This window comes from Lygodium microphyllum, chromosome 21, assembly GCF_053477565.2.
Source record: "Lygodium microphyllum isolate KBCC chromosome 21, Lygodium_microphyllum_v1.1.10, whole genome shotgun sequence".
Lineage (NCBI taxonomy): Eukaryota > Viridiplantae > Streptophyta > Polypodiopsida > Schizaeales > Lygodiaceae > Lygodium > Lygodium microphyllum.
Window position 1 is genome coordinate 97,376,279 of NC_141155.1, and position 72,089 is coordinate 97,448,367.

Genomic DNA, 72,089 nt, shown 5'->3' on the forward strand with positions numbered 1-72,089 from the left:
ACCGGATCTGGACAGCGATGAGCTAATTGCGCAATGCTAGGAGGTAGGTGTAGCACTGTCATGCTATGATGTGACAAAGAGGAGCGTCTTGAGTTGGGAAAGATTCCCCCAGAAGGAATCGTGAAGAGATATGGTCTCTATGAGGAGATATGAGTGCTCAAAGCAGGGTATGTGCTGTGTAGCTATGGCTGCCAAACAGGGCAGTGAGAAGAAAGAGTAGGAGATGAGTTCCTAGGCTTGGCCTGAGCTAGACTGAACTCAAACTAAGCTAGATGAGATTGAACTGGAGATGGAGGAGCAGTGCCATGCCCGTCTCGGCTCTGATACCATGTATAAAATGCGGGATCTAGAGCATGGCAAATTGCAGAAGCTATGGAGGATGGAAGATGAAGAGAGAACTCATGATGACATTGACAAAGAAGACAACTGTTATTACACAAGTGAATTAGGTTCCAAGATTGAGACTTGAACTCATAAAGACATTCTTGTGTAGTACTGACAATGACAAGACATTTAACTGAAAGTACAAAGCATCATGACATTGTATTCATTCTATATTGAAAAGTGGTAGTCAAGTACAATGCTTTATAGTTGTTGGATGGGTAGAAATCTTCCCTCTCTGTGCATATGAGATTACTATAGCCTGCATGTCCTAAGCCCAAACTGCCTCATACAAGAGGCTACATAAGGTGTGATTGCAAATATCTCAACAGTTGTACCATCCACTACTTCTTCTATCTCTCATCCTATGCCTATGCCTATTCGTGTTGCGGTTGTCAAACCATATGTAAAACCGACTGTCGAAGAAATGGTGGAGGAAATTTCAAATAACTTAAAAGACCTACAGATCAAGATGACTAGAATAAAGCAGCATCCACTTAGTCTCACTTCAATTTCAGCCCCAACTTCTTCTACTCCTACAAATTCTTCTCGGAATGATCATGTCCATCGTTGCATGTGGCGTGATAGTCTAGATCGTGAGGGAAAGGACTGACAAGATTTTGAAGAGGCGAGAAAACTGAAGTTGGTAGTTTGGAAGGATAAGATGATATGTTTTGAGATACAGAGCAACCGATTAAACCGAATTTTGGTAAGGGTGGTATGAAGAAATTGTTGGAGAAGTCTCTTTTGTGCTCTTCTTATGTGATATGATAGGTGGCAAGAGAAGCAGTTGCACATGGTCTTCAGTTGGAGCAGTTGCCGAAGGACAAATCTCCTTTACACTGCACGTAGAGAAGAAGAGAAAAGCTTCATCATTCAAACTTTCAGCTATAGGTGATGCAATAAAAAAAGAGATTGGACGGGATGATCGAGTTGATGTCTTTTCCATCTATGCTTATATGGCGAAATCTCAATTATTCGAAGCACTTGTTGAAGAGAAGTAAAAAAAGAGATAATGATCAGCCTCTGAAGGTTCGAAGAGGGTGACTCGGAGGAATGATCCAGCTTCTCAACATTCTTCTTCAATACACCGGAGCAAAGTATGGCTGATGTTCAAAAGCCAAAAGTACAGGAAGATCACAAAGCCCTAAAGACAAAGGAATCGAAGCTAAAAAAGTAACCTAGATTCAAGCTGCTTTCCAACATTGAGATGACTACAGAATTGAAAAATGTACTTGAGGATCGAATTCTTAACTACAAAATTGAATTCACTCTTGGTGGGAATTGCCAAAAGAGAATTTCATGATGTTATCATCAACATGATTTTCAAAATGACAGGTTATTGAAGAGCCGACATAGGATATGATCCATAGAGAGGCTTTAGCAGTTGTTGAGGCTATTATCTATGGGTTGCAGATTGAGGAGATTGATTCTAATGAGGAGATTACTAAGAAGTCTAATGATGGAGCTTCATGTATGCAGTCCAAGAAGACTCTTCAGCCTTCAGCTTGTACAGTATGCAGAGAGTGATGATGCACCTAGGTTGGTGCCTCGTAGACATTTTTCTCATAGTCACTGGGCTCATGCGACTACGGAGATTGTAGTCAAGCTTGTTGAGACAGAGACCCCTTGTGTTTCTCTTTTGGATCATGGCTTTGAGATTAATATCATTATGTGTGGATTAAATGATAATGGTAGGTGGTCAGTTGATGTGGATCATGGTTGGCGCATGCATGCGGCCAACAACACTACAAGATATTTATATGCTCCTTGTTCAAACTTGAAGATTTCTATTGGAGATGTAGATAAGTCTTATCATATTTTTGTGCAAAAATCTTATTCCTATCCTATTATTTTTGGGCAATCATTTCTTGCTGAGTTTTGAATGGAGACTAAGGTTTTGGATGATGGGTCTACCTATGCACAGATCCAAAGCAAAGATGAAAACAGGGCTATCCCCATTTGTGTCAACCATCAGCGGAATAAGAATTCCTTTAGGAATTCCCCTCTTATAGTAGGAGAGACAGATTTTTGCTAGGTACCACTGTCTTGTGGGAAGACAGTGGTATGAGACAAGGAAAGCTCTTGCCTCATGGTAGCGGTAGTTTTTCCTCATGTGGTTATGGTGTATCTACTTAAAGTACTCTATATTTTTAGCATATTTCATATATGCCTAGAGCTGCTAGGTAGTATGTGAAGAGAAAAGAGAAAGAATTGAAGCTTGCAGGTGTTTTACATGAAGAAGACAGGGTAGATGGTCTCTATGATGGGCTTTCATGCTCAGATACTATGGAGGATCTTTCAGCATTGCTGAAAATTGACAATCAAAAGTTGTCATATGTCTTACAAGTCCATTCTATCGCAATGTATTTGTGAAATTACTAATTTCATACTTCAAGAAAATTTGGGTGCTGAGAACTCTTTAAAAAAAGTGTTCTTTGCTTAAATATTTCAACAAAAAGAGTTGGATACTATTGTTTATACATAGTAAAATCTGTGTTTACTAGGGCTAAAATTTGTAGGTTGTAGCAAAGAAGCCACAGTACATATTAAATATAAGATATTTTACAAGAAGGTTAGACCGATTGCAGGATTGCTACATTTGGACAGTGATGAGATGATTGGGAAAGCTGCCATGCAACCTCCTTTATGAGATCCTGTAGGTATTGGACACAAGTTTTCAGTCGAGACATTGAAAGAGATGAAGTTTTTTTGCTTCCAAAAGAGGTGAGATGCTTCTAAGAGATATTGTGTAGACATGGGAGAGCTTTTTATTTTTTCCCACACGAGATTGGATTTGTTGATCCTAGGGTTGTGAAACCTATGGTTATTTTTACTATTCTGCATGTCCCTTGGAATCTATAGACTATTTCTATGCCTAGAGCTCACTTGTCCAAATTGGTAGAGATTTTGGAATGAGCAGATTAGGATGGGGATTCTTGAACCATCTTCAGCTCCATATTCTAATAGATGGTTCACAGTTCCAAAGAAGAATGGGACACTCAGATTCATACAGGATTTACAGCCGGTGAACAGGGTCACTATATGAAATGTTGGTGCAAGACCTATTGTGGATGAGTTTGCAAAGGATTTTGCTAGATTTTCTATCTATTCACTTGGAGATTTTTATTCCAGTTATGACCTTGCCCTTGAGATCAAAGATTTGACTATGAGATGATGACACCTTTAGGCCTTGTTCTAATGTGTACGCTTTTAACTACAAGGAGCTACTAATTTGATTGCTCATATGATAAATGGAATGAACAAGGTCTTACAAGATTTTATTCCTAAGCTTACCATGCCTTTCATTCATGATCTACCTATTAAGGGTTATTTAGAGAAAGAAAAGGTTGATAATTTAGATGATCATGGATGTAAGTTATTTGTGGCCACACATATCAGAGATATTGAGAGGATTCTTTGCAGGCTAGAGGAAGTGAATTTGACCTTGTTACGGTTGAAGTCTATTTTTGGTGCTAGAGAGGTTTTGATTGTTGGACATATGTGTGGTCATTATGGTAGGAAGCCTTCCCCTACGAAGGTTGATGCCATAGAGAAGATTCCAAAGACTTAATTTTCTACTTCAGAAGTTTGCAGGTTTCTTAGAGCTTGTGTGTTTTATCTTATTTGGATTCCTCATTTTGCTCATATTGCAGATAATCTCTACTAGCTCTTGAGAAAAGGGCAGCATTTTTTTTTGGAGATGACACGTACTAAAGCTATGCAAAAGCTAAAGAGATTCTTGAGAGCTGCTCTGACTTTTCAAAAAGTATACTATGAGTGTGGGAGACCTATTTTTCTTAGTATTGATACTAGTCCTATCAGCATTGGATGGGTTGTTTGCCAAGATGATGCAAATGGGAATAGGTGTGCTATTCGGTTTGGGGTGAAAGTCCTAAATGACCAATAGTCCAAGTATCCACAAATTAAGAGGGAGCAGTTGTCAAGCTCTCAAAAATGATAAAGAGTATTTCATTGATGGTGCTGTGTTGGTCAAGATTGATTGCTTGCCTCTTCTAGGCATGATGATGAGTTGTTCTACTCCAGATATTGCCATGCTTAGGTGGATTGGGTACATAAAATCCATGAATCTTGAGTCTAGGAACATAGCAAGTAAAGACAACCCAGTAGCTGATATACTTTCACAAATGAGGTATGATGACATGGATTTTTCTTGCATTGATGATGTTCATGGGACTGATCTTTTAGCCATGCATGCTGATCATATTTGTCATGTATTTACTTTGGATAGCTTTGATGAGTCTTTGTATACAGGAGAGTATTTATAGATTGGTTGTTATTTAAGTACCATGTCTAGAAAGGATGGATGGATTGATGCAGACTTCAAGAAGATTAGGATAAAAGCTTATGGTTTCTTCTTGGAAAGTTGGCTACTTTGGAAGCATCCACAAAAGCGGGAGGACAACCATTGAGAGCTTCACAAGTGCAAATCATGAAATAGTTGCATGAAAGTCTTTGGGCTGGACATCGAGTTGTTTGGGTGACCTATAAGAAGATTAAAGAGTGCTACTTGTGGAGAAGCATGTACAAAGATACCTCACAATTTGTTGAGACATGCACTATTTGTTAGTTGTTTTCTTCAATGAGGCATAGAGATGAGCTTCATCCTACTTACTTGTTTTGTATTCACTACAAGTGGATTCTTGATTTGATTACTATGCATGTTGGATTATGGCAAATGCATTATATTGTTTTGGCATGAGAAGATCTCAGAAATCAAGTGGAAGGAAGATCATTGAGAAAGAAGTCTACTTCAGTGGTTTGTAAGTTTTTGTTGGAGGATGTTATCTGCACGTTTGGATACATTGGGAAACTTATTGCAACTAGAGCTGAGTTGGATGCTGATGAGGCTAGGGAGTTTTCTCTCGTCTTGGCATTAAACTCGCTTTGACTTCAGCATATAATCCGGAAGGCAATGGGAAGAGCAAAAGAGGCCATCCATTGATTATGAAAGCCTTGGCCAAAGCATGCAGTGGACGGGTAAGATAGGGGCCTAGGTTGTTGCCTTATGCATTATGGGCTGATCACACTACCCATACTGTGACTACAAGATATATGCCAGCTATGTTGATGTATGGGCAAAAGCTAGTCATGCCTACAGAGACTTGTACACTTGAAGTGCTTTACCGTGGCAGTAAGATGAGATGACTAGAGAGGATATTTTGGCTCTTCATATTTGTCAATTAGAGAGGAGATCTGGAGATATTGAGAGAGCTATTTAGAAGCTCAAAGAGTCCAGAATTCACTTCAAAGACCGATTTGCTAGCAGGCATAGATTGAGACCTAAAGAGATTGAGGAGAGAGATTGGGTGTTGGTCTATGACAACAGTTTAGACAATTAGTATAGTGCTATCCACAATGTTTTGAGATGATAGTTTGGGCCTTATTTGCTGCAGCATGTCAATGACAATGCTACATACTCCTTAGTAGAGCTTGATGGTATGGCCTTGTGGATCTTGATTGCAGGGAAGAGAATCAAATTGTTCAAGAGACGAGATGATATAGCCTATGGAGTTGAGGAGTTGGATGATGAAATTTAGGATGGATTTGAGGCAGGAGATGATGTAGATGAGATTATGGATATTACATATGATTTTGCAAAAGATGAGGAGATTGCATTGACCATTGAGCTTGGTAGTAATGAGGATGGGTAGCTGTGGCCTAGTGGTAGCATGTGTAGGTTTGGAGGGGCGAATGTCATGATGCTGCACGTCCACCACTAGAAACATGAGGGCGGAGTTTTTCGCCAGGAATTTGAAATCATTAGTTAGCATTATTAGGAATTTGTTTTCTATTTTGTGTCTTTTTGTTTGCATTTTGCATGATGAACGAGCACATGTAGTTATGTTGCTAGACATAGTTTCTTCAGTGCATTAATAAAATTTTGTGTGGAAGCATCATTTGATTGATTGCATTGCATGAATTTTAATTTGCAAAACACATGAATGACTGGGCACAAAATTCTCTTCCAAAGCATATTCTTGATAGGGCACATTGGATGAAAAAAAAAAACAGGATCATATGAAGGTATCCATTTTGAAGACTCAAGCATCCAAGGAAAAGGTCATAAGTTTTACATCCTCAGTGAGTATTTCTTGAAGAAGAAGGATATTGTTTGTAAAAAAATTTATGAGTTGAAGAGCCTACTAATTAGAATACCACATATTCTGGAGATAACAATGTTGTTCCTTCAATAGCTTGTTGATGTGTGTCTTTGAAAACATCAAGCTATGGTTATTATTGTGAAACACAACTTGGCTTTGAATTTTCCCCATGTGACTTTCTATTCAGATGTTGTCAGTGAAGATGACATGTCTCTTTTATATGGCTCAACATTTAGTAGCCTACAAAAGCTTTAAGGGCACATGAGAACTTTTTGGAGCCATCATTGGAAGAGTTAGGGCATGAATTGAAAAATGTTTTTGAAGATGAAGGTGACTTATTAATGAATCAAGTTGCAAACTGTCATGTTAGGTTTTTTTTTCCCTAGAATATTTGTTATCTTTATGCATACATTGAGAGGGGACTTGGAAGCTTTTGAAAATATCTCGATGCATATCAGCAACCTATGCATACAATTCCAGGAGGAGAATCATTAGAATTGGAAAACTCCACGTTTAAGAGATATTAATGGTCATCACGACAACTTGGTTGATGATGAAGTTTAGTATGAGTACAAAAATATTGTTACAGAAGCCTTTGTGTGAGACGCAGAGAGAAGAATATGTATGATGAAAAAGAGCAGAATGTATATGGTGAATTTCAAATCCTAGGATGGAAATCCTTGAACAAAGACAGATTTGCTTCACCATTACTTCAGCTATAGTGCTGGTGAGGTGCGCATGTAGTGTATCATGCCCTAGTCTTAACTAAAAATCCTCATTATTTTGTAATTTCTGATTATACAATAGAGAAGACTAGCCATGGAAACTAGCATATACTATTTCATCCACATATAACATTACTTCCATCAATTTAACACTATATTAGAGAATTTGAGAAAATTTCAAGTCTCAATTTCAAATAAGTGATAAATTTTTTACCACGTGGCTAAATCTTGATTCATTTTTGAAAGTGGAATTTGGAAAGATAGCTTATATAGCATTTAGGGTAGACTCCACCTTTAAGTAAGACAACAAGATGATGTGGTCAAATAATAAAGGTATTGGGGGTTTCCAAAGTACATGACAACTCCCAAAGTTCCTAATATAGTGTTATTTTATCAATTATCATCATATTATCAGTTTTACATATTTTTTGTGTATAAGATAATTAATTTATGTATTATGACATCCACATATTCTGAAATTTTGGGCTTGTAGCCCTTAAACACAACACATATCACGTCCATATCGAATTTCACTCCATGTACATCCCAATTTCATGAGAAAAACCATAATAGAATTAATTTTTCTTTGTGATTTATTGCAAGAAAATTTCTTAATTTTTCATCATTTTGAAGATGCATAGCCACCTATTGATACTCCACATAGTTGCTATTGATCATCTTCACACTCCCTCACTCTATTTCTTGCATCTTGGCATGATTCCACACCCCTTCCCCTTCATCCTCTCAGGCCACATGAACAACAATTATGGCGAGAGAAAAAGAGTAGAAAGAAAGACTTATTTTGTGACTTTGAACATAGTACATCATTTCTTACACTTATTGCGGTGATTTGAGGCAAAAAATTACTCCATATCATGTCTAGAGTTGCTCCTTTCAGTTCGATCGATTGCAAAAGCCATTATTTTAGGCCATGATGGGGTAAACTGAGAATTGTGCTTCCCACCCCCTTAAGCTTAGTTACTCACAAAACGAGTTCATCAGTTTGTGTTCACATTGTTGATAAGTAATTCTCTTAAATCAAGATTTGAAAACACAGGCATCATTTCTCACTAACTTGGCATCTTAGATATTGTTTTTAGCTTCTAGATTAAGTAGCTATTTTGCAATACGAAAGTTGTACCTCTTTAAATGGGGTACTAACAAACTCTAATTGACAACCAAACACTTCTAACATGTTTTAAACCACATGGTTTCTCTTACAAAACTTCAATGCCTCTTGATTCTTACTACAATTACTTCTTTTTTTTCTTCATTTTTGGTGCCTAGTCATAGTAATGCTCAAGGTGCGCCTATTTAAATGGGCCATCTAAAGAACTCTGATTGATGAATGGATGCTTTCAACATCTTCTGCGCTCTGATTTTTCTTCAAAAACTTTGGTGTCTCTTGATTTTTACTACAAATGCTCTATTTCTTGCTTCAACTTTGGTGTCGAAATATACCTCTCTTTAGCAACTATGAGATAGGGTGACTCAGCCCATTGAACCCAAGAACTGATTTGCAAGGAAAGAAAACTTAGAGAGCATCAAGCTACTTCAAATAAAATACACAACATAACACAAAAAATAGCTCTTTCCCTTGTTGGGAATAAAGGGCCATTGTGCCTGCACCCGCACCCACACTAGGTGTAAATGTAGCCTTCAAGGTTGTACCATATTCATATACCTATTTGAAAAGCCTAAGAGGTACACTATCATTGTACCCACATACTATGTCTGCTTCTCTCTTACTCTACCTACATCTCCCTTGACATTAACAACTCCGTTGAAGCTCCATGGATCTGTACACTTCAAATCGGTATCATAGCTGGACTAGGAGTTCTATTTTTTCGTTGGCTTTGTGGTGGGTGCTTTGTATGACTTCTTTGAGCTTGTGATGAACTTAGGATAATGAGTTTTTAGCTGAATCTACAAGTACATTCCACCTTTATTTTAACATGAAAACTCATAGGGATTGCTCCAAACTTAGTCTAAGCTTATCCTAGCCTTCTTGTAGCCTTGATTGAGGCCTACAAAGCATTACTTGTTGTCGCCTAAATCTTAAGAACAACAGGGCAAACTCACATCATGTGCCTAGATCTTTTCTCTAACAATTTAGTCCTCTCCCACTTCTTCTCGAGCTCATTGGTAGCTTATCTTTCCTGATTACACCCTTGCTAAGTGGCAGTGAACCCTAGCATCAACTATACACTTGACATTGAGATTGACCACCATATCTTCAGTTCGTGACTATGAAGAACAATCTACTGGTTGTGTAAAACTAGGCAGCCCCTTGTCTTGATGCTTCATGCTTGTTGGTTATGCTCATTTGATGTCGTAATGGCTATGATTGATGCTAGATACTTTGGGGATGTCATGCCCATATTGTGAGATGTCACAAGGTTAATTCAAGCACTTCATTTTCTTAGTTTTGACAAAAATTTATGGTCTATAATACACAAGGCATTGAATGCATTTGACAGAGGTTTATGCTATGCCTAATGCATTTGGACTACTCGAGAGGTGCTATTGATGTTGTATTCATGTATTTCATGAGTGTTAAACATCTAGAGATGAATTTGACGATGTTTTGAGCTTGGTTTAGAGCTTACCAACATTGTTTTTGGCTTTTAAAAATTTTTGGATTATAGGTACCATACATGTAAGAGACTTTGGTTGAGTTTTATGCTCCCGTTGAGGCTCTCTAGTACTGATTTGGTACTCACATAATAGCATTTTCTTGATTAGTGATTCCACATGCTTTGTGCCTCATATCTAGACTAAAAAGATTAGTTTATTCAAACATTTTGATACCACATAATACTGTAAAAAACAATAGGTATCATTTGTAGACAATCTATACCTAGAGCTATCATATTATATTTGGTGATGCATTTATGTATGCTACTAATCTAAAATGCCTTGACTATGCTAGAATATGATCAATAATTTGTGTTGAATAGAAAAATTTGAAAATATATTGCTGGTTGGATTTTGCATCTGTTCTTTATTAGTTGTGTGACAATTGGGGCTTATCTTTGGTGACATTTCTTGTCCTTTAGGTTGCAATCATGTATAGTAGTAGTGATAGTAGCAACCTTTTGAATATCAAGAAGCTCAAGGATACACATAACTTTTCCATATGGTAGAAGCATTGTTACAACATCTTGGTGCAAAAGAAATAGGTGAATCCTATTAATACTAAGGGGATACAACCAGTATACATAGAGCCAGAGAAGATTGGGATGATATGGATAAGCTTGCATGCTCTCCAATTGAGATTTTAGTTGTAGAATCTTTGTTATTGAACATAAAGAAGTTGGATTTTGCCTATGCTATGTGGATGAGACTTGAGGAGTTGTATGCTCAAAAGAATGCTGCTAGCAAGGTTTCTTGGCTAAAGAAGTTGATGGATCTTCACATGGAGGGTACAACCATGTCTATACACCTCAATGTGTTCAACTTGATTTTCAGCTAATTGGTTGCTTTGAAGTGTAATATCGATGATGAGTTCAAAGACACTTTCTTGTTATGCACTTTTATTGAAAGTTGGGATACATTCAGGACAACCATGAGAAAATCTAATGCATTGCTACTATACTCTGATATGGAGAGCTCTTTGCTTATGGAAAAACTAAATTGATATACCAATGCAACCAACAAGTCTTCTAGTGCATTGCATACTGAGGCAAGTCTTAGCAAAAAGGAAAATCGGAAATAAAGCACATTAAATCTCACGAGAAAGATGTAGAGTGCCATCATTGTGGCAAAGGAAGGTCACTTTAAGCATGATTTCTATAAGTGGAAGAAAGAGAAAGGCAAGGATAAGAACACTAATGACAGCAAGGATGAGAAAAAGGATAGCTAGCCTACAAAGAAGAGCAATATCAAGATAGAGGAAGTCAATGTAGTCATGAGAGTGACAGTAGTGGTGAACTACTCTTTGTCTCTTCTTGATTTAGTACACACTCATTGGTAGCAGATTCCAATGATGACATGCATACTTGGATCTTGGATTCAAGTGCCTCATTTCATGTTACACGCCACCATGAGTGGTTCACTGATTATAGTGGTGGTAGACATGATGTTGTCTACTTGGGGGATAACTATGCATGTGATATTGTAGGCACTAGTAGTGTGTAGCTAGAATTTTAGCATGGTTTAATATTTACTCTTCATCATGTGAGGTATGTACCCTAGCTAAAGAAGAGCTTGATAAGCATAGGGCAACTAGATGATGATGGCTATCACACTACTTTTGGGAATGGAAAATGGAAAATATGTAAGGGATCTAAGGTCATTGTTAAAGGCTCTAAGAGTGATACTTTGTATCCATTGCATGTATCTAGTGTGCGTGACCATGTTGTTGCCGTTACTATATGAGCAATCACATATTTCTTTGTGGCATGGTCAGTTGGGACACATGAGTCAAACTGGAATGAAAGTGCTTTCTCGTTTGGATTATTTGCAGTTTCTGAGATATGCTAATTTTGACCATTTTGATCATTAATATATGGTAAACATGCTTAGATGTCACATAAAAAGTCCCTTTTATTGAAATCTTCTCCTTTAGAGTTGGTACATTCAGATGTATGTCAAATGCTAAGGTTATCTCTAGGGAAAAAAAACATTTTTTCATGTCCATTGATGATGCTACATGCAAAGTATGGGTGCATCCTATTCCTCTAAGGACAAGGCTTTGGATAAGTTATTCCTGGCATTAGTAGGTGAAAATATGAATGGTAAGATATCAAGTGTCGTCATTTTGAGTGGTGGGTAATATGTATCAAAAGCCTTTCATGACTTTTGTGACAATAAAGGGATAAATATGGAGATCATTTCTCCTCAATCCAAACCCAAAATGGAGTCATAGAGTGTATGAATTGGACCATTTAGGATAAGGTCCACACTATGCTGTCTCATGCTGCATTACCCCATAGTTTTGTGGAAAGGCTATTATGACAATCATTGTCTTGATCAATCAGTCACACTAAATAGTTCTTTGGGGGAAGAGATCTTCTCAGGAAGAGTAGTCAAGCAAGCCATCTTCATATGCTCATTTGAGAGTGTATGGCTACACTGAGGAAATGCATATCCACAAGGAAAAACATAGCAAACTTCAACAAGAGTCTTGTAAATGCATTTTCCTAGGATATGTTGATGAGGGTGAAATGGGATATAAATTATGGGACCCCAAGAAAAGGAAAGTAGTATACAACAATGATGTTATCTTCTGTGAGGACCACCAAAAAGATAAAGGAGGTTAAAAGGGTTATATTCAATGAAGATGTACTTGTAGGATAAAAAAGAATGGCCATTAGACAACAACAAATACTTGCTATAAATTACCTTAAAAATGTAAGGAATCATGCTAATAATGGTCAACAAGATGTTTTCCATGAAGAACCACAGTCTTAACAAGATAGCATGTAGTTAGGATAGCTAGATGTGGTAGGACAACATGTTGAAATTTCAAGATAGTAAGTTGTAAGTGTAAATTTGCATGCCTCATAGCCCGCAAGTGCTAAACCTTTGATTTGTAGGTCAACTCGACCTTCAAAAATACTCATTAGGTTTCTCCCTCGTGCTCAGTATGCTACTAAATATATCATGTTGACTGATTGTCGTGGGCCATCATGCTTCAAGGAAGCAACGGATAGACAAGATAGCAAGAATTCGTTTAAGGCTATGCTATTAGAGATGGAATATCTTGAGAAGAATGGTACTTGGGACTTGGTGCATTTGCCTAAAGGGCAGAAAATTCTACCATCCAATTGGGTTTATAAGGTGAAACTTACTTCTAGTTCCTTGTAAAAGTATAAAGCATGGCTTGTTGCGAAGGGGTACAAGCAAGAACAGGGGATTAAATTCGATGAAATCTTCTCTTCTATAATAAAATGACTACTTTAAGCACCATCTTGGGATTGGTTGCATCTCAGGATATGGAACTCATACAGATGGATTAAAGATTTCTTTCTTACACAAGGATCTACATGAGGACATCTATATGTAGTAGCCCAAGGTTTTTGTGGCAAAGTGAAAAGAGAATATGGTATGTAAATTACTCAACAAGAGTTTGTATTGACTAAAATAAGCACCTTAATAATGGTATCATAAATTTGATAATTTCATGCAGTCTCAAGGTTTTAATAGGAGCCAAGTGGATCACTACTTATACACCAAGAAAGTTGCAGATGGCAGCCTAATTATCTTGGTTTTATATGTGGATAACATGCTAATTTTGTAGGTAGGGATGTTCATGCTTTGGACACTCTAAAGAAAAGTCTACACAACTTTTGACATGAAGGATCTCGGTGAGGCTAACCATATTCTTGGGATGCAAATCCTCAAGGACAGACCAAGGGGCTTCTCTATCTATCATAGTAGGAGTATGTATCCAAGATTTTTCAATGTTTCAATATGGAGGAGGGGGAATGAATGGGGTTCCATTGCCTCCATACGTGAAACTTAGTGCAAAGGACAGTCCTACATTCAATGATGAAAGGGGTAAAATGGCCAAGGTTCCATATGATTCATCTATTGGTAGCTTGATGTATGCTAGGTTGCTTCATGTCCTAAAATAGCATTTGTAGTGGGAGTGGTTAGCATGTATATGGCACACCTTGGCAAGAAGCATTAGGAAGTAGTGAAGAGTATCATGCAATACCTCAAGGCCACAAAGGATTTTTTCATTTTCTTTGGAAAGTAGAAGGTATCTATTGTTGGCTTTATAGATGCAAACTATGCTCGTCATTCAGACTGTATGAAGTCTTCCTCAGGGTATGTGTTTAACTTCACCAGAGGATCAGTCTCTTGGGGATATTTAAGCTGTAGAAGTGTGTTGCATTGCCTACTATAGAGGTAGAGTACATGGCTTCCGCTAAGATATGCAAAGAGACTTTATAACTTTCACATCTCATTATAGAGCTTTGAATTATAGAGATTCATGTCCTCCACTATGATAGTCAGAATGCTATCATGTCAACATGGAATCGTGTCTTTCATGCAACAACAAAGCACATATAGGTGAAGTATTACTTTATCAAGAAAGTACTTGACAACAAGAGCATTGAGCTTGTCAAGGTATACGATGATAACCATGTAGAATTCTCACCAAGGATTCTCTAATTAAGCAATTTGCTCATTGTCTATAGCAAATGATGGAAGTTGGATAGGTATAGGTCTTTAGATTTTTGTACATACTTAAACTTAGCTTATTTTTTCCTCTACCTTTATGCATGTTTCCTTTAGGGGGGAGCTTGTTGGGAATAAAGGGTCATTGTGTCCACCCAATATGGGTGTGAATGTACCTTCGGGGTTGTACCATATTCATATACCTATCTCAAAAACCAAAGAGGAACACTATCATTGTACCCACATACTTTGTCTACTTCTCTCTCACTCTACATGTATCTCCATTGACATTGACAACTCCATTGAAGCCCCATAGATCCGTATAGTTCAACTTTATCCCATAACAAAGATCAAGCCATTAATTCCACAAGGGATAGGCCAATAAGAGCTAGTTGCTAACCAACTTCTCCAACACAAACCAGCTAAAAGATCTATCAAAGAAGTCATCCTAAGCGGTGGTTTCATTCACTTATCTTGACTTAGGATAACTGTACCAAAAACTCACACTAAACAAGTACTCCTATAGCCTAGTTCACTTAATTTCATTTTATTTTTTTATTTTTTTCACATTCTTTATTCCTCATTATTTGGTACTTGGATGTGTAAAAAGGAGAAAGCTAAGCATATTGTGACCCAATGAGAATAAGCATTGGCCTCAGGTTTAGTTTGGGTACCCAAGAACCTACCAATCTCTCGAGGTGACAATAAATCCTTTTTCTTGCCCACTTTTATTTTCACTCTAACCATCCTTCTTTTCTTTTGACTAGATGCTATCCCCAAGAAGAGCAATGCATTTGACTCGTCCTGTTGGGAACCTACTAGACCTTTGCAAGAAGGTGATAAACATTTCTCTTTAGATTTTTCCTCTTTATTTTCTTATTTTAGGGGTTAGAAATCCTTTTTACACATATTTGTGTTGTATATATTTTAGAAACATTTATTATTTTCTTCTTTTATTCATCAAACTTTCCTAACTATCTCATAACTAATAGGAATTCTTAGAAACAATTGCCTAGTAGGCTAGCAAGACATGGTTATTAATCTTTACATGCTTGACAATGTCTTCATAAGAGGTGGACAATTGGTCAAACCTCCTCATATGTACCTAGACGAATCCTAGGACTTCATGCCTTGATTGCAAGTCCCCAACAAAGAAAGAAGCATCCCCAAATACACATACACAATCTAAAGAGAAAGAATTCAAAAAGAAAAGTCACTACCTAGACTAGCCACAAGAAGCTTCTGTGTAATAATTGGCTCCCTCCAGGTGCTTCTTCGAACGTGTCTCGTGTAGCATTAAAACAAAGAAAAATTAAATACACCCGCACTAACCAAACACATGGCCCTCTTTTGCTAATGAAGTAAATCATTTCACTACAAAAGAAGTGGCCCTCTTGGCCTAAGAAAATAGAATATTTATATATAAGACACTTGGCCTCTTCACGTAAAGAGAATAGATCATTTTGCTCTATCAAATACATGTTCTTCTTGACATATATATTGCATCTTATCAACCTAACCAAGATAAACCAAATATTATAAGATGTGAGGGTTAGCCTCATGCTACATATGCAAGTTAGCTTACTGCAATATGATAATTGAAGTTTAATCTTGGGCTTTTGTCCACAAGTCCATACCTTTCCAGTGATATAACATCGATATGGGCAATCCATTCTCAAGTGCTATTAGCTAAATGAATAAGCTCATTAGGATTATGTGTCCCACCTTGATTGTCATTCAAATAGATCGGTCGTCCAAGCTTCCTAGAGACTTCTCCTACAGAGATAATCACAAATTTGTGCTCATTCAAACCTTCCTTATTTGGATATTTCATATGTGAGTGTTACAACCCAATTTACGTGGATTTTTAATCCTAGGCCCATCACATAGATGCATCCTAGGGTGGTGCATACTGTTAGATGTATCATTATGGCCTTTGGTCTCATCCAGTTGGGAAGTATGTCCATCTAGAATTATTGGCCTTTCATCTAACACACCAGTCACACTTATAGAGATTCTGGGCCTCTAAACTCATCTGACATTCCTCTTTTCCATATTGGTCTAATAGACTCAATGTGGATTTTTATCTAAAACCAAATATCCTCGAACACTTCCATTATCACTTCCATCTAGCACAGGTGGACCTTTGGTATTCTGCATCTTCTTCACATGGGATCCCTTTACTTGCCTCTATCGAGATTGTGACTTCTCATTCAAGCATTGTGCTCTTGCTAAGAGAAACAACATCCACCCAAAAGCATGATTCACTTATAAATGGAAAAGGCCTTTCAAGAACCTTTCCAAGAGCAAAATGAGAACCACTCATATGAAGCTCATCCAGACTTGTAGTCTCAATGATTCTATTGATTTTTCATTCAGAAGCACCTCTCATGGAAGTGTTGTAAGCCCTACTAGAACTTGCTTGGCTTGGAACCTTTTCACCAAGAGGCATAGTATCACTGCACATAGAATCCACATTGCCTACCAGGAGATTTTGACTATCAAGGTCCCCCACATAATTTGTCTTGGTATTAGCAAGTGAATTATCTCCTTGTAGAAAAGATTGGATACTTGAACGTAGTTGCAATGAGCAAGAAAATATCCAAAAGGTCTCCCAACATCTTTGAATATATTGCTCATAATCAATTTCTTGCATCTTAGCCTCACTTAATGACTTAGGATCTCGCATCCTCACTTGGATCTGTGTATTAATAACTAAGCCACTCATAGGGAGCTCACACAACATATCATTCGGCAACACAATGGCTCTTCTTGGTCAAATAATAAGAATATTATCAAAGGCACTAGCATATTCTTTGATCAAGATATATTAATCACTAAGCCACTCATAAGGAGCTTACAGAGCACATCATTTGGCAACACAATGGCTCTTCTTAGCCAAAGCCAAAGAATATTATCAAAGGCTCTAACATATTATTTGATGAACATATATGATTTTTTCCAAGTTTGTGCAAGCCCAAGACCAAAGTCATGAGAACCTTCTTTTCACACTCATCTAGGAGTCTGACATTAGTTTCTCAAAGGTTCTAATTAACCCTCTTGGGAGGCTCCAATACCAATAAGAATTCCCGTCTCTTATGCGATCTTGAGGCTCTATTGGCTCACTCAATGTTATCTGATAGATGTCTTCTGTAGTAGATCCTTCTTTGGATTCATCACTCAATGACGTCTCATTGGCAGATATATCTTCTAATGTCTCTAACTCCATAGAGGATAGAGGAGTTCTCTTGCTTTGAGGAGACATAGAATAAGCATGAACTGCAACGCATTGTGATACTTTGCTTGCAGGATCCATGGTCTGCCTAGTAATACTTGATAGCTAGTATGCCTTGCAAATATAATCACCCTAAAGTCCATAAGGCATTCTACATTTGCAATACTGATGTGGACCTTAGTGATGCAACCTTCAGGCTACCTTAGACTATTGTCGGCCATTCTAAGAATCGTGGGAGGCTTCCTTTTGAATTGCGAGACCCAGCCTCTCCATCAATTCTAAACTCATGATGTTTATAGAGGATCCTATGTCTATGATAGAATGATCCACTAGTATTTCATCAATGTAGGTTGCAACCCTTGGGCAATGCTTTTCAACATGCTCAAACCAATCATCTCCTACTCATGCTATACCCAAAGGTTCTACGATATACCGAGTACACAGGATCTTTTTGAATTATTTGCATACTCTAGGAGACAACTTAATCAGCTACAAGAGATTCACATCTGGTCTAACTTCACAAAGAGAGCTTTCCAAATATAATTCATGATAATTCACTAGAGCTCTCTTCTCAAGCTAGGCCATTCTCTCCTTTGGTCGTTAAACTGGCTTTGGTGCTTTCTTCTTGGCTTTTGCCTTCTTCCTTGGCAACTGCTTATCCTTCTTCCTTGGTTCAGGACTTGCGTCCCTTTATCATCTTGCTTAGGGTTTTTGTCAATAGGCTTTACATTGTGCTTATCACCTTCTCTACCCTTTTGACCCCTTGTGATAGCTCGTAGACTAGCCCTTAGTCCCATTGACTTGAACAATCTCAATAAGGCTAGCTCCCCTACCACTTGGCATCTCCTCTACAGTAGCCTTGTCTCTTTGAAGGATTTTCTTCGGCCCATCACCTCGCTGAAGATTGTTCCCTTGTGCGTGATGGTTAACAAGACCTAGCTATCTACTGCCTTGTGGGAGAGAGATAAACTTACTCCAATAGGTGGCATCTGAATGGCTGGATTTTCCACAAATATCACATTTCACGTTGGGACAATTTCGAGGGTAATGCTGGCCAACACACCATTTACAACTGAATCTCGATGGGCCACCCTCTTCAGGGCGTCAACTCCCTATCACATTCTATTATTTTTTAAGAAAATTAACATGAGTTGCTATTTTTCTATATTGCTCAGAAATCATGTCGGTGTAGTGCTTCATCATGTCCTTAACTTCGCTAAGGACATTTAAGGCACTCGACTCATAGCCTTGATCATCTATTCATCATTCCATCAACCTAACAATTTGATTGGACATTGGTTGTTACTAACTCATAGGAACAACATTAGAGTTCGATACTTGGCCTCCAACAATTGCCAGAGTTATCTGACTAGCCATCGACATAATCACACTAGGAGAAGCTGGCAATAAATTCACACTTTGAACCATGACTCCTATGATATTCGAGTTAGTCGTAACTATCCCTTGATTTCCATTGCCATTGGCCAATGCCAAATTATTTCCCGAAAATAAACCCATATTGAATTGGTTCGAGAGGCATAGGCCTCTTGTAGTCGGGATTCTATTTCTTGTGCTCATCCAAGGGCATTGTCTACATCTGGCAAAGTGGCACTACTCAACTGCTGGAGCCCCGAGAGGAACACCAAGGAAAAGGGAATTCTCTTGCAAGAAAATCTATCTTGTAACATCAACAAGCTTGTTTTTCATATTTCATATGATCACAATGAAGAAAAGAACACCAGGCACAACAAATCTTCATGCAGCATCATGTAAATCTCCCACGGTTTTAATAGAATCAACCATATTCTTCAACATCTTCACAAAATCCATCAATAGAACAAAGAAAGCAAAGAAATACACCATCTTTGAATGGAAATACATCACATAGTATTCATCTTCAATATCTTCATATAGTCTTCTCTCTCAATCTCTCATATACAATCACTCTGTTTGAGTAGAATTGGCTATCTCCGACTCTCTCTCACACACTCCATCAATAATACATCATATCCTCACTACAATCTCTCAAAAATTACACTCAATAATCACTCTTAGATCGTGGATACCCCTCCCAAGAGGTATGTCTGATATGAAAGGTCACCAGAGCCACTACAGTGTCTCTTCACAGCTCACTACTGTCACTTCACTCTAGTCTTCACTTGAGTCTTCAGCAGCTACTTCTTCCACTTCTTTCAGCTCTTTTGCACTTGTATTCACCTCTTTCCAAGGCTAGAAAACTTTCCCAAAATCACACATACATTCCACAGAACACTTACAGAACAGTCTACAGAACAGTACCAGAACAGTTACACTACAGAACAGAACAGAAACAGAACAGAAGCAGAAGCTCTACAGAAGACCTACAGAAGGTTACAGAAGGTCATCAAAACCTCATAACTCACTCTCAAACCATTTCAAACTCTCACAAACCATTCAATAAACTTTCACAATATCTCATTCTTCATCAATCAATACTCCATCCCTCCTTACAGAAGACAATCAGAACAAAACAAACCAAAACAGAACAAAACAGAAGGTATACAGAACCATTTAGAACCTATCAGAACATCACAGAACCATCAACAAACATCATGATCTTCCAAAACACAATCAATATCATCCAAAACACTCTCAAACCACTTCCTAATCAACCAATCATCCCATAAAATCAACCATTCAGCTCTCAAAAACAACAAAAATCAGCCAAAAAACAAATCATTTCAACACTCAACATATCCCCACACTTAATAAGGAAGCGTCCTCGCGACCCAGGAAAAAGGTAATACAAGTTCATTGAAAAGCTTCACTTTGATCTTCATTATCATCTTACAAAAAGAATCCATCCACCACGACCCCATCTTATAACCTGTTTCTGATATAAAAATACAAAGAAAGGAAAACTCGTTTATACATTAACACCTCTTATCAAACTAAAAATCACCACAAATTTGTAAAGGATATAAGAGTTTGCTTCTTCTACATCAGCATCAGCTTCAATTCTCCAACCACAACCCCATCTCTACAAATCTCCAAAACATAGCTCGTACACAAAATCCAATAGGAAACCACCACGTTCGTTTGACATACATGAACTCACAACACAAACACTAATACACAACACAACCATCTGAATGACTTCTTCAAAAAGAGAAGAGTTTGGTATTAAAAAGCTTGCACCATACATTGGAAAGGCATCAATGAAGATGATCCCTCTTAAAAGATTGATGTTGTCGGAATCGATCCATAGATAAGGATTCATCTACAAAGTTTTTAGGAGGATTTTGGAAAAATTGGAGACAGTACATCCTTTCCAATAGGACCAAGTATCTGCTAGGCAAACAGAGGGCATGAAAATACAGTATCTCCAACTGTTGGGAATCAATGCTAACATTGACATTCATGCACAACTTTGGGATAGGCTTTGAATCAGTATGAGAGTGCCTATGCATATACGCCAGGTACCAAGCAAAGTGAGCAGTTAATCTCACTGAGGGATCTGCAGACTGTGAATATTGTTGGGCAAAATGAACATAGTTTTGATAAGCTTGACTTGAAGCTGTCCATTCCCCTGGAATTACTGGCCAATTAATCTGCGGTCCTGTAAGGCAATCATCCGAACTCCATCCCCTTCTTCTGGAAATCTGATTATCAAAACCGGCACAGTCACTAACCAACTGAGGTGGTTGAGATATGGAAGTGTTAGGAGAGGGTAATGGAATAAGGGAAAGTGGATGTAGGGAAGGATAGGAAAAATCATAAAAGGAAGAAAAGGTTAAAGAAGGAGTGGCAGAAATTTGTAAGGAATCACTAAGGAAAGGTGTTAACTGATAAATAGGAAATGTGGAGGGTACATTAATGAAGGGTGAAGGACAGGGTGGAGAAGGGGAAAATACCCTATCCTCAATAAAGGAACAATAAGTGAAAATAGGAATTTGAGGGAAATTGGAAGGTTGGAAAAGAAGGGGTAAAATTACTGGGGAATTTGTTTGACAAAGGGAAATATATAGAGCATAGCGGTGAGCCAATTGTTGGTAATAAAGGAGGGTAGGAACAGAAGGTCCTAAGAGAGATCATCTATGATAGGCATCAAAGAGAGTAGCATCAAATGGATTATGTTTGGAAAGATAGGTTAAGAGATCCATCCTCAGTTGGTTAGTACTCTGTACAAAGGTAGGAGCTGTATTTTGTCGTTGATTGAGGACTACCGAATCAATCATGGGATGCCACGAATTATCCTGACAATCAGCCACTTTGGAGGAATAACTCTGGAACATATCAGCTATGCGCAACTCCAAATGATTGACATAGAGAACAGCCTGTAAGACCACATCCCCCACATACCATGCCATATCTACCTCATCTGGAATTAACAAATCTCCACGGAGATACATGTATGACATCAGCATGGTGTCTGGCGTGACAGAATCTTCAAAGAGCATTCTGACTACCTCTGTCAACAACTCAGCAGACCAAGCCCCACTCCAGCCATCTTCTGGAAAAGGTAAATCCATCGTGGAAAGCTTCATATAGAAGACCAACTTCTGCAAGTGGTAGTGGACAAAGAAAGAATGGTCAGGTAAGACATATTCCTGAAATTGTTCAAAGGAAGACCATAACAAGTCCATTCTGGACTGCAATCTTTCCACTTTGTCTTGGAATAGAGGGCACAAAGTAGCCTGTCTCTGTAAGGCAGCCAAGTCCTGCTGTGAAAGAGAAGGAATTAATGGAATAGGAGGGCTTGGAGGAACAGACCGGGACTTTGCAAGCTGATCCTGCAACTGCTGGATTTGGGAGGCTTGGTTGGCCACTGTGTCATTAGCCATCTGTAAAGCTGAAAGCTTGTCATCTAAAAGAACTTGGAATTCTGTCGCTTCATTGGACATCCTCTCCTTCTCTGCTGAAAGGCTAGTAACCTGTGACTGAGCCTCAAATAACTGGGTCTTCAATGAAGAAATCTCATCGCTTTGAGTGGCAACCAGTTGGGTTTGCTATTCCATTTGCTTAAATAGATCTGCTAGGGTATCCTTAGCAGAAGCTAACTCAGATGTTGCCTTATGCAACTGGTCTTTGGACTGCATGAGCTCCTCATAGAAAGATGCGTACAGCTGTTGAACACAGGCTGTCACTGACAACTCAATGGAACTTTGAATATCCTTGCAGAGGAAAGGAATGGCATCTCCTGAAACGAGACTGTTCAGGGAAGGAACTGAGATCTCCAAGGATCCTTCTCTATGTGCTCTGAACAGGTTATTGCAAGTGAGATACCCAGGGAGTTCACTGCCAGAAGTAGCAGGGAGAGACACTGAGGGAAGTACAGCAGGGGCTTTGTCCGCTACCCTCTTCAAGCGTTTGCGCTGTATGACCAGGGGAGGCGGAGAATCATCATCCTCAATGTCAATAGGTGCTGACTCTTCTGAAGGTGGAGGAGGAGGTACTGGATCTGATGGAGGAGGTGGAGGCACAGTCTTCTGTAAACCTGAATAGGTCAAGAAGGCAGACAAATAGGATCCATAGGTAACATTGGTAACATTACCCCTCGTGACTTTAACAAAATGCTGATCCATCTTAGTAAGGAGGTATGTGCTCCAATCAATGGCAACTCCTTTTAGCACCATCCTGGAAGCTGTGAAAAGCTCTTTGGACAAATAGTGGGATGGCGTTTTGGCAGGCATGAACCTGTCCTGAAGGAACTGGCACATCGTCTTCCAGACGGGATCATTGATCATAGAAAACGAAACTCCTGAAGAGTTTATCACTTTCTTAACATCAAGGACTTCCCTTGTCTGCTTCTGCAACAGTTTGAGAATCTCTTCATTAGAGAAGAGCTGACGAGTGGTCACAAAAGGTTCTCCTTTGGAGGGTAAGGACAGAGCCTTCCCTAAGCCGCGAGACGTCAATGTCATAGACATGCCTTGGACTACTCCTGTCTTCTTGCTGTAAGAGGCCAGGAACTCATCACATACGGACGGATCCTCTGGAAGTAATGGAAAAGGAGTGGCCACAAAAGCAGCAAGTCCTGCCTTCGTGAGAGGCTCAAAAGTAAGTAGGGACGAGTAATCCTTACTAACTAGTGGGACGTACTGGATAGGGGGAGGAGCATGAGAAGGCGCCATTCAGATGGTTACACACACACCACAAACACAGACAATCAAGGTGAATGCCTGCAAACCAACAGACAAAAAAAAACAAGGATAAGAGAATTACCAATCAAACATGACCCGACCTACTAACCCCAGGCAAACCACATCCTAGAAAAAATTTGACATGACCTCGAGACAAATGCGACCGAAAGCTTCATGCGATGCATCAGACAAACACCCTGAACCCCGTATCATGCAATAAAAGAAAAAAAAAACTGCATACCGTACCCGTAACCGTAACAAAGACAGGAAACCAAAACCATACCATATCCAACACATATCAATACGACATCTGTGATAGAACCAAGACTGGACCATGGAAAATAACACTAATGACTGCGTATACCCATCCCACGAAACGCTTCATTAAAAAGGGGATTAAGTGCAGTGAGGGGGGATTTAATTTAATGAAGGGTGGATTTTAATCAATTATTAAAAATGGGTGAATTTTTAGTAGGTGATAAACCTTAATAAGAAAACGGCGGTTCCTTATTATGAATTTAATTACCAATTATTAGGTTAAACCGGTGCAGTTATACGATTCCCGGACTTCGATTCCCGACTGGGTCTCTAAATGCAATTCATTCATTATAATTTAAAGTGATGTGGAGCGCTTTTTTGCCAGCGCGTGCTCATGTGACGACTGGTTCTTTGTAATTAAAATTTTAAAGTGCCTTTGTAGCGCACGTAGCGCGTGCTAAGTGAACGGCTGGTTTATTTTAATTAAAAAAAATATGTGTGTTTAGCGCGAATGCGCGTGGAAACGGTGGGTGAATTAAAGGGTTTATTTTAACAATTAATTCGTGATTAAGGGGGAAATGAAAAATAAATAAATAACATAAAATAAATACCTGGAAGGGTGTGTATGTAATGCAGGAATGCGCACGGAAGAGTCCCAGTAAAGGAAAAGCAAAAAGCACTGATGAAACAACAAACAACACCTTAGCAGATGTGTTAATTTGGTTTATGTTGGTGTTTTTATTTTTATTTATTTTATTTTATTTTTAGTTGTGATTTTTTAGGTTTGAATAAATGGAAAAGGAGCAAGGGAGGTGAGGGAAATTTTTTAGAATGTTTTTAGAATTTTTCAAAATTTGTTACAATTTGTTAAATGATGTTTCTATATTTTGTGGCAATTTATGGGGAAATTTAGGAAAGATGGATTTTTCTGAAATTATAGGGAAGGCAATTCCTAGCAGACAAAGGTCCAAAAATTGGCAACAGACAAAAGGAAATTTTAGAAATTTTTCTGAAAATTTTTAATGGAAAAATTAATGTAGTGATTAATTAAGTCACATTAATCACATTAGTCACATTAGTCAATGAGACATAAGTCACATTAGTCAGGTTAGTAGGGGTAAGTCAGGTTAGTCTACCTAAGGCTAGTCTGGTAAGTCTACCTAAGTCTAGTCAGGTAAGTCTACCTAGGTTAGTTAGGGTTAAGTTGCTTAGGTCTGTTAAGTTAAATTAGGTCAGGTCTGTTAAGTTAAATTAGGTTAGGTCTGTGTTAATGATTAGTTGAACCTAAGTTAACTAAGGTTAGTAGCTAACCTTAGGAGGTGGGGGTGGTGGAGGAGAAGGGAGGTGGAGGAGGAGAGGAGGAGGAAGTGTGTCGGCGGCGGCGGCGAACGCGGTGGTCACGCGGCGGTCTGGAGGCGGCGGGGCGGCGTGCGCTGTCGACGGCAGTGGCGATCCTGCCAGGGGCGCGGGCGACCAGGCGGGGCGGCGGCTCATGTCGACGGTGGTTCCACAGGTGGGCGGCACAGGGAGGCAGGGCAGCGGCGGCCGTTGGTGAAGGCGACGGGCGAGGGAGCTGGGGCGACGTGGGGCGACGGGGGTACGGGCGATTCGACGGCGACGGCGGCGCGGCGGCCAACGGCGGAGGCGAGGGTGACGAGCAGCGAGGCGGGCGCTGTCAGCGGCGTGGGAGGAGGGTGAAGATGACGGACTGGGAGGAGGAGGAAGAGTGAGGGGAGGAGAAGGAGTAGGCGGCGGGAGAAGGAGTGGGTGGAGAGGGAGAAGGAATGGAGGAGGAGGTCGTGGAGGGGGGAGAAGGAGGAGGAGAGGGAAAGGAGGTGGAGGGGAGGTGGAGATGGAGGGAGAAGATGAAAGAAGAGGGAGGTGGTCGCAGAGGGGAGGGAGAAGTGGAGGGAGGAGATGGAGTGGGGGGAGGAAGGAAAGAGAAGGAGAGGGAGGAGGGAGAGGAAGGAGATGAGAGAAGAAGGGAAGCGTGAGAGGAGGAGACAACGGGGAGAGGAGCATGCACAGAGAGAGAGAGAGAGAGAGAGAGAGAGAGAGAGAGAGAAGAGAGAGAGAGAGAAGGGACGGTTGGCGGGAGGGGGTAGGCAGTTGGGGGGAAAGGGTGGGGGGGGGCCCATGGGGGGGGGCCATGGGGTGGGCAAGTGGGGGGGGGGGGGGGGGTGGAAAAAGGGGGAAAGGGGATGGGCAGGGTGGATGGGCAGGGGCAATGGGTGGGTGGTTGCCCATGGGGGGTGGGTAGTGGAAATAGGGGTGGGCAAGGGCAATGGGCGGGGTCTAACAGGGGCGTATCCCCGTCCCGCGCACGTGCGCGGGGCGGGGTAAAAAAATTTGCCATGACGGGATTGGAATGGTGCGAGGAAGACGGTACGGGTTACGCGGACACGACCGGGGCGCGTGGAGATTCGTAAAATCGAAAAAAGGCGCGTTCGCGCGCAAAACGGGTGCGAGAAAAAACAGAAAAATAAAGAAAAATTAATAACTCCCAATCCGGATGTCAAAACGAAATAGCGTAAAAACGAAAAGTGGGCAGGACGACAGGGGGGAAACAAGAAAAATATGGGACGGGGGTTCCGGGAGGGGTAAAGGGCGGTCACGTGCAAAAAACACAAAAAACGAACCAAAAACGCAATTGAAAAATTAATATCGAAAGATCCGTGCATCGGAATGAGGTGCAGAAAAAAGGAAAACTGTGCAGAAAGATGTGCCCGACAATCCTATCATGTCAAAACATAATTCCGACTAAGATAAGACGCTTTCATATGGGAAAAACCCAAAAAACAAACCGAAAAATGGGATCGGAAATTAATATCGGACGAACCGGGCACCGGAATGACGTGTAGTAAGAAGGAAAAATGTCCGCAGGAAGGGGTGGCACAGAGTGATCACGTTAAAACGTAGTTCCGGCGGAAATAGGAGGGGTTCACATGCAAAAAACTCCAAAAATACTCCCGAAAACTCATTTAAAAATTAATAAGTAAAAATCCAGAAGTCAAAAAAGGGTGGAGGAAAAAGGAAAAAGGTAGGGGAAGGCACAGGGGACACGGCTGTCAAATCAAATTGGAATTCCGATACAAATAGGGCAGGTTCACATGGAAAAATGTCAAAAATACGCACGAAAAAGTCGTGAAAACCCCGGAAAATTAATAACGGACAAACCATGTATCGGAAGGATGCGGAATAAAAAGGAAAAATGTCAGGGGAGAAGCGTTGGTCAGGGCTATGACGTCAAATCACGGTTTTGAAGCAAGAAAAGCGCGTTCACATGGAAAACCGTCTAAATTGCTTAAAATGCTTCAAAAATTAATAACTCAAAAATCGTGCACCGGAACAGGGGCAGGTAAAAAGGAAAAATGATCAATTCAAAGGGAGAAACAGGGCTATAAGGTTGGATTGGGACTTTGGTGAACGTAGGGTGCATTCACATGGAAAAACCTCAAAATCAAGGAATGAAGGAAAACTGCAAGGAAATAACCCCAAGGGTGGGTGGAACATAACCGGGCGGGTGGGAAGGGACCCCAGGAGGGTAAAAGCAAGTCATGGCATACATGCATGAGCAAGATAAGGCATATGCAAAGGATATGCACGGTAGACGCGCAGGGACGCGTCCCCACACTTAAGACCTTAACGGATAGGGTTAACCGAGCAACAGGGACCTAGGACCACGCCATAGACCATCCACTAACTTCCCCACACTTAAAACATGAACATCACTAAGAAACAGAAGGTGTAGGGTTAGAAAAACTTGGCCCGTTTCGTCAAGAATCAAGGTTGAGTGTCAATGGCACGTCCAGTGTTGTTGTCGGCGCTGGAGGGACCAAGGCATCTTCTCGGCCCACGTCCGTCATGGAAGGGACCATGCGGCAGCACCCAGGGAGGTAACTGATGGAAGGAATCACAGGAAATTTGTCGATGATGAGGGATACTACACTCAACTCACAGTCACTCAAATGAAATGAAAGATCAGTCACTCGCCCCATGACTAATATCACTCGCGGAAGAATGATTAAAACCCATAACTCATATCCGGTTGAGGAATCAACAAGGGGGAGAAATGGTGTAGAAGGAGTATGCCAGGGTGCACAGTTGATGGTGCATTAGTGCATCTAACCCGTCTGGCATAAGTGCAAGGAGGAAGGCAAGGGAGCCTTACAGTGCAGTGTATAGAACAGGGTGATGTGTCTTGTGATGACGGTAAAAACCCATCCCGTGGGTGCACAGGGAAACGGGAACATACCTGACTCCAAGTGTCGTAACGTCCCTCAATCTCACCTCTCGGTAAATGATTGAAGAAACTCCAGTCACACTCAACCCACCCTCTGTCTCACGCTCGGTGGATAGATACAGAAGGGCAGCCTTTTCCTGAAACCCATTGATGTAATCCTCACAGTCACTTGTGCAAAGGTTGTATGCCTTGTGCGCATTTGATGGTGCAACTGTGCATCCCGCCCTGTGTCAGCATACGGTGCGAGAAGGAAGGCCAGGGAGCCTTATGGTGCAGTGCACAGAAACAAATTGTGCTTTGTGCATTGAGAGGCCCATTCCGTGCGTGCAACACTTCATTCACACTGCTCACCTCTCATTCGATTTGAAGGGAAAAGATTGGTCTCTCGCCCCACCCTCTGTCTCACTCTCTGTTGATAGATACAGAGGGCAACCATACTCACTTCCCCATCTAGTTAGGATGAAAGCTCACATCACTCAAGGGGTTGTCGATGAAGATCGCGTCATCAGTTGTTGAAGAGGCGTACCCAGGGAGGTAGCCATCAAATCGAGCGTTGTATTGGACAGGAACATGTCATCTGCTAAAGGACAGGTAATCACTTTGCAGAAAGACCCATGACACAGCGTACCAAGGGAGGCAACGTCGGAATTGGATCCTAGGGATATCAATTAATGAATCCACTTTCTGGACTGCTGGGTGTTACCACCTTTTCCACAGCCAGCTTCTCGCCCAAGGGTGTTTACCACCTTGTCTTGGAACGAGGCTTGCTATGACAGGGAATTGCTTCCTTTTCTCTTATAACAGATTTGTTTTGTTTTTTTTTTCTTTTTTTTCTTCTGTTTTTCTTTTTCTTTTTCTTTTTCTTATTTTCCCCTATTCCCGAGGGTGTTTCCACCTTTTCTCGAAGAATAGGTCGTCATGACAGGGACCTAAGTCCTTTTCTCCCATGACCAATAGGTTTTTGGTTTTTTTTTTTCTTTTTCAATATTGAGCAAGGGAATGGTAGAAAAACCATGTGTCAAGACCCACCTCGCCACTGTCGCTGGTGGAAAATAGAGGATAAGAGATCAAGGCTGGAAGGGGGTTTGGAGGGGACAGAGGGTTGCGTCCACCTTATCAGAAGTGGCTGAAGAATGGCTATCAAAAGTAGCATCATAACAAGTACAGTGCCGCGCCAACGAGGGAAAAGATCAAGTGTCCGTAATTGTCAAGATCCCCAAGGAGGGAAGTACTTCTTCAGGCGATATCCATTAATCAGAAAGGGATCATCAGAGGCATCAACGGTCTGTACTTGGACAGAGCCATTAGGGTTGACTGCAAGTACCTTATAGGGGCCCATCCACCGCTGTTGGAGCTTGCCAGGAAACTTGCCAAAGCGTGAATCATAGGCTAGGACCAAATCACCTTCTTTGAACTCTTTGTGCTTGATGAAACTGTCATGGTAAGCCTTGCGTCGAGCTTGCGTGGCTTCCATGCACTGTAGAGCCATCCTACGAATTTCGTCCAAACATTCCAAGTGCAGGAGACGACCTTGCAGTGAATCATCATCCCCCAAACGCTCTTTGATAGCTACTCTCAAAGAGGGTAGTTCCAGTTCAACAGGAAAAACTGCTTCTGTACCATACACCAGCTGGAAAGGTGTTTGTCCCGTTGCTGCTTTATGGGAGGTTCTGTACGCTCAGAGGGCCTCTGTAAGTCGATCATCCCAATCACAACGATGTGCAGCAATTGTTCTTGTCAGAATCGAGCAGAGGATGCGATTGGTGACTTCGACTTGGCCGTTGGCTCTGGGGTAATAAGGAGTGGACTTACGATGGCGGATCTTATACAACTCTGTCAACTCTTCCATGACTTTGTTGAGGAAATGAGTGCCTCTGTCACTTACCAGCTCTAAGGGACTGCCAAAACGGGTGATGATATTCTCGTACATGAACAGGGCCACGCTGTTACCATCGTCCCGCTTGAGGGCTTTAGCTTCACACCACTTTGTGACATAATCCGTACATACGAGGATGTATCGGTTCTGTTTCCTTCTGGTGGGAGGGTCGATTGGACCTACGAAGTCGATGCCCCAATTCTCAAACGGCTTCAAGGGAAGGATAGGTTGCAATGGCATGGCACTTGTCTTCGTGGGTTTCCCCATTCTTTGACAAGCATCACATCTTTTACAGTAATCATAGGCATCCTTATGAATGGTAGGCCACCAATATCCTGCTAGTAGAGCCTTCCTGGCTGTAGCTTCTCCTGCAAAGTGACCTCCACATGGCTCGTCGTGGCAAGCCTTCAAAACAATCCCAATCTCTTCTCCTGCAACACATCGTCTGAGTACTTCATCTTTGCCCTTCTTGTACAGTGCACAGCCGAGCAGGGTGTAGGGGGATGATTCTAGCATGAGCTTCTTCCTTTCCCGACTAGAAATACCAGGAGGGTACTGTTGGGTTGCCAGCAAATTGGCAATATCCGCATACCAGGGAGTTACAGTTTCTACCAAGAATAGGGAAGCATCAGGGAGGTCTGGATCATCTCGTTCCTCGTCTGCAGTTTGTGGGATACGCGACAGATGATCAGCCAGAACATGGGAACGACCAGGCTTAGTAATCACCTCAAAGTCGAACTCCTGGAATAAAAGGAGCCATCTCATCATTCGTCCTTTCACATCTGCTTTGTTCATTAAGAAGGACAGGGCCTCATGATCCACATAAAATTTAAAGTGGGTAGATAGGAGGTAATGGCGAAACTTCTCTAGGGCAAACACCATTGCCAAGCACTCCAGCTCGGTCACTGTGTAGTTCCGTTCCCTATCAGTGACTTTTCGGCTTGCGTAATAGATCGGTTGATCCAACTTTGAGGAGCCCTTTTGGCAGAGGACAGCACCTAAGCCTTCAATTGATGCATCAGTGTGTACGTGGAACTCTTTCGTCCAATCAGGAGGTTGCAGAATGGGTGCCTCTATCAGACACTGCTTCAGAGTGTGGAAGGCTTTGTCACATTCTTCTGTCCAAGTAAACTCTGCATCTTTCCTCAGGAGCTTATGCAAGGAGGTTGCCTTTGTCGCAAAATGGGCTATGAACCTTCTGTAGTAACCCACATGGCCTAGGAATCCCCTCAACTGTTTGAGGTTTATGGGTGCTGTCAGAGCTGCGATCTTTTCGATCTTTGCAGGGTCTGTTGATATCCCTTGTGCAGAGACAATGTGGCCCAACAGGACTCGAGAAGAGACCCCAAAGATGCATTTGTCAGGGTTGAGGGAAATCCCATACTCCCGGCATCGGTCAAAGCATTGTTCCAGATGTTCCCAGTGTTCACGGATCAAGCTATAGACACAGAAGTCATCTAAATATACCTCGATAAAGTCATGTAGATGATTTTGAAATGCGGCCATCATGACTCGTTGGAAAGTAGCAGGGGCATTGCAGAGCCCAAATGGCATCACTCGGTAAGCGTAGGTCCCCCATTCTGTGGTGAAGGTTGTTTTGGACTAGTCTTCTTCTGCGATTTGGACTTGGTTGTATCCGCTGAATCCATCCAGAAGAGAATACAGTTCATGTCCTGCCACTGTGTCCAACAGTTGGTCTGTGAAAGGGATAGGAAAGTGATCCTTCTTTGTCTTGGAATTAAGCTTTCGAAAATCCACACATATTCGCAATTTGCCATTCTTCTTGGGTACAACCACGATGGGTGAAACCCATTCACTATTTGCCACTGGATAGATGAACTCGGCCTCCAGAAGCTTCAGCAGCTCCGCTTTCACCAATGTGGAATAATTCGGGTTCATTCGCCTCTGTCGTTGCCGTATTGGCTTGGCATCAGGCTCCAAGTCAATATGATGTTGACATATTGTGGGATCAATCCCCTTTAGGTCTTTGTAAGACCATGCAAACACGTCCAAATTTTCTTTCAACAAGTTGTACAAAGTTGACAACTCCTCTTCTGGGAGACTGCTACCCACCTTCAAGTGGCGTTCAGTGCCTTCTGAATCCACAAAGGTTAACTGCCTTTCACCTTCTACTTCACGAATGAAGGTCCTGCGGACTGCTTCTGGATACAGATCCGACTCCTTCAAGGGAGTGGTGTCCTCTTCCGATGTCCCACTAGAACCAATTTCTTCTTTTGGTGTAGACTTAGGTTGCTCCTTAAGATATTGAAATGGGATTAAAGCTGTTTCGGGTTTGGTTTCAAAATTAATTACCTCTTGGCTTGAGGACTCTTCTTCTGAAGATGACACATCCAGGAACGTCACATAACAGGGACCCTCTGATGCTTGTTGGGTTGGTGGGACTGGTGCTTGTTGGCACGGTGCATCATCATCATCTTTCTTTGGCAAGGATGGGTTAGGACGGCAGGAGCCACACTTAAAAGACAGCTTGCTCTTCTTAATCCATTTCTTATAAAGGTTTTGCATATGAGAAGATCCATTTACCAAACCAAATGGTACCATCACCATTCTGTCCCATAGCATGAGCTCGTCTGCTGCGGATGCTTCTGGAACTTCGTCCCCAATTGTATCCTCTTCAGGTGGGATAGACCCCACTGGCTCACTTTCATCATTCTCTTCGTCCATATCATATTCATCCTCTTCTGTCTCTGTCTCTGCTTCTGCTTCTGTTCCTGCTTCTGCTTCTGTTTCTGTTTCTGTTTCTGTCTCTATAGGAGCTCTGTAATGGAAGAACAGATTCTCGGATTCCTCTCCATCCTCTGTCTCTGCTGTGGCCATGTAACAGGGAGAGCAGTACATCCATGCTTCTATCTCACTGTCAGAAGTGATTTCAGAAGGCATTCCTGATTCAGGCAGGAAGTATTCACCCATTGATAATGGCTTTGCATCTTTTGGAAGTCGGCTTACTATATCCACTGTTAAGGAATGTGCCACTATTTTCTTAGGAAGGATCTGTTTGACAGCATCTTCGTCTGCTGACGTTCCATCTGTAGCCTCGTTAGGGGAATCAGAAGATAATTCCAAGGAGGTGGATCCATGTCCTTTTTGAGAACCATACAGTTTCAGCACCACTTTGTTGGGTCCTCTACCCAAGGTCAAAGTTCCTTTAAACCAATCCGTCCTTGCTCGGGCTTCAAAAAGCCATGGTCTACCCAGTAACAGGGGATAGGATGTACCATAAGAGTTTGGCTTCACCACCAGATAGGTTAGCCAATAATCTTTTCCAGCCACAGTAGTCTTCACATATGGGAGAATGCCCAAAGGCTTGATTCTGCTCTGATCCGCCAGTCTGATGAGCCATTGGGTTGGTTGCACACCTTGTAAGCCTAGGTCCTTCATCGTCACATCCGTCATAATGTTTACTGATGAACCTCCATCAATCAGTGCATTTGCAATGAAGCAGCCTTCTATCCACACACCAGTCTCTGGGGTACCCGGATCTAAAAAAGCATTAGCCACATCCGCTTCTTTTACAGGCTCTGGAGCCTTGTTGGACTTGGTTGCTGTTGAGGAAGCAATTCTTAAACCTCGTCTTCTTGTCAGTATACTTTTGAATCTTTTTCGGCAACTGGGGGACAACATCAATAATTGTCGGAATGTGAGGTTTGGTTTAAAGGTATCTAGATCTCTAACTAGATCGTATTCCTTAATAGGATCCACTGGCTTTTCTAATCGGTTAGGGAATGGGGCAACACCCATTTTCATTTTCCCTCTTTCTTCCAACAGAGGGATTACATGAGCTTCTTCTGCCACTTGTGGCACTTCCTCCTCTTCTGTATCCTGGACCTCTGGTCCTGTCTCTGTAACTGTCTCTGTAACTCTCTGTGGCACTGTAGGGCTCTGTACGGCACTGTTAGGCTCTGTTCTGTTCTGTTCTTCTGGTGGAAGACTAAACTTCACTGTTCTGGCAGGAGGGTTATTTTCTTTTTGGATAGGTGGTTCCTTCTGCTTTGCACACGTGATGGCAGCAACTTCCAATTCTACCAAATTGGAGGTAGGCTCTTGGGCCTTGGACGGACTATTAGTAGCACTGTTTTTCACTGGGGATGGGCTTGGATAGTCGTTTGCAGTGTGGCCTTCTCCTTTGCATCGACTGCATAAGGGCTTGTAATCCACTGACCTTCGAGGATTTGGACAATTTGGTGAGATGTGGCCCTTTTCTCCGCATCTGTAACACTCCACTTTTGATCTCTGACCACCGCCAGACTGTCTTCCTCTGTAACTTTGAGAAGAAAATCTTCTGGGTCCGAAATTAGGACCAAACTCTCTAGGCTTGGGTCCAATATCTTGTGTTGTCATTTTGGATTCCAGCAAGTTGAATATTGCGTCTTCTTCCCTTCTTCTCCTATCATGCATCTCCTTCAGAGAGCAAATGTCCTCTGTATGGTTCTTCCGCAAACAGTAGGAACAGAAGGCTCCAGGAATAGTTGGTTTTCTTGTACATTCAGTGGCTAAATGGCCTGCTTGATGACACTTACCACACCAAGTATTTGACCGTATGACATCTCTTCCTGCTCCTGCAACATTGGATATGCTAGCGGTATTCACTTTCAACGTCTGTAGCTGCTCTGTAATCACATCCATCAACTCCTTTTTGATGTTTGCAACTGATTTGGATAAATAATCCTTCAAACTTTCTCCTCCGGACGTACTGGCAGGAGGGTTTTGAGGAGTTTCTGTAATCACTGCATAAACTGGTTGGGTTGGTACAGAGGGGTCTCTGTTCTGGTTCTGATTCAGTGCTCCTGTTTGAACTGTTGGTTGTTGACTCCAGTTGGTAGGGTTCCACTGTTGCTGTTGATTTGGCATTGAGGAAATTGGTTGGGACCATTGTTGTTGTGGTTGAACCATCATTTGAGGCATGGATTGTGGCCACTGTGGATTTGGTGCACTGTACTGTGATACCGAGGGCATCTGTTGGTAGGGGTAGGGAACAGTCCCAGCAACTGCATTTGGTGGATACGTCATTCCTGGCATCAGAGAAGGTAGGACTCCTCTTCCTGTATTCATTGCCAATCTAGCTTCCACTTCATCGTATAGTCTGGCACCTTCTGTTGCAGCTTGCAGGGTGGCTGGTCTTTGTAGCTCCACAAACTTACGGACTTCTGGTTGTAATCCTCTGAGAAACACTCCCTTCTGAATGCCATCATCTAGATTATGGTTAGTCCATCTCTTCAGGATGGATTCCATTCGTGAGACATAGGCTTCCACTCTTTCTCCAGAGGACTGACTTAGGTTCATAAATTCCTCTCTCATCCGCTCTTCAAAGCCTTCACGCCTGAATTTAGTGAGGAACACCAACTTCAGATCGTCCCATGTGCCAAAAGTTCCTGCTGCTTGTCTCTCATACCACTGAAACGTCGCGCCCTTGAAAGTGGCGGGGAATATTGCTAACCAATGCTCAGGGGTTCTGGCATTGTTAGCCACACACGCTACCATAAACTCTGCTACATGAAGATCGGGGTCTTCATTGTACTCTCCCTTAAAAATTGGCAATGGGACTACGTTCGCTGGCCTGTCATCAATATTTCGAGGACGGATCTGGCTTGGAAGTGGACCTCCAGCAGGAGGAGGAAGGGCTTGATGTGCCATTGGAACTTCTGTAAAGAGTTCCGCAAGGGCGTCAAAGGCGGCTTCTGCTGCGAGCTCGCTCTCGGCTCAGATTCTTGCTTTCTCTCTTCTCACGTACCTCTGGACTCGTTCTAACGCTTGCCTTTTTATTGCGTCATTCATCAGGAGTGTGGCTCCACTAGGTTGTTAGTGCTCCACAGAGGGTTAACAGAAGGCTTCAGTCTCTGGAGGACTCTCTTGCCAACATTTCTTCTACTTCTTTCCTCTCAACGTCCCTGAATTCTGCTTTCATGCCACTGCACAGAGGAAGGTATTCGGTTCTGAAGGTGTCAAAATGCATACGTCTGAGGATTGTGGTGGTGCCATCATTATAGTAATGCCAGCTTCTGATGGTTTCAATAGTGTATGTTGTGAAAAACACCTTGTCTACCAACTTCCAGTGGGTTGCTAATTGAACAAACAGAAGATTATCAGTACACCAAGCATCCCATGTATCTTGCTGTTGAGCATCCACGAACAAATTCCAACTCTTTTCCTTCTTATCTTTGTGAACCTCTACAGACCAAGACTCCTGAAGCTTCTTCACAATCTCCCACTTGATGTTGTCTGGAAACTTCTCAATGAATGCCAAATCTTCCATGGATGTTCATTCTCTCTGTTTTTGCTCTTCAGTTTGTTCCCAAACAGTTTGCCACCAAGATGCAAGTTTCTGCTGCTTCAATAGGAAGAGGAAACTGTCCACTACATAGAGCATGCATCATGATGGTGATGTGTTTTCACCATTGTGGGATGAACTTCTTGTGAAAAGTGGCTTTGATTATGAGAAATTCCAACTCTTCCGTAGAAGAAGGAACTTTACAATCATCCATTGAATTCTTCTCTTCTTGGCAATGCCAATTCCTTCATTTTCAGCCTCTTTTGGTGCTTGTTGATGGCAAGTTTCCCCGGCTGCGCACCAAAAACATGGAGTCCCGAGAGGAACACCAAGGAAAAGGGAATTCTCTTGCAAGAAAATCTATCTTGTAACATCAACAAGCTTGTTTTTCATATTTCATATGATCACAATGAAGAAAAGAACACCAGGCACAACAAATCTTCATGCAGCATCATGTAAATCTCCCACGGTTTTAATAGAATCAACCATATTCTTCAACATCTTCACAAAATCCATCAATAGAACAAAGAAAGCAAAGAAATACACCATCTTTGAATGGAAATACATCACATAGTATTCATCTTCAATATCTTCATATAGTCTTCTCTCTCAATCTCTCATATACAATCACTCTGTTTGAGTAGAATTGGCTATCTCTGACTCTCTCTCACACACTCCATCAATAATACATCATATCCTCACTACAATGTCTCAAAAATTACACTCAATAATCACTCTTAGATCGTGGATACCCCTCCCAAGAGGTATGTCTGATATGAAAGGTCACCAGAGCCACTACAGTGTCTCTTCACAGCTCACTATTGTCACTTCACTCTAGTCTTCACTTGAGTCTTCAGCAGCTACTTCTTCCACTTCTTTTAGCTCTTTTGCACTTGTATTCACCTCTTTCCAAGGCTAGAAAACTTTCCCAAAATCACACATACATTCCACAGAACACTTACAGAACAGTCTACAGAACAGTACCAGAACAGTTACACTACACAACAGAACAGAAACAGAACAGAAGCAGAAGCTCTACAGAAGACCTACAGAAGGTTAGAGAAGGTCATCAAAACCTCATAACTCACTCTCAAACCATTTCAAACTCTCACAAACCATTCAATAAACTTTCACAATATCTCATTCTTCATCAATCAATACTCCATCCCTCCTTACAGAAGACAATCAGAACAAAACAGACCAAAACAGAACAAAATAGAAGGTATACAGAACCATTCAGAACCTATCAGAACATCACAGAACCATCAACAAACATCATGATCTTCCAAAACACAATCAATATCATCCAAAACACTCTCAAACCACTTCCTAATCAACCAATCATCCCATAAAATCAACCATTCAGCTCTCAAAAACAACAAAAATCAGCCAAAAAACAAGTCATTTCAACACTCAACAACTGCACTTGAATATTGAAATCTAGACCATGCAAGAAATATTGCAATAGGGCAGCTACTAGAATAGGGACAAAGGCTTGCAATTTATGAAAGAACTCTTTGAACTTCTTGGCATACACTCGTATATCCTCATGTGGATTTTGACGTGTCACATTTAATACACACAACCAATATTGACCACCCCTTTCAAGAGAAAACTCCCTTTGGAAAGCTTTGAAAAATAAATCATTGGTACTTATGGTTCCAGCCTCTAGGCCATGATACCATATGCTAGCTCTTCCTTTGAGAGTCATATTAAAGAACATCATTAGATTTTCTTCATCCTAGATGCGATAGTTGAACATCAACTTTTGGAACTCGTTAATGTCCAGTTCGGTATCATCCTCCACTAACCCATTAAAAATGCGTAGGGGGAAATCTAGAGCTGGCAAATCTGCTATTCTAGCAGGTATGGCAATAGGTTGTGCTGCCATGGTAACAATCGGATTACTACTATAGGGGTTCGAAAAACTGGAACTAAAGGTCCACTCAAAGTGGAGGGACTGATTGGAGGGGGGAAAGAACTAGAGCTTGCTCTACTAATGGACTATGTGCCGAGCTAGGGTTATTAAAACCCTGCCCTTGCAAATCTATTGGCCGCTCCTTTACAAAGAGTATTTTTGGTTTATCTCAACCCACCGTCTAGCTCCTTCAGCCCTCTCTTGCTTTTGGAGCTCTACTTGATGGTCTTGTGAGTCTAGTTCACTAATTTCTGGCATACACCAGAGGATAGGTCCCAATGGACCAAGGCACAAAAATTGCCACTTGTAGGCAACTCCCAAAAATGCACCACCTATCGGGACCAAAAAAAGGTCGACACTAGCTCTCTAGCACTAGCTGGACCTATAAGACACACAAGGCACCCCACACGGTCTCATGGCCAGGAGTGTCTAAGGCACACACGACACTAAACTCTAATATTGATTTTACATTTGTAATAGGACATAGTCCAATGTTTACCTTCCCCTACTGAGAGGGAGATCCCATAACATATAGGTATAATATACCACCTATCACATACATAGGAGGCAACCTATCGACTGAAACACCACGGCCCTATTACAACTCTCCTACATCTTGGGGATTGGCCCCTTCATACACTGCTGCAACATAAAGAACAAACGTACAAGCTCCACTCTTTTATATATTGAACGATCTAGGAGTTGATATTTCCTCACTGAACTTACCCCAAGGAACCACTCATCTATCTATAGCCAAGGCTTCCTCACACTCTTAGTGTTGGTCAATGTTTAGGCAATCAAGTGCTATGCATCCAAGGTTTTATACCATGTGGCATGAAATATGCAAATGTGGATGCGTATTGTGCACATATATTTTAATCTAAAACAAATCAGAAAAGTGGAGTGTAGAATCAACCCTTCAATGATTTTCAATCTATGTGTTGTTTCTGCATTGCTAGAGACTAGCACCGAACTTAATCGTGCTACTAGTCTCTTTAGACTTAAGTTTTTATCATCCTATATTACATGCACAAACAAAAGATCATAATTTTCATCATTTTTAACACTTAAATGCTTCTACAACCCCTCTTTCCCCCCTTATCATTTATGTGTTGCATTGTTGCATAGGTGAAGGGTTTTGTTTTTTGTCATTTTCAATATATAAAGCAAAGAAAACAAACTCTAACATCAAGACAAGGATGAGCTAAGGCTATACCTCATGTCTCAATCTTGCAAAACATTCACAAACATTAGTCATATTTTTCCTTAATTTTTAAAGCGCAAAAACCCATTTTTAAAGCACAAAAACCCATTTTTATCTATTTTTTCCTATTTTTCCTATTTATTTATTCATAAAAATAGGGTATTTTCTTATCTATGATTATTGGCTGATTATGATAGCTAAAAGATGGTTTTTACCAGAATTTTATCCCATGTGCATCTCTTTCTTTTCCCCACCCGAAACTAACAAAATCTTCATTTTTACTCTAAGAATACACTTTTCAGGTTGTAATTTTATTATTGCGACTATGTATCATTACAGTTCTGAATTTCTTTTATGTGCAGCCCTCAATCATGATGCAAACAAGATCCAAATAGTTTTTTGTTCCATATGAATTTCATTTTAATCATCAACCATAAAAAAGAAGCAAATTTCCTTTGTAAAAATGAGGCATACCGCTTATGCGCGTGTTGTAGGTTTTTGGATAAATAATAAGTGTTGCCATTGAACTGATCAACAATCAATATTTAGTAATGAACACCTTCCTCAGCCTCCTCTTGATATTGGAGCGATTGGATCATCACCGTCGGACAAGCATCCTTTAGTCCCTCTTCTTCTTGATTTCATCCGTATGAACAACCATTTGGAAGAGATAGAGGGAGGAGAGAGAAAGACTGAATTTGAATCACGTCATCCGGGTAGCCAACTCTTGCATGAAGCTAGGCATGGGAGAGCAAAGAAGTCATATATCCTGCTGTTGTAGTTGGTTCATAGGGATACATTGAAGTGTCGTGGGCCCTCTCCCCTCTCTCTCTCTCGAAATCATCGCCATGCGCTCTCCTCTCTTTTTTTTCTTCCAAAAAAAAAACGTCCCCCCCCCTATTGCATTTTATTTTTAGGGGAGGGGAGTCCCCATGGGTCACACCCCCCCCCATTAAATTCCATTTACATTACTTCACTTTTGGTCCTCCACCTCGAGCACTGCCTCTTCCACGTCCAGCGTCCAATCAATGATCCGAAAATTTCTGCCTGACCGTCCCAGGGTGCCCCACTACTAGTCACTTCCAGAAAATAGATCTAACACTCAAAAAATTTATGAAAATTACACAACTATCGCTTGATTGATCTTTAAAGCACTTTTGAAACCTTTTTGTTGCTTTGTTGCCTCAAATTGACCCAACTCTCTCTGTCACCTTCGATGGGACTCAATTTTCCCTTGAAATTCGGATTTTTTGGAAAATTTTCAGCAATTTTTTGGGGAAAAAATCCATCGCTCATCACTGATGATCAGAAAATTATCTTTACTTCTCTCCACTTGGAAGGATTTACCCACACATGGTGGCACTATATCAATAGAGAGAATCATTAGTTCATTGATTGGGAAGACTTTAAAATGCATATGGTCCAAGTATTTGTATCCCCTATGGAAAAAGAGTGGTTGTCAGGAAAATGGTACTCTTGACTAGCATAATCTCACTGTATGTGAGTACACAAATTACTTTATGAACTTGACCATGTATGTAGAGAGCATTAGTCATGATGCTAATTTCCATAAATATATCTATGGGTTAGAACTGCACCTATCAATAGATGTCATGGCCCAAAAGCCTACCAAACTATTTGAAGCAATTGAATTGGCTAAGAGATATGCAAGGAAGTATTATAAGAATGATCATTTTCATCAAGGTTCTGGACAACCTCGTAGCCCTTCAAGATCAACCCCATATGGAGGTGGTTTTTGAGCCACTTCTATGCCTAATAATAGCCCCAAAGTACCCAATTACCCCACCTTCCATGTTAAAAGAAAACGGGCACTTTTGGAATAATATTTGGCTCTAATGGTGATAGTAAGTATGCTGAAAATAAACAATCCACTCCATTACCTTCCCATGGCTCCAATGGCCAACATTTCATTTCACCAGATATTGTGAAGGAATGGAAGGAAAAAGGCCCATGCTTTAAATGTGGGGATAAGTACACTGTTGCCCATGACTCCAAGTGCCCTTATAAGACATCTAAGGTCAAGGTTCATAGCATGTATGTCATGGAAGATTGACACAATGATGAGGATGACCTACCCACTGACCATGTTGAGCATGTTGAGAATGTGGATCATGAGCAGTTCTATGACCCCAAGAATGGGTTTCCTTTTTCTCTCGGTGGCTATCCATCATAGATACTTGATCTTACATCTTACCCGCCTACCACTTCCCTTTGCTCCATCTCTCCCTTGGATGCTTGGAGGAGTCCTCGGAGCCCGAACACCCTGCACATTCAAGATAGTATCCATAGGAAGCATGTTTGCATCCTTGTGGACACTGGTATCACTCAAAATTTTGTTAATAAATCAACCATTGACCAATTGAAATGCACCCCTGTGGAATTACACCACACCTTGAAGGTCCAAGTAGCAAATGGAGAAAAGGAAGTCATCACACATCCCCTTATGCTTGGCTGAAAGTTATGTTGCATTGGTTGATCTAATTGCCCTAGATATGGGCCCCATGGATATTTTCTTGGGTTGTGATTTGGTGAAACAATCAATGGGGAAATTTTCTATGAACATCTCTCAGCTCTACATGGAGTTTGTGATGCATGGACAACTCATCCTCTTAGAGGGAATTCAAGATCATGGTAATTTTCAGCTAATTACAGCATAGAAACTCAAATAGGAGTTCAAGAAATGCTTGCATATCTTTGTCTTGCAATTGAATAAGGAATTTAGGTTAGGCCTCTGAAAGTATCTAAGGATTTAGCCTTGTAGTGAACTTTTTCAGATGCCTATAACCCTTCCCCCTAAGAGGCAAGTTGACCACCCACTTGATTTAGAGCCCCATTCCAAGCCAGTAAACAAGCCACCTTATAAATTCTCCAAGTGTAAACATGAAGAGGTTGCAAAGAAAGTCAAGGAGCTGTTGGAGATGGGTTTCATTGAACTGAGTTCTTCCCCTTATGCATCCCCTATCTTGTTAGTCAAGAAGAAAGATGGCTCTTTCTGCATGTGTATCGACTACAGAGACTTGAACAAACTCGTAGTGAAGAACTGCTACCCCATCCCACAATTTGATGACTTGCTAGATTAGTTGAAAAGGGCATGCTTTTTCACTAAGATTGATTTACGTTCTAGCTACCATCAGATTCGTATGAGGGAGATGAGATCAAAATGGCCTTCAGGACCGATCATGGGGTTTAGCATTTTCTAGTGATGCCTTTTGGGCTAACTAATGCCCCTGCCACATTTCAGATCCTCATGAACAAAATTCTTCAACCCTTTCTATTTAATTTTGTGCTTGTTTTCTTTTACGACATCCTCATTTACAAGAAGTCACTAGACGAGAACTTGGCACATGTTAGAAGGGTGTTTGACATTTTGAGAGAGCATCGACTCTTTGTTATGGAGAGTAAATGTATCTTCATGTAGACATCTATGGAGTACTTGGGACACATTGTGAAAAAAAATGGCATACGTGCTGACCCAAAGAAGGTGCAATGTGTTAGGGACTCACCCATTCCATCCACTACCACTTTATTACGTGGCTTTCTTGGTCTCTCTTCATTCTATAGATGCTTCATTAAGCACTATACCACCATTATAGATGAGACTGATCGATCAAAAAAGTAATTGGGATGCCATCGTTGAGCATAGCTTAAAGCAGTCCAAGGATGTGCTTACTTTCCCCCCCATCCTTGTCTGCCTTGACTTCTCTAAGATGTTTACCATTCATTATGATGCCTAGTGGTAAGGATATTGGTGCAGTATTGCTGCAAGAGCAAAGTGTGATTGCATTTGAGAGTTGCAAGCTTGATGATCAGGGGATACACATTAATGCGTATGACTAGGAGATGTTGGCCATTCTCCATCACTACAACACAATGCCGCCATACACGCGTCCATTACACGCGAAAAGTTACGGGCGCGTGTATGGTCGTTTATACTTACAGCAATATCGGGCGTGTGTATACATGCATGTAACAGCGCATGTATAATTGCATGTGTGGGCGCGTGTATTTGCGCGTTAAGTCTGTCATAATACATGCTCTGTTACACGCGACACAGAGCCTAACTACAGAAATCCATTTCTTTTCAAAACAGAAAACCATTAAGTTTTAAAAATGTCATTGTGCATTGCAGTGTTTACAAACCATTACAAAATCCCACTACATGCACTTACAACAACGTAATATATTGAAAAATATATCTTCATATGGTTATTGAAAGACAAAGTATACAATAGAAATGTCATGAATTTGGAACAATACAGTGATGGATTGGTTAGGGTTCGATCTCATCTTCAATAAGATCCATCCTTGCCAAACGATCAACATCAATATCCATTTGATCAATTTGTAAGGCTACGATTAAATTTATTCTACTATCGCTATTTTGCCCATTGATAATGGTACCGATGCCTTGATCATTCTCATCATCATCACCATCATCCTCAATGGAAGGGTCATCCTCATGATCATGAGAAATGGCACGCTCATCCTCATTATCATGATCATCTACATTGGCATGTTCGACATCATCTTCTTTGCGGCTTGCCACATCCTCCATATGCTCCATATCAGTGAATGTATTATACATTACTTTGGAACGTGGTGCAATAGGGATGACATACCACCATTTACTGTCATGCACCATTGGCAGATAGATAACCTGCTCAAATACACATAATTCATTAATTAATTAGCATATCAAAAGTCAAGGGGTGCGCGAGCTTAGATATATATGTACATGAAACACATTTGTAAAAAAATGCATACCTGCTCACATTGTTGTGGCAATACGAGCCTATCTTTCTTTGTTTGCCAAAACTTTGTAGAGTCAATAGTTACATAGCCACTTGCATGGCGTTTTATCGTTGCGTTAGGCCCTTTTTCCACCACGTTCATTTGCCATTTGACATCCAAAACATACACAAAGAAGCGGCGAAAGTCAAGTTTGTATATGTCTTGGATTGTGCCACAATAATCATCAATTTTTCCATTGGCTCCCTCAAAGCTACTAATGACACCACAATCTTGTGTATTCCTCTTTTCATCTATTCTTTGTGTTCGAAAATGCTTGCCTTCACACCATATAGCATTGAACATAGTGCACTGGACCAAAATATAAGCAATATCTATGTAAGCAATTAATGTGAATAAATATGAAAAGCCAATCACTTACAAAGAATGCAAATTTACATTTGTTCTATGTACCTTTAACATGCATCCTCGTGCATACTCCCATTCTTCCGCCGTGATATGCAGCCCCTCATCTCTCTCTGCTCTCTCCATTTCCTCATGCAACCAATCAACATGAATATCATTCGGAAGTGTTGCTAGATGCTTAGGGTACGCCTTACAAGAGCCATGTTGCCTCCGAAAGAGAGCTCTGTCTGCTTGCCTTTTTGTCTTTGCATCCTCGTATCTTGTAACCCATCTGCTCATCACATCACTATTAAGGATGCAAGTGAAATTAAGATCATCAATCAATGTTCTCTCAATTACTTTGCTCTGTCCTTTTCCTTGAGGCACAATAGACGTCATCCTCAAGTCCTCTTCATTGCTCCATAGTCGCGGCAAAGAGCTATCCACCTGATCAAGAAATTCTGATATATATACAAGAGACTCTTGTATCAACCAACCCTCAGCCATGCTTCCTTCGGGCCTTGCACTTTGCCTCACAAAGTCTTTTAAGGTCTTCATGAAGCGCTCTAGGAAGAACATCCAACGGGCATGCACAGTGCCACATAAAGCAATTTCATCCACTAAATGCACAATGAGATGTAGTTGACTTGTGAGAATGGTTCGCGGAAAAGTCTCCTCTACCATACAAACCACCTCCACTGCCATAACACGCGCATCATCCAATGTGGCTGGATCAATTGCTTTGGAACTAACATATCTGAAAAATAAATGCACAGTACGTTATACCTCATGCACATTCATTTTGCAAGGTATAATGAAGGGTGATCTTACATGGGATTTACATACCTCACAAGCTCGCCCATCTTATAAATACATCTTTTCAAACTCCTGTCTGCACAATGGTCGATGCTAGTAGGTAGTATGAACTTCGCACATAAGAGCACATGTATATTTGGGTTAGGGCATTACAAAATTTAATTTCAACCTACAATAATTGGAAAACACTTACTTGGAGCATCTTGTGCCAATCGTGGGACTTCAACCCATGTAGTTGCTCAACCCCTCTTTTCTTAGTGGTTGTAAACGCTCCCTTCAACGATCTCATGCATCCAGTGGGAGTACGCAAAGTGGTGATGGCTTGCTTTACCTGCTTCTCCTCCTTCTTTGATATAATCCAGGGAGCAGGCGGAAGACGAACGTGCCCACCCTCCTCTCGTGGCCAAGCTTGACGCATACGTCCTGCGACCTGCAAGTCCTCCCATACGCTAACATTGTCTCTTTTACCAATAACATGTTCCCAAATACTAGATCCCACATTCTTGAAGATGTGCATGGGATCAAGAAGATGGTTGATCTTGAGATGGGTCCAATATGGTAGCCGGAAAAAAATGGAGTACCTACACAAGGGATTGCAGACTGTCATCTTTATTCCAACTTTAGAGACTACACAAAACAAGATTGAAAACAATGGAGATGTACCTGTTCATGCCATCTGGAGGAAGAACATTTGAAGACTCCCAAATACGCTTCCAATCTTTTGCACGAAGTGTCTGTGGATGAATGTTCCTCTTACTAGGAGCATATTTAGGGTGATCTGATGGGAGAAATCGATGATGATTATCGAATATGGTCTTACACAAACCATCAGCATACTCATGTACCAATGAAGGGCCACATATAGGACATGCATGTTTACCCGATGTCCTCAAACCTGTTAAAATAAAAAAAAAGTTAGAATAATAAAGTCAATAGTTATAATTGATATAGCTAGTAGTATTAGAGTCGGGAGGTAGTTAGAATTCTTACCAGAACAATCGCTGTATCCTGGAAAGTCATGCATTGTCCACATCAACACTGCTTTTAAGTTGAAGTGTCGAGAGGAGGGAGGCCTACTAATGTCCACTACCGCAACACCTCTCCATAGTTCCTCCAACTCATCAATCAACGGTTCAAGATAAACATCCATATGCTTGACTTTATGTTTCCCTGGAATCAGAAGGGATAACATAAGATGTCCCTTCTTGATCGCCATTGATGGTGGAAGGTTGTAATTCACCAACACAACCGGCCACACACTGTATGCGGTGCTCTTGAAACCAAACGGATTCACTCCATCCATACCTAGGCCAAGTCTCAAGTTTCTGGGCTCTGTTTTAAAGCTGGGCCACTCATCTTCAATATGCTTCCAAGCAGGAGTGTCTGCAGGAATTCTCCACATGCCATCATCCGATCGATGCGAGGAATGCCATGACATGAGCTCTGCTATGGATTTGCACTTGAACATGTGTTTGATGCGAGGAATTATAGGAAAGTGTCGCAAGACTTTACGAGGTACATCAAAACTCTTCACATCTGTTCTATACCTTGCTTCACCACAAGTGGGACACTGTCGAGCCTCCTTATGCGTCCCACGAAAGAGAATGCAATCATTGACGCATGCATGTATGCGATCATAATCCAATCCTCCAAGAGATGTCACATAGCGCCTCGCTTTGTCTCTTGAGGTGGGTAGTCTATTCCCCTTTGGAAGCATGTTTGATAATAGCCTGCATCCAATATCATCAATTAGCCCATAACCCTAAACCCTATACTGTAAACCAAAAACCACTAACTGAAATTTGCAAGTTACAATGCTTACTTCAATAATGCGTCAAGACTTGCATTGCTCCATCCATAAACTGTTTGTATATTGAGCAGTTCAAGTGAAGCACGTAAAATAGAGAATGTGCACCCTTCAAAAACCGGTGTCGATGAAGCGTTGTAGAGATGCTCTTGTTCCATATCATTGTCGTCCACACCTTTGCGATCATCCCTAAAAAGATTCCGCACCATGTCATCAAACACTTCCTCTTCCACAACTTCGTGGGGTGCAGGGCTATTGTCATCCCTTTCCCACTCATCTCCGACAACAGATCCCGAAGCTCCAGCATCATCTCGTCGACGTTTTGCATGCTCTCGCCGTGCGTATGGCACCATGTTAGGGTGTGGTACTGCATCCTGCTTCAATCACAGTATATATATTACAACGCGCTCCATTAATTTGCACACCATGAGTTATTTTAATACTTTCAATTCACATCTTCTCACCTCTAAACCTGTTTGAATCCATTCTCCATACATCGAGATGTGATTCAATGTAATTCAACGCGCTCATACAATGCACCCTTGACATCGATTACACGTACACTTGATCCTTTGTGCCAGCCACACGTCGCGATCACGATGACGCATTGTCTCATCCTCACCAGAACTGCTTGAAGAGGATGATGACATGCTATGTCCAAAATAACCAATACAGAAGTAGGATCAGTTTTTAGTGAAATCATACACATCCTATGCACAAAACAATGGATACACAAGAACAATCAGTTTTTAAAAAAAGTATAAACAGGCTCTGTGTCGCGTGTACAGGCACGTCTACATGTATTCTGCTGCGCTTTTACACGCGCTTTTACACGTGCTTTTCGCGTTTACCTACCGCGCGCGCCGCTTTCTTTCTTTCAAAAGCCCTCTTTCAAAACACTTCTTCTTCTTCTTTCTGCGTCGCTTTCTTTCTTTCAAAAGCCCTCTTTCTCCCTCTTGGACTACCCAAAAGAAGCAAAGGGTGCAGACAACACAGAAAGGGAGAGAGAAGCAAGAATCAACAAACTCACTTTTCAAAGACTTTTCAAAGAGGTTGGTTGTCATTTGTTTGTTTTGGCAAATCTGTCGCTTTCTTTCTTTCCACCCGTGCTATGTGTACTTGAAAGCGACAGAGGATAGAATTCACACACATTGTATATGTTCTTAACTATTTATTTCTTGACAAACGACATCCGTCAAGATAGAGGAAAGAGAGAAGAAGGAACCCTTGTGTATGTGTTTAGTCATTTCTCCCTTGATGGACAATGTCCGTCAAGATAGAGGAAAGAGTTTTTGTTTTTCATGAATTTCGTCACTAATTCGAAATGAACTTCTTCTTTTGGCTTATGATCTTCTACTAATTCGATGTTTGGTATTGTAAGAGATATGTTTATTTTCTAGAATGGTAGATATATGTTGTAGGTTATATATTGTAGGAGATATATTGAGGAGATATATTGTAGGAGATATGTTTATTTTTTATATGCATGTTTTGCTTGGTTCATTGAGGTGGAATTTCGACGCTTTGCAGATTCTTCATGGATCCAGGCTCTTCCTCCGATCCGTGGGCATACGCCACTTGGATGATGGAGATGATAAACCATTTTGGGCGCCATCCTAATCCAGTGGAGCTGACAGAGTATATGTATGCCCATCCTCCTCCTAGACTCCTAGGTCACACCGCACCCCCAAGTACACAAGCCTCTCCACTGCCGTCTACGCCTGCGAGTCCGGTGAGACGTACCCCTGCGCATACACGCTCACCGAGGAGACACACCCCTGCACGGACACACTCACGCACACCCTCCTCTGTACCGTCACGTGAGGGCTCATGGCCACCATCACGTGCTCCCTCACAGCCACAGTCACGTACACAGTCACGTGCAGCCACCCCTAGTCATGGCTACTCCCGCAATACAGATGAGAGCCGACGCCGCAGTAGGGAGAGCGGGAGTGGAGGATTATGCGGCGGGTGCTTTGGTGGGGGGGGTAGTAGGGCACGCGGTGAGAGAGGGCATGGAGGGAGGCATGTACGAGGAGACAGTGAGGAGTCGGAGGAGGCGAGAGAGGTGGAGGGAGAGATTTTCTACGATGTTACGGATAGGGGCGGGGTAGTCATGGATGCGAGAGGGAAAGAGGTGATGGAGTATATGTGGGGGGTAGTTTCAAACATGTATAGAAACTGTTTTGTAAAATTTAAAGATCAGGATAGCCGGTTAGTTAGGGAGGTCCTAGATAGTGTACATAGTCGGTACCCCAATCCCCCACGAGAGACATTCTCGGATGTATGGGGAAGGACGCGAATAAGGGAGATCTTAAGTAATAAAAGATCTCACCTTAAGAAACTCGCGTACGATGATGGGGTGAATGTAGCTGCGGGTGGCTATCCTTGTGAGAAACCTGCCACTGCCCACAAACGCGAGTGGAAGGAGGCAAAGAAGCGCGCAGAGGGAGGCGTGAAGAGCAGGCAGCATGTGGAGGCACGACGGATCCAGATGGAGACCATTGGATCGTCGCATTTCGGATCTAGCGGCGTCGAGTCGTGGGAGGCAGAGTTCGTAAGTAACTTGCCTCTTTATTTGATTGTTTGCCAAATTCATTGATTCTATGATTGTTTTGATCTTACAAACTATCTTGATTATGTTACAGCGACGGGTTATGGGGAGAGGGCCCACAGCCCACGAGACTGGGTATGCTCGCCGCAATAGCAGACGTGACACGTGGGCCATCTTCAGAAACGAGGGACGTATTACGGATGCGCAGTTTGACGCGGCCATGAGACCATACGGTCGACAGGTACTTGAAAACTCTAAATGAATGATTTCGGTTTATTTAATTGCATATATATGTATACTTACATACGGTATATTTCTTGAACAGGCACAAGCTGCTGATGCTCCTGCCCCTGATGATCCAGCCGCCACTGCTGATGTTCGTGCCACTGCTCCTGGTGGAGGCGAGCACCACTCATCGGAACATACCGATGCGAGCTCCTCTGATCATGGAGAGAGCACAGGGTCCTCATCATCCTCTGATTAGCTTTCAGAATACTCTAGGATGTGGTTGTACAAAATTCTTTTGTAACTGAAGCCATGGGCTTTTTTGCACCTAGCTCCCTATTTGACTTTGTATATATTTGTTCCTAATTAAAGCCATGGGCTATTTTGACATATGGACTCCCTTGTACACAAATGTATCATGTATTGACAATGTATTGAATCGTGAGTCTTGAGTCGTGTATTAAGTTTTAGATAGTAATATTGAATCGTGTATTCATAGAGAGTGAGTCTTGAAATCTAAATCGCTCTTTTTTTATGGTGCAATGCACCAAAAAAAAATATCCAGAGAGTGCCTTTGGGTGGCTGGATGCTGGAACAGCATCCAGGCACCCAAAAGCACTCTCTGGATTTTTTTTTCCCTCTACGATCGCGTGTATAAGCGCGTGTCATCTGTCAAAATCGCGTATATTTGCGCGGATAGTCTGTTAGATTCGCGTGTAAATTTGCAGCAAAACTGCGCAGAACGCGTGTATGGGGTCATGTATTCGCGCGACTGGCTGTCACTGTACACGCGCTTTTACACGCATGTCTCTGGCCGCGATGATACACGCGCTATTACACGGGCCCGACACTTTTTTTCCCAAGTCATTTTGTGCGGCTAGGAGCGCGGGTATGAGCCCGATCCCTTGTAGTGCATGCTATCAATAAATGACACCACTATTTATATGGTAGCCGCTTCTAAGTAAAAACTGACCACCAAGTCCTCCAATACTTCTTGACTTAGTTCACTTTGACTTCTAAGCAAAGGTGATGGGTGGCAACATTACAAAACTACTATGACTATGACATTTCTCTCACTCGAGACAAATATAATATAGTGGCTATTTGACTCTCTTAGATGTGGGCATGTAGGGTATTCTCTAATTCAAAGTTGCATAGTGATTGGATTGAAGAGCTTCAAGAAGCTTATTGCTAGATGATAACTTCAGCCATATCTCACAGAAATTACAGCATGGGGTCATGGCTAAAAACTCCCAATATCAGCTCAAGCATGGCCTTATTGGGTCCCATGGCAAGATCATCATCCCACACACTTCCCCCTTCACACAAAATATCATGGAAAGGATGCATTCTTGTGCCAGTACTCGTCATTTGGGTGTTTTCAAAACATATGAAAGGATAGCCAAGATCTTTCATTGGAAAGGCTTAGGGAGGGATATCAAGGACTTTGTGACCAACTATATCCCATGCCATAAGAATAAGGATAGTACACTCAAGCCCGCTGGCCTCTTGCCGCTCCTCCCTATTCCTGAAGGAAAATGGACTCATATCATTATGGACTTCATCATTGGTCTCCCTATGACCACGAAAGGTTGGAACAGTATATATGTGGTAGTTGATCGCCTCATCAAAGTTTCCCACTTTATCTCCACTAAAACCCAATACACTGCCTCTCATGTGGCCACTTAGTTTATGGAATATATCTTCAAGTTGCATGGCTTACCATAAGTCATAGTATATGATCAAGATGCTAAATTCATGACAAAATTTTGGGAGACAGTGTTCACATCTAAGGGTACCAAGCTCGTCCCATCCACTACATACCACTCTCACACTGATGGCCAGACTAAAAGAGTAAACAAATGACTTGAGACATATTTGCGGCACTTTTACCATGATGTATAACACAGTTGGGATATGTTCCTCCACTTGGTTGCATTTTCCTATAATAACTCCACCCACTCTAGCATTGGAGTTTTCCCTTTTGAGGCTTTATACGGGTATAAGGTCCCTCTCTCTACAATCTTATTCAATGATAAGATCAACCCTCAAAGCTAGGCCAAGTTGGATTGCATGCAAGCCCTACTTCAATAATGAAAAGTGAATCTTCAAAAGACACAAACTCACATAAAACTATGTTGATGAAAAAAGAAGGCATTTGGAACTCCAAGAAGGGGAGCTAGTCCTCTTGAAAGTGCCTAAGTCTCGCTACTCCACTCTTATAGAGGGCAACAGTAACAAGCCAACCCACCGCTTCTATGGCCCCTATATTGGATCCTGAAGAGAGTTGGTGACTTGGTTTACTAATTAGAGCTCCCCCTAACACTAAAATCCACAATGTGTTTGATATTAGCCATTTGAAACCCTTCATGGGCACCTCAATGGACTATGTGGAAGAACTCCCCCCATAGATGAAGAGGGTACCATTCAGTATATTCCTAAGGCAATCATTGGGCAACAAGATAAGCACTTAAGGTCTTGATCCATCAAGGAGTATGTCATCAAATGGCAAGGCCTACCCCTAGAATAAGCCTCTTGGTACCCAAATACCATTATCAATGAGTTTTCTCACTTCCAAGAGGCCTGATGGACTAAAGACTAGCTAGTTATGCCCCCGTTTGACCACCCTCTACTTACACCTCTACTTTGCAGACTACACATTGTTTTAGAACACTATTGTACTTGACCAAATCTGAGGGATGTGCATTCTACTTGGCCTGAAATTACTCGTCATAAGCTCCATTTTGACATGCGGCATGCCCCATTTGGAGTAGCCTATCAAAAGTTATGATAATTTTACCTCACCATAGGCCTATCATGGATAGCATGTTATCCCTAGTCTTTACCCACCCAGTTTCATTGTAATGTGGCTCAAAGTAGTACTTTTCACCCCTCCTTAAGCCCATCCATCCCTCTTCTCTATTTCTCTTCATTTTTTAGGGCTAAAACCTTCAGGGTGGGGATGAATTGTAATGAGTGAGATACATAAAAACTAGGGGTAAGACACCCAGTCATAGTGATTGAGGTATATAAGGTGTAAGAGTCCAAGATTAGGGCAACCAATTATACTCTTCACCTTCATCTTCAACTTCCATGGCTTCCTCTTTTTTTGTCCTCTTTTTTGGTCCTTCTCTCTCTGTTCTCTTTCTCTCACTTTAGCTCTTTCTCCTCTCTCCTCTTAGCTTCATTTATTATATCATCCTTTCATGATAAGCTAGAAGAGCTATAATCTTGCTTGTGGACTACCCATGGAGTTTCTCATTTTGTTTGTGATGGATGTTATTCTAGATATATCATTGCCACTTTCAAGTTATTGGGTGCTATGGAGATGAATATACTTGCAGTATCATAGGTAGACTTTATTCCCCACCTTGCTATTACTGTGTATCGATTCAATCGTTCCTTTGCTTGCTATCTATGATCCACTTATAACCCAAGTTCTTCTAGATTTATTAAGCATTGTGATTGGAATAACTATAGTCGTTTCTAAATTCATCCATACAATTAACGGGCATGATGATCTCAAAGGTGATACATTATCGATATTACACCAATATACTTTTTGAAGTTTTTTATCTCTTGCTTATTGTAGCCTTTATCAATTGAAATTATCTCTCTTTTATTTATCATCGGATTAGGATAAGGGAGTATTCGAAAAAAGCTATTTGCTTCTTACTAGTGTTTTATTATAATGTGGCCTATTATTATACAAAGCAAAGGATATAAACAGCCTAGGGCAAAGCACCAAATATAGGAGCTTGGGATAAGGTACACATATTTTTTTAACTTTACTTGGTTGTACTTTTTATGTAAATTTATAAGTTTATATCAATAAATTTTTAAAAGTATAGTTATAATTACATATATTTTTAACAATTAAATCTTTTGTTTCTATATTTTTATGATATTGTGATTCATGTGATTCTCATTATCCACTTGGTGCAATGCATCAACAAAGGTTGAAATTCGGGATAAAACTTTCACCCACTTCATGCAATGCATCAAGTGGAGCTGAAAGTCATGGCAATTCATTCCCTTCTTGATGAAATACATTAACTTGATATGAATTTGTGGTAAATTTTATACAAAGTTAATGCATTGCATCAAATTGGTATGTTTTTTGTTTTAATTTTATATTAACTTGATGCATTGTAAAAAATTAGTGTGATTTTCTATTTTAAATCTATACAAGTTTAATGCAAAGCATGAAATGGGGCTAACAATTGTGATACTTCTTTCTCTTGTTAAAATACACTATATCAAGTTGGTATGAATTTGTGGTAAAATTTCCCCTAATTTGAGACATTACATCAGGTTAGTGTGATTTTTTGCTTTAATTTTATACTAACTTGATGCATTGCATCAATTCAGTACAATTTTTTGTTTTAAATCTATACTAACTTGATGCAATGTATCAAGATCTTTTATATTTTATTACATTTTTGTTCTCCATTGATGTAGTGTATCAAATGGATATAATAGTTATATAGATTTCATACCAACTGATGTATTGCATCAACTGGATAGTTTATTTTATAGTTGTTTACTTCTACTTGAAGAACTACATCATGTTTATATTTTTTGGAAAAAAAATCTTTTACTTTTCACTAAATTTCTTATTCAACTGATATAATATATCAATTTGTTAGAATTTTTATTATGTTTTTTATATCTATGTGGCATGATGTATTAATTCTTTTGTATTTGGTAATAGTTTTATTCTTTCCTTGATGCATTTTATCATATTGGTTTGAATTTTGTGTAAATATTGTATTAGTTTGATGTATTGCATCAACTCTCATTCTATTTTTCTACAATTTTATTCTTCATTTGATATAATGTATCGAGTTACAAATGTTGTGTTGACTACAGAATGTACATTAAGCTTTGTAGATATTTTTTATAGTTTCATCATGCACTTGAAGCACTTCATCAAGTTTATATGTATTTTGAGTGAACTTTCTATAATTTCTTTTTCAATTTTATATAGTGCATTGAGTTGTGAGCGTAAATGAAAGTACTTAGCTTGAACTTCATAGCATGAATAAATTGAACTTTGATACTATAGAATTTTTTACTAATAGTTCATGCATTGAATCAAATAGCTGACTTCTATGCTCCTCTTTTCATTGAGAATTTTTCCTCTTTCCTAAGAGTTTATATTTTACTTTATATTAGTGAGGTACTCAATGCAATGCATCAATCTCTTTAGATATTTCTACAAGTTTTATTGAATGTATCATGTTTAATCTATCTTATGTAATAATTCTTACATCTTGTTGTTGATTATTAGCCATTAGCTCAAACTTTCACAATGTTTCACTAGCTTCATATTGTGTATCGCCTTTTTTCTCTTTTTGTGATCATGGGACAAGACTCAAGAAGAGATTAGAAAGAAGTCCAAGAAGATGCAAGAGTGTCCTCTTAAAGACAATACCTCCAGTCCATTTGATTCTCCTCCCTCCACTATTATGATGAAGAAGGGTAGCAAAGTTTAACTTGAGAAAGGTGGTAAGAGAGATCTTGGTGGCAAATTGGGTAAGCCACTAAAGTATCAAACCTCTTGCAAGAGAGCACTATTTCTAGGTGGTTCCTCTACTAGACAAAATAAGACCACACAAGAATCAAGGAAAAAGAATAATGAAGGACCTAAGAACCAACCCTTAGGTGTTCAACAACCGCCTCCTCTACTATCAAAGTCCTTATATATAAAATAAAAACCTGAACAAGAGCCAAAAGTACGTAAAATTCTTTAGATCTGACTCTTTGACATTAGATTTTAGTTCTAATAGTGAGGAGTCAATGTGGCCAAGCAAACATTTTGATTTATTGAGAAGCCACCACAAGCTAGGGTATCTCTTCTTGCAAGCTGAAGAGCCTTGAACAAAGGATGCCACACAAGAGTATCAGAATCTTGAATGGTGTTTATCATATCTTTCCCAAGGAAATCTCATTTTGTGCCTTCCAAGAAATCGTGGTTCAAAGATGCTATCAACTGACAAGCCAAAGCAATGTGGAAAGGTTATGTCATGTGATTATGTAGATCCAGATAGCTCCATGGTTTATTTGATAGTTTCTAATGGCTCAATGGTCCAGGATTTTGGCTTGGATGAAACAAAATTAGTTAAAACTCAGTGTAGTGTAGGGCCTTTGAGAGATGAAATTCAATAAGAAGAAAATCTTATTGTGGCATTGTCTTCCTTTATCCAAGGCACTGTATTGTCACATGTACCTATGTCTCAAAAGTCTACTCAAGCCAAAGAGACCTCTCGTCCTACAAAAATCAAGACTAGTGATAGAGAAGATAGTAGACCTATGAAAAAGAATATGAGTCCACCAAGGCCAGTATCTCCATCAAAGAAAATCCCACAAAAGAAATCTAAGAATAAGGTCAAGTCCTAGTGTTGATTCCGAGGAGTTAAAGGATGAGTCAACTATTAAAGAAGATGAACACATAATGCTAGGTGGGGAGCTTGAATAAGGTATCTTACCTTCAAAATAAAATATTCTTAGAATATATATAAGAGAATATAAGCTTATCAAAGATAATTTGATCTCCCTTCTAGTCGTGCAAATACATCCTTGTCGCAAGGAATACGCACAAGAGTTCGTGAAAGTCACTTGCCACAGGGACACTTTGTGAGATGGGAGCAAAGAATGACGAAGAGTACTCAACACAAGATAATTGCCCAGAAGAAGAAGTTTAAATACAATGCAAATGTAAAAACATACTTATTGATTCAAGATACATGCTCGAAAAGTTTCTTAATCAAGGGAAGTTAAAGGATAGTGTAGTTAAAGGATATGTTCATGGCATATCATAATCACATGGCAAAATCAAGAAGTCTTTCAAAGCTTCTCTCTTGAAACATGGGAGCCATGCTTCTCTTTTATGTCATAGGTATCCAAAGAAGTTCTCTTTACATTGATGCTAGTTTCAATAGTGAGGTTATTATTAACAACAATTGGTGGCTCCTATGACGATAGTCAATCACATCAGCATGGAGGATTCTTCATGCGCAACCTTTTCTTCGCTACATATCCACCTGTTTGTAGTGAGGTACATTGCCAAATATATAAAGTAGATGACGACATGGCACAATTTTCTTCTCTCAAGGCTATATGAAGCTACCTTTTGCTGCATTCAAAGAGAAGGTCATAATGATGTCAACACTAACAAAGGCAGGTTACTCATATTGATGCTCTTGTTAGTGGACCAGAAGAACCAATTGTATGGTCGCCGCCACCACCAATTGTACCTATCAAAGTGACATTAAAGGTTACTCATATTGATGCTCTTGTTAGTGGACCAGAAGAACCAATTGTATGGTCTCCGCCACCACCAATTGTACCTATCAAAGCGGAATTAATGTCGGGTAATCACATTAACATCATCACTACACGATCCACAGTATTGCAGAGGGAGAGCCTCTAGAAGTTGAAGAGATTCTTGCTTGTCATGCTTTTTCAGCTTTGTCCATGTAATCTTCATAAGTTTGAGGTTTTAAATCTCGAGTGAAGAGAAGCCAAGGGATAGCTCGGATGGCAGCGATGATGAGGATGCCTACTACCACATGCTTCTTGTTGTCGCTGTAGAGGTAGTTGTCCAAGTCACTGTGGGATTTGTTGCCGCCATTGCTCGTGATGTTCCTCTTCTATAACCGGTTTACTACCAATATTTGCCAAGAATTGCGTGGTGGGGGGACTTGCTCAAGATGCTACACCAAATACACACAGAATGCACAAGGAGAAGCTCACTCAAGAGACAAGAAGAGAGATGGAGGCCAAAACGTTTTCTTGCTGGTTTCTTCTTCTTCTTCCACACTCTTTACAATGTACACAAAGTATAAATAAGATACAACATAAAGGAAAGTGGCCTACTAAGTCAAACAATGCCTAACCGACTACACTAGTCGACTGGCGCTATAACTATGCCAGCTGTGTAACTAGGTGTAACAACCCGAATATAATAAGTAATGAGTCACTGGCCATGTGAGAGTCATAATGACCATCGACGTGCTAAGTGTAGACGTGTGGACCCATCTAACCAGGCGTTCCATTATCAATGCCCGCATGTATTGAGCTTGTTATCTCAACACTCCCCCTCAAGCTCAATTGCATCTCTGCAACTCCAAGTAAGCTTCGAAACTTTTGAAGCTTCTCTGTACCCAATGCCTTCGTGAAGATGTCAGCTATCTGATCCTGTGTGCTGACATACACCAAGTCAATCTCACATGCTAGTACCTTCTCTCTCAGAAAGTGGTAGTGTACCTCAATATGTTTTGTTCTGGCATGGAACACAGGGTTCCTAGCCAACTGTATACTGCTCATGTTGTCACAATAAATGACAACTGGACCTTCCAGCTACACATCCAAATCAGCCATTAACTTTTGTAGCCATATTACCTCACATGCTGCAATAGCAGCACCTCTATTCTCAGCCTCTGTACTCGACAAAGCAACTGTAGATTGCTTTTTGCTGCTCCAAGCAACTGTTGCACTATCAAGAGAAAACATGTATCCACTCCAAGCAACTGCTGCACTACCAAGAGAAAACATGTATCAGCTGGTAGATCTTCTATCAGACATACTACCAGCCCAATCTACATCTCTGTATCCAAACACCTGTACATCTGTACCTGCCTCATAGAAAAGTCCATAATGTAATGTGGACTTCACATATCTCAATATGCATCTGACTGCATCCAAATGTGGCTTTCTAGGTACTTGCATAAACTGACTCACAAGACCAACAACATAGCTCAAGTCTGGCCTTGTAATGGTCATGTAGATCAAACTCCCCACTATCCTCCTGAACATAGTAGGGTCTTCTATCTCATCCCCAACATCAGCACTCAACTTTACGTTCTACTCCAACAAGACTGAAAGTGGTTTGCATGCTGTCATACCATACTTAGACAACATATCCAAGCCATATTGTCTTTGGGACAGCCATATATGATCATCACATCTGATCACCTCAATGCCAAGGAAGTATCTTATCTCACCTAAATCCTTCATCTCAAACTTCTTCTTCAAAAAATCCTTGACTTCAGCAATCCCACTATCACTATCACCTGTAATAATCAAGTCATCCACATAGATGACTATGATGACCAAACCTGCATCTCCCTTTTTCACATAAAGTGAGTGATCAGCATCAGAAACATAAAAGCCAATATTGACAAGATACTCTTTGATCTTGTCAGACCATGCTCTAGGTGCTTGCTTGAGCCCATAGAGCGCCTTCTTCAACCTGCACACATACTTGGGTTCATAACCTGCTGGCTGATCCCTATACACTTCTTCCTACAAATCACCATGCAAGAAGGCATTCTTCACATCCATTTGCTACAACCTCCAATCTTTGGTTACTGCCAAAGCAATCACACATCTGACAGTTGCCATCCTAGCAACTGGACTGAAGGTTTCATCATAATCCATGCCATATGTCTGGGCATAGCCTTTTGCAACCAGCCTAGCTTTCTACCTATTAACAGAACCATCTGCATTGTGCTTAATCTTATAAACCCACTTACATCCAATAGCTTTCTTGCCCTTCGGCAAAGATACTAGATCCCAAGTCTTATTGGCCTCTAATGTAGCCATCTCCTCATCCATTGCTGCATCCCAATGAGTATGACCAACAGCATCCTCAAAACAAGTGGACTCAACATCCTCAACTAGTTTCACCATATAAGCATAATGGTGAGCTGCATAACCTTCAAAACCAGATCTTTTAATAGGGTATCTGACCCTGCTAGATCTGCGTACCACCGGATCACTCAATGGAGCCTTTACATTATTATGAGCTCTCTGTACACCTGGTGTCCTCACTGAAGGAATGTCAAGCTCATCATCCAAGATCTCTGAGCCACTGGAGTCTCCATCAAGAACTGCATCAATGCCTTCTGACACTTTACTCTTTCCTTTGTCTTTACATGTAGTGCTACTAGATGCACCTGAAGATGTAGAGGTACTCCTTAGTCTCCCAGACCAAGGACTACTAAATGATGTCTCTGGTCCACTAAGAGTCCGTGATTCTTGCTTTTCAGCCTGCACATGAGTGTCATGATCATCATCATCATCCAATACATCACCACTAGATGCATACCAACTGCTCATTTCATCAAAGATATCATCCCTGCTCACTCTGAACTTACATGTGACAGGGTTATAACAGCGATACCCTTACTGCTCTAAAGAGTATCCAATAAAGACACACTTTTCAGCCTTTGGATCTAGTTTCTTCCGCAACTCATCTGGCACATGAACATACGCAATGCAGCCAAACACTTTCAAGTGTGAGACATCAGGCTTCTTACTTATAAAATATTCTTCAGGGGTCATACCATGAACTACAGCTGTGAGATTTTTGTTCATAATATAAACAGTAGTATGAATAGCCTCAGACCAAAACTGCTTCATTCTGTCGTGAAGACGATGCATAGTTTCCTTGCTACAACTTACCACAGTGAATATCATCTTTCTTAGCATAACATTGGGCTGCAATATGACCTGTTTTGCCACAGTAGTGACACACAATACCAGAGTTGTTAGAGCCTCTGTTCTGCCATCCACCTCTTCCTCTAAAGCTCCCCCTGCCTCTAAAGTTACCACGACCTGCTGAAACTTGCATATCGCCAAATTGCTGATTCAATCTTTTTTGCTGGTTGTCACTACCACGGCCTCTTGAAGAGAACCTGTCACGTCCCCTTCCTGAACTGGAGTAGAAAGCTTGGACTTGTTCACTACTTTTTTCAGATGTCTCACTCTGCATGTTGATCTCTTCAGTGATCATAAGGGAGACCAACTCATCGAAATCTGGAAATGGCTTTCTAACATATACGGAAGTTACAAAAGACTTCCAAGCCTTTTCATTGTTAAGTCCACCCAAGGTAGACGACACTAAATCATCATCATCGGGCATTGCATCAATCGCTGCCAAGGCATCTGCAATGCTCCTTACCTTCAGTGCATACTCATTGATAGACATCTTCCCTTTCTTCAATGTATTCAACTCTTGCTTGAGTTGAATCTTTCGTGCCTTTGTATTTACAAAAAACATACTTTCAAGTATGGTCCAAGCTACATATGAATTCTCTGCATTTCTAATGTGTCCTAGCATATTATTATCAATTACTCCAGACAACCAATACATGACCTTCTTGTCTTTTACATTCCATTCCTTCCCTACCTTTGTCTCTTCTGCAATTAGAGGATCACTTACCTCTGGCTCCTTTTCTTTACTTGAAACAAACTCGTAGAGGCCTTTTCCAATAAGAAAGTTCATGACACGGAACTTCCATGAAGGATAGTTGTTCTTGTCGAGCTTCTCAATGATGGGGCTTCCACTGTTCTCTGCCATTATCATAAAATTAATACTAACAGCAAGCAAATCTTCTGCAACCCTCGACATGTAGTGCACAGCAATACACCAGACATCCTTTTTCACTGTCCGCTCAACAATACATGCAATCTGCAACACCCAGTTTGCAGACAAACCTTGTGTTTACTCGTTGGTAAACACCTTTGAACCTACAGATTTGAAATATGTAACCTATCCACCCACTTTCGACCAATACAGTCGAAGTCACAGTGTACCCTGAAACTGATGTTCGCAACCTTGCGGCTCTAAAACGGGGCCTGAAACGGCCTCAGATACCCAAAATAACTGCGGGAAAGCCATAAAGGGCTAATCTGCAGAATACATGGCACTCTTCGCGCACACCAAATCTCACTACAATCTAAGATTTTTGCTCGACCCTGCTTCCGGTGCCTCCACAGGCACTATCCAAGAGAGAGAGTGGAAGAATGGGAGAGCTTCTTACCCGCGACTTGCTTGCTCGAACCTTGCTTCTTCTCCTTCGCTTTAGCCTTCGAAATCAACCTCTCTCAGTGGCACGGCTCTGATACCATGTCAAGAATTGCGTGGTGGGGGGACTTGCTCAAGTTGCTGTGCTGAACACACACAGAATGCACAAGGAGAAGCTCACTCAAGTGAGAAGAAGAGAGATGGAGGCCAAAATGTTTTCTTGCTGGTTTCTTCTTCTTCTTTCACACTCTTTACAATGTACACAAAGTATAGATAAGATACAACATAAAGGAAAGTGGCCTACAAGGTCAAACAATGCATAACCGACTACACTAGTCGACTGGCGCTATAACTATGCCAGCTGTAACTAGGTGTAACAACCTGAATATAATAAGTAACAAGTCAGTGGCCATGTGAGAGTCATAATGATCACTGACATGCTAAGTATAGACGTGTGGACCCATCTAACCAGGCGGTCCATTATCAATGCCCGCATGTGTTGAGCTTGTCATCTCAACAATATTAGACCAAATTCCTGAAGGGACAATAGGTTTCTTTTTGTTGAAGTCACCCTTTCAACACTGCTGAAGTCTACTTGCTATCGCGGATATATTCAAGAGTTTTACTTCACAATTATCCATGATAGGAGTAAACGGATTTTGGATCATTGATATATGTCGGACACTACATCTTTCGTTCGATCCTATGCATGGCCTTGGAAGAGTCACCATGGGAAGCCATGGCACAGCAGTCGGTGCCTTAGTCGTCTACTCTCCCCTCTTCTACATCTGCATGACTGTCGGCTGGCTGGTCAATTGGCTCCTTTGCCTGAGGCTCATCGAGAAATCCAAAGGCCTCTTCAATGTGCATGGCTGCGTGGACGCCGTGAGCGCTATGAGTGACGAGTACACCCTCCGGCTCCGTCAGGTTGTCCACGAGTTGCAGGCGGCGCATTCCTATGCGTGCCTCATCTTCTTCGACATCGTTGCTGCCTACGTCCACATCCGATCAGCCTCTTCTCCATGTTGCTTGCAACTATCCTCCCCCCCATCTTTTAAGCTTGACGGCCCTTCTCGTAATCATCACTCTCCCAATCTGGAGCACGTAGCTAAAAAAGCTTAAGAAAAGATTTTGCTTATCTTTTCTGTTGTCTTGGCGTCAATGCTTACATTTAAAATGCCTCCACCATAGCAGCCAGAAAAAGCTAGCATATCAGGTTTAAATCTTAAGTGCAAAGCAATGCATCGGCTACTCTATTCACCAATAAGCTGCCCATGTTAGCAATTCACCTTTTTGTTTCGTCAACTCTGCGTGAATTTTCTGATGAAAAAAATATAGAATTTCTCCGATTCTAGAATGCCAAATCTCTACCCACCCATCTAGCCACCTCAAACTCTCCTCCATGCAATGCAATTTATCTTCTATCAGATATAGAAATAAGCTCCCTCCTTCATATCCTCAGTTTTCTTCGACTTCGAGGACATCATCATCTCTTCAATTAGGCATGCGTCCTTCTCTTGTTTTGCATGCATGTGTTCCTCTCAAGCACATATTGGCTCTTTACTAGGGTCCCTGATAGTTTGATCTTGGACCATTGCCTTCAACATTTGATGCATTTTAAGGTAATAATGGCCAAGCAAGAGCTAATAGAGTTAATGTTGATACCTTCCAAGCTTCAAAACTTTTGTCACCCATGCTCCCAATAGTTTGGCCTTCAAATGACATGTATGCTGATAATCTTTGAAGAAGAGTTTGGTGACAACCGAGCATCTTGGGGCTGCAATCGTTTGATTTTCACATGATGATATGGACATGGACTCCCATGTGAACAATGTCCCCTCAATAATATTTAATATACTAAGGATCTTCCAAGCTAAGCCCACTGTTATTTGGCATGCTCCATATATGTTGTAATGTTTTGATTTTTTTTCAATTAAAACTAGTTCTTGAAAAATAGTAATAACATCAACGTTTTGCTTGTAACCTCAGATAGTTGCTAATGTAGCATTAGCCATGTTACTACATCAACTTCCAACTTCAATCTTTAACTCTTGATGTGGAAACTGACATGATCCACTGGTAGAGTGCTACGTGCCTTTGAAATCCATGACTTGTGCTTTGGGTAAATCACTTCAACAAGTGTTGCAATAAAATGTGCCCTATTAAGATTATGCTTTTTTAATTTAAAAAACTTTGTGCCCAATCATTCATGGTTTGAAAAATATGCAATGTTGGATCCATGTTATGCAATCAATCAAACAATGTCCACACAAAAATTATGAATGCATTGAAGAATTGTGCCTAGCCTAACTACAGGTGCTCATGCATCATGTAAAAATGCAAACAAAAACACACACAAAAAAATTTCATAATGATGATGACTAATGAGTTCAAATTCCTAGCAAAAAACTTCACCCTCAAATTCATAGTGGTGGATGCGCACTCTCACGACGTCATGTCCCCATAGATGAGAATACTTAGCTTAGACCATTAGAAGTGCAAGAACCCATCAAAGGACATGTTAGTAAAACTCGATGGGAAAAATGCAAATAAATCCTTATACCACAGTTGTTCCTTTAGTGGTTATGATGAATCCTTGGTAGCGTCTAGTAAAAGAAAACTTTGACATGTCAAAAATAGAGATATACAACTATTATGTCATAGGTGGCTCACACTCAACTAAAGTAAGAAGATAACTTCTAGAAGAGTATCCTCATACACATCACTTTAAATATGTTGACTGTAAAGTGTAAGTAGGATTGAATTTTAAAGAAGCAAATATTTTGGCATTGGATCACAATAATGACAATTATTTTAGGAGAAGAATGTCCTTCATTGAGAAGATAAGAATTTTCATACAGAATATGAGGAGTATATGCAAAAGTATGGAAATGTAGACATGAATCTTAGAAGACTATGCTTAATAGAGATTGATGTGGTAATTGATGAGAACTCATAGATAGAGGGTTTTTGTAAGTATGTGTCAAAGAGAGAACTAGGGAGAGAGAAAGAGGAGAGAGAAGACTGCACAAGAGAGAGAAAGACTGTAGGAAGAGAGAGAAGAAGAGTAACGAGGAGAGAGAAAGACTAGATTTAGAGAGAGAAAGACAGGGAAGAAGGGGAAGCCATAGAAGCTATGAGCAAGAAGGGAGAGAAAGTTTGTAATTGTATTATTGTGTCAAAAAGATGTGTAAAATTACATGTCCTCTCCTTTTATACCAATGTCAGTGTGACATGGCATAATATCAATATTATTTACACTAATTCCTTATTCTCAGCTTCTTACAATCCATCCCCACTCAAAATGAAGTTTTTGTCCTCAAAAACAAAGATCGGACTTATTGGTATAGCCAAGTAGTGGACTGTAGAGTACAACTCTATACAACATTGCAAGTGGTAAAAGGAAAGATTACCTAATATTCAAGAGTAGTACTAATCTATGCAGAGGATCAAGGTCAGCCTGTAGCCACCCGGATCAAAAGGGAAAGTGGTATCAGTGCCATGCATTGGATCAACTTTCATAAGGTCAAAGTCAAGTATAGCTAGAAGCATGATCAGCATGGTGGTATTCACTAAATCTTCCATAAGCCTCTCAGGCATCACCATGCTCTGTAGGACTGAAGCATATGCGACTAAAATCACCATTGCATAGACTGCATCAACCCCTAAGTGCTGTATATTCATGGACCCTGCATTCTTAGTGATGTCCAAGCATTTAAACTGCAGGTCTGTGGATTGGCGGGGCTCCCGCATGGGGTCATGATCATCCAAATCCACATGCTGCCCATGATCTGCTTTCTTGAACTGAGATTCTTGTTGTGGACCCATACCAAAATGGTCTTCAACAAGATCTTTTCCATCCTTCGCATCATAATATTCAAATACCAAGAGTATTTTGGTCGTCTTTGCCTTGCATGTGGCTTGGTGATTACAAGATAGTGGCTTAGCACATCGATAGCATAAGCCCGCAGCATGCAGTTCTCGTATCGTATCACTAGTAAGGTGTCTAACGCGTTTAGCCTTAGATAGCAATTTACACACCTGCTCATCACCATTGGTCAGCTCTATAATAGTTATGACATACTACTCATAGTCATCTTGCTGCTCATGTACAACAGATGCTTGTCCATGCTCATGACCCTAATGCTCATGCTGTCCATACCGCATATGGTGATAATAGCCCTGTTGCGCATCAGAGGGATAGTTTGGTTAAGCATATGCATTTTCTTCCACTGATGTTTGCTGCTCATGTACATAAGCATGTTGCCTTTGATCATTGATCCCACAGCATTGGTCATGATGTCCATAATCTCTATGAGAATGCATGTCACAAAAATGTTCATGCTGCTGTCCAAATACATCTATTTGCTGTTGCCTACTACCAAAACTTTGATCATATTGTATCAGATCTCTTGCGGAGCTTGAAACACCTTTTGGATTGGTGGAAGACATCAGAATTCCTGTGCCACATAATGCCCGCAAAGAATAAGTACTTTAGATGTTAGCAACGGCGATGAATCTTCTCTTTTAGGCAAGATCAGCTGTCATTTACACGGCGAGAAATGCGAGCTCAACGCCATCAAGTTACCACAAGATCAGGTGATTGTTGTGGCCAAGATAAACGATCCAGACATCTCCTGTGACTTATGTCTATCCTTAAAGACTTTCGAGCAGACGCCAAATGCGATAGCGTGCAAAGATCTGGTTATCTATCATCACAAGCACCGCCTGCAGAAAGAAACAAGAACCACCTGGTTGTGATGCTCACAATGAGTGATGTTCGGAGGAGCCTTGAGACGACAGCTGTAGAGCTTGATGAAATAGAGACCCACCAGCACCAGATCGCTCAGCACACACACTCCGAGATGCGCAAGAAAAAACGAAATAAACTAGCCATAAGGCTACTCCTCATGAAGCTCATGCAACAAAGAACCTTTGTCCCACACTTTGGCAATGAGAAATGTTCAGCTAAGAGAGGTATTTGGGAATTTCTTGACAGCCACCATGGAAGCTTTAGCTAAAAGCTTGAAAGAGAGAGAAGAGAAGCTCTCTTTTGAAAAGTAACTGTAGTTGTTAACCATCCTTTACACTAGTTACCTTCATTTTTGCATGAAGTTTGATGACGTCCTGCCATTTAAGCCATTATCCGCCATATCTGACCTTGGATATCTCCAGATGTAGTCTCTTACTAACTGTAGATGATCTGCAGCACTCCACCAGTCACTGTCTTGTACCATTTTTGTCTGAAATTGATTTTGAAATAGGAAAATGGGACTGAAAATGAAAGAAAAGAATGGATCAAAGACTCAAGCTCTGATACCACTTGTCAGAGAGAGAACTAGGGAGAGAGAAAGAGGAGAGAGAAGACTGCAGAAGCGAGAGAAAGACTGCAGGAAGAGAGAGAAGAAGAGTGACGAGGAGAGAGAAAGATAGGAAAGAAGGGGAAGCCATAGAAGCTGTGAGCAAGAAGGGAGAGAAAGTCTGTAATTGTATTATTGTGTCAAAAAGATGTGTAAAATTACATGTCCTCTCCTTTTATACCAATGTCAATGTGACATGGCATAATATCAATATTATTTACACTAATTTCTTATTCTCACCTTCTTACAGTATGATCAAATGTTCCAACTTTCATTTAGAATGGGTCAAATTTGGGATTTACAAGATCAAATATTCTACATGTGGGAAGATAAGCAATTAAAAGGTGAGAAGTTGAAGAAGGCTAAGGACGATGCAAATGTAACTTTGAAGGGAGAGTCTAAGAAGATAGATGTGACCATTAAACAACTTTGTTGGTGATATAAAGTTGTTACCATGGTACCATGGCTTTCTCTTCAAGATGTGAAGGATGAGAGGATACTTATATCCACCTTATCTAGGGCAATAGCAAAGGAACTCTCCTTAGATGAGATGGTCAATGAGCTAAACTTGTAAGTTTTCTTTTCAATATATTTAACTTATTTTATAGTCTACTCTTTCAATTACTAAGAAAATACTTCTGTTTGTAAACATAAAATTTATATGAAAATACAAGAAACCATGGCAAAGCATCTCAATTGTTATTCATGGAATGAAGTTACTCATGAATATCCAGAGTCCAGCTCTATGAATGTGCTAAAAGCCTTCTTCTTAACATTCAAGGATTGGGTAAGTATCGATGCTTCTTATCTTGAAATATAACTTATTTGTAGTGTATAAAGAGCAACATTTTTCTTTTTTGTTAAAGAAACTAGGCAAAGTCAAAAGAAATGGAAAAGGACAAGCCACATTTCAAGGTGATGATTGCCCTCCATAGTTCTTAATCTATTTGGAGAGGGCAAAGTAAGAGAGATCACCCAGATTATTAAAGGAGCAACATGTAGCACAACTAATGATGTGGAGATGCACTCTTTCGATCATCCACAATGTCCACTATAGGAGTTATGTTACAAAGTTATTCATGGTGTTGTGAATGACTTAAATAAATTGGTAGATCCATATTAGTTTACCCTTGCAATTGTAGATATACCATATGGATTTAATATGTCAGGACCTACTAATGATGATAAGGCTTTCACATTCAAAGAAGTTTCGCAAATATTCAAGAAAATAACAAATTCTCCATTGTTTAGATTTGTTATCTTCCATAATACACACCAACCTAGTAATGTGGCACTTACTTTTAGAAATGAATTACATGGAGGAAAATCTTTCATTTTGTATAATTTCTTTACTCTCTACCCAAAATCATTTATGCTCTTGTATATGTTGATATTTTTATATGCTAAAGCTAAGTATCATTTTATGTAAGGAAAAGACAAATATTAACCACACATCTCAAATATTCACCTAATTTAACCTTTGTAGGTTGCTCAATGGATTCATTGGATGTGTCTTCATGCTTTGTCTGAAGCAAGTAATTCAAGTATTTTAGAATATTTGAAGAAATCTTAAAACTCATTGAGTCCAATTGAGTACTTCATACTTCTATCCTCTCATTGGTTTCGTAATAATGGTGAAGGTTGGCTTATGATTTTGATGTAAACTTGTCTACCAAGCATTGCTTTGAGATGATCACGGTAGGATATTGGGATGAAGTAGAGAAGAAAAGAGTCAAAGCACATGCAACTAAGAAAAATATCACAAGAAAACTAAAGTATGTGGATTATAGCAAGTCTACAATGAACTTATATCAAAAGCCACCAAGATTGATCAATAGATTGCTTAACTTATTTTTAGTACAAAATGATTGGGTGCTTGATTTATTTTCAAGGATAGGTACGTATATAGTTTTTCTACTAAGAAGAAATAACTAAATTTCATAACAAAGATATATATAGTCCTTGGTAATTAAATAATATATTTAAATTGTAGATTCTGAAAGGAAGACATTGTATTATTGTGGAGAAGGATAACCTTCAACAAGTGGCATTTGTTAAAATATGAATTCAAGTTGTTCTTGAATTGTTAGATGAGGATCAATAAGTATGTGCAAAGTTCACAACAAACATTGACAAAGTCATGCTTGCATCTAACGATCCCATGCCTCCTCTATCTTGAAGACAAACAAGTTGTGGATGTATAAGACAAGCTATTTTTTGTATTAGATCACTATAGGTTTGTAGATGAAAACAAATTTCACTTTTCTTGAAGTAGGTCTCTCAATCTCTCATATTTTTTTGTATTTTACAGCTAACCATTTACCAAAGTGTACTAGCTCATACTAATATACTCAATAGTTTATGTTTGGATATTATAGTTTATATATATATATTTCTAATATAAAATATTATAAATATATAAATATATATTTAATTGTAATGCATATAAAATAGTACTTATAGATTTACTAACTTATACTAAGATTTGAAAAGTTTAGTTTTCATATTTTGTCATACAAGATTATTGTGTAGATATTGATTTTTATTTGATAATCTAAAGCTTTACTTATGCAAAAGCAAGTTGAGAGTATATTTTTGAAATGATAGCATGTTAATGGTCTTTTTTATTGATCAAAGATATGAATTGCTTAATGATTGGATACTTTGGTAAGTATTTATAATAAGATCTTTCTTGTCAATTAAGCAATGAATATTTTTACATTAATTTTTTTAGTTTCAAGATAATTATAATGTACCAAGTTTAATTAATCATTACATTTATAAAAAAATTATATCATGTAAATTTCATAATATCAAGATACTAGCTTTTTTATTTTAAAAATCATTTGAAATTATCTAATTTTTAAAGCAAAGTCATTTCACCATACTAGTTTTTATTTAGAAATGCATCAATTAAATATTCTAGAAAGTATATGCTATTTTTTACCTAATTTTTCAAAAAATAGACATTTTCTCAAGTTTTTTGAGAGAATCTAGGGGAATCTCCTAAGGAAAAACATACAACTTAATGAAAAGATTTGCAACTATGTTTTGATTAAAGAGATGGTTGAGGACAAGCAAATAGAGATTGTTAAGACTTTCACTAACGAGCATCCTACAAATGTAGTCATTAAAAGTCTCTCAGTATTACACCTTTCTTAGGAAGATGATGGGTGTAGTGTAAAATCACATCTTTCCTCATCCTATCGTATTCTATATATGTATTATACCTTTTTCTTTTTTCTTTTATTCCTCACTCAAACACATTCATTTTTAATTAAGATATCCTTAGAGGTAAAGGTATCTATGCCTTAAATACCTTGTATTTACTATGTATACTATACCTGTACACCTATACATTGCAAGTGCCAGCAGACCATCATTGTTACTTTATTCTTTATTTTTTACATGATAAGAGAATAAGAAAAGACAAGTCACACATTGTGACTGTTGGAGTTCCCACATATTGGTCTCTTTCCTCTTTGCTTGAACCTCCATAACTATTGCTTCTACTCATGCTTCAACTTTGTCTTCATCTTTCAAGTTTGTCTCTCTCATGTTGATCAATGAAGAGATCAACATGAAGGATGAATCATCTCAAATATGTGGTGAATAGATCCTCAGGTAAGTTACTCATGAATATATGTGTGCATCACGTGGGCTCAAAATAAGGTTATTTTAAAATACCATTTTTATATATTTTTTACATATAGAATGGTGTAATATAAATTGGTTATTTATAAATTGAATAGAAAATGGTTATGTTTTATTTAGGAAAAATTTACAGATAAGGATATTTATAAATAGGCCTTGAACAAACATGATGTAGAGGATATACATATAGTAACTTCCTTGAGAATAGATCTTAGCATTTAAATCAAGTTGAGAAAGGATATTTTTTAAATCCCCTTCAAGAGATCGTGGTATAGATCGTGATAATGGTAATGAGAAAAATAGATTCAATCAATAGTTTGCTAACATATAGGTTTTGAAAGACCATCGTAATTCTCAAGGCAGCAAGGGGAGCCCTAAAGAAAGAGTTGGATGGAAAAAGCGAAAGTTCTAGCAATTTCGATATTATCTATGATCATTATTGTGGAAGAATATGTCATATTATAGCCCATTGTCTTAATAAAAATAATGCATTTCGTAGTGGAAAATGGTAGTAAGGAAGTTATGCATCATCTTCAAGATAGAATGATAAAAAACATGAGTGGTTAGCTCTCATGTTGTATATAGTAAATAGTGTTACAAGAAAGGGGGCATGTGATGATATATGACATTGTTTTAATAAGAAAGATAACATTTGCAATGCCAAATTATAGTAAGGAAATTATGTATCATCTTTAAGATAGAATGATAACAAACATGACTGGTTAGCTATCATGTAGTATATAATGAATAGTGTTAGTACAATAAAGGGGTTATGTGATGATATATGACATATCGATTTAGGTGTATCTAGTCATATTGAAAGGTTTGGAGAAATGGAGAATTTAAAGAGTTAAGATTATGTAGAGACATGTGACGATTCATGTCGCATGATCTCACACATTAAAAAAGTTTCTTTGTCCTTGCATGATGATCAAACAAAGTGTTTGTTTGATCTTTTACATATGTCATCTATCACAAATAATTTGGTACCCATTGGTCAAATTGTAGAGTAAGGATTGCAAGTTAGATTTCATACAAAGGAGAAAGTAGATTTTGCCACATATTTATCTTGGGTGCTAGAATTCCTTCTATAAATGCTACCATATATGCTAAAGGAAAATATATAGTTGTAGGCATTGAATTATGGCACAAATACATTAGACATGCAAAATTTTAAAGGCTAAAATTAATATAGTCCAA

At 40.2% G+C, this 72,089-nt stretch overlaps 2 protein-coding genes and 1 pseudogene across 2 annotated transcripts; 2 read left to right on the forward strand and 1 right to left on the reverse strand.

Moving 5' to 3' along the window:
• Window positions 1-25,467: 25,467 nt before the first annotated feature.
• Window positions 25,468-47,439, reverse strand: LOC148018326 (uncharacterized). Its single transcript, XM_087661560.1, has 4 exons — window positions 47,297-47,439; window positions 46,465-47,204; window positions 46,301-46,369; window positions 25,468-25,649 (listed from the first exon to the last, which is right to left on the reverse strand). The coding sequence occupies exons 1-4, from the start codon at window positions 47,437-47,439 to the stop codon at window positions 25,468-25,470; spliced, it is 1,134 nt and encodes a 377-aa protein (XP_087517686.1).
• Window positions 47,440-49,911: 2,472 nt separating this feature from the next.
• On the forward strand, window positions 49,912-50,319 carry LOC148018327 (uncharacterized). The gene is made up of 2 exons (XM_087661561.1): window positions 49,912-50,076; window positions 50,161-50,319. Exons 1-2 carry the CDS (start codon window positions 49,921-49,923, stop codon window positions 50,317-50,319), a joined length of 315 nt encoding a protein of 104 aa, XP_087517687.1. The 5' UTR covers window positions 49,912-49,920.
• Window positions 50,320-64,409: 14,090 nt separating this feature from the next.
• Window positions 64,410-67,674, forward strand: LOC148018328 (uncharacterized; annotated as a pseudogene).
• The last annotated feature ends 4,415 nt before the right edge of the window (window positions 67,675-72,089 follow it).

Coding starts and splice junctions, on each gene's coding strand:
- LOC148018326 (XM_087661560.1), bottom strand. CDS start 47,439: ATGGAACAAGAGCATCTCTACAACGCTTCATCGACACCGGTTTTTGAA. Junction 47,205..47,296: donor AGTCTTGACGCATTATTGAA/GTAAGCATTGTA, acceptor TATTGGATGCAG/GCTATTATCAAACATGCTTC. Junction 25,650..46,300: donor GGTACATGAGTATGCTGATG/GTTTGTGTAAGA, acceptor CGCCGCTGACAG/CGCCCGCCTCGCTGCTCGTC.
- LOC148018327 (XM_087661561.1), top strand. CDS start 49,921: ATGTTACAGCGACGGGTTATGGGGAGAGGGCCCACAGCCCACGAGACT. Junction 50,077..50,160: donor TGAGACCATACGGTCGACAG/GTACTTGAAAAC, acceptor TTTCTTGAACAG/GCACAAGCTGCTGATGCTCC.